Here is a 72,089-nt window from a genome sequence, read left to right on the forward strand (position 1 = left end):
ATTAATTTTGACCACCTGGGGATGTTTTACGTGCGCCAAAATCGCGAACACTAGCGTTTTTGCTTTTTGCCTCCATCAGAAAAGCGGCCGCCGCGGCCGGGAACTGAGCCCGCGTCCTTGGGCTCGGTAGCACAACGTCATAGCCACTGAACCACCGCGGCGGGCTCTTCGTGGGCATAGAGTTTTCGTAGGCAAAAATGCCAAGGCCTAAGATGCCGAGCACCCAAAATCGAAACCACATTACAGTTGAACCATGTTATAACGGACACTGATAAAGCAAATTGTCGGATATAGCGAACTAAATACAGACTTTTGATGAGGAGGCTGAGAAGCTAAATGGAAAACCCCCCGTAGTCCTAAACGGCAGAAGTATAAAGGCCCTTTTGTTCGTAGACGCGGGGGAAACTTCATCCTGCTCAGCGTTGTGAGTAGCCAGCAGGCAAAGATCACATCATCAAATAAATAAGGACGCAGTCCTGTTTCGTCAAGTAAACTTTGTTCTGTTGTAGTTTCACATAAAGCCACATAAAATGACTGTTCCCCCAACAATATGCTCTTTGCGGTCACCATAATAAAAAAAATTGGCACTTCGGCCACCTGCAAAGTGCCGGAAGGAGAGCTGGTCTTGTGATCTACAGGCAACGCAAGCCTAGTTAGCTACGCTCCCCAGTGGCGGACGGCGTCGGTGTTACATTCCACCGGAATGAGCCAGCCATTAGAAGGGGATGTTAGTTGCCGCACGATTTCACCCGTTGCCGGTTGTCCTCAGTGCCTTGGTGTACTCCCCCAATTGACAGGAACACGGCCCCTGCAGGAGAGGGAACTCCTGGTTGTGCCAGGTTCTGAGTCCACCAAACGGTGTGCCTAGTGGCTGCGCCTCCCCACAGCTCCTCCTGTTTGAACCAGCAGGGGTACCCGTTGGCACTAGCGGTTTGCCGTTGTGCCACTCAACCATCTGACCGGATGGCCTGGTGCGCAAACGCCCCTTAACTGATCTTAACAGAATGGACCTGTGGGGAGACACATCCCAGCCCGCCACAGTCAGGAGCTTCGATGTACAAGTTCCCCTGCCCTCTCTATTCTGAAGGAGCAACCGCTCTGCAGGAGCCGTATACCCCGCCAAAGGTAGCCCGTGGACACAAGGCCTAACCACGCACCGCGGCGCCATCGGCGAACTCAACCTTCTCGGATAGCTCATTTCCAGGGGACGGCGCCTGCAACACTTGCGGCGGCCCCGTCACTGGAGGATAGCTGCAAAGGCCCCGCTCTCCTGCACAAATCCGCAAGACCAGCTCTCCTTCCAGGAAGCACCGCATTAGGGGACTTTTGCCCGCGGGACCACTCAGAGGACTTGCCCAAGAGTGGCCAAGCGGGACTTTTGCCCGAAGTGCCACGTAGAGGACCTGCCCATATGCGGCACTGCGGGACTTCTGCCTGAGCTCCATCCAGAGGACTTGCCCAAGGATGGAGCAACAGGACTTTCGCCCAAGACACCACTCAGAGGGCTTGCCCAAGAGTGGCGTAATGGGACTTTTGCCCGAACGCCGGCCAGAGGACCTCCCCAAGGCCAGCGAAGCGGGACTTTTGCCCCTAATGCGGGCAGTTCAGAGGACTTGCCCAGGAACTGCTCTGTGCTTCCATAGTTGTACACGGTGTTAGGTACGTTATATATTTTTCGCGGACGTTGTGGCGGAGCATCTGACGGCTTAACACCCATTGCAAACTCGGCCTATTTCAGAAGTACACTCAGCCACACCAACCGACGAGTGGCGTTTGGCGGCAATTTAGGAAGACCAGTCACAGGATGCATGTTCGCATCAATGCAGAGAGAACTGACACAGGACGCAATGTCGTGCAGGCTTGAAGACGTGTATATCTCTTCACGCTCCTATAAAGCAGCCTAACCTTTCAAGAGGGGTTCAAAGGGAATGCATTGGCACTTCTTGCTGATGACGGGTGTTAACTCCTAGAAGTTTCTTTTCATTGGAGCTCAAATGCACGTCTCTTTGACAGCGACACGTATACGCATGGGGTCGCCTCGTTAACAATCACGTTTAGGGGGTCCGCTGTTACAGTGCTATTGGTAAAACTGTCCGTGAATTTTGTATAATACGTCAGTGTGGATCGTATTGGTCATCATTTTTAGTTATGAAACCTCGTGGTTATTAACACTTTATCTGTATGGCCATAATAGCCGTGCCATAATTCTCTCTGGGAGTTTTCCTTGGAGAGGCCGCACAAATTTTGCCTAAGAGCAGTACGTAGGGGTTCAGAAGTCTGCAATGGCTGGTGTTTGATCTCTGCTTAAGAAGCTGTTTTTCTCACGGAGGAGAAAAATGAACACTCGGAGGAATTCTGTAGCCCCAGTTTTCATGATTTTTTGTCACGGAATCTGTATGTGTAATTAAAGACAACCCAGATGCACTACAGCCCTGTTGGCGGCAGCCATCACCCTGGAAATGTATGCGCTCTTCCTCTGTGATCCTGCACCGAGAGCAACAAAACCAAAGCAACTACCAGAGATCCTATACGAACCACGGTGTTTTGCACACCGCTTCGGATAAACGACAACGCCATCCACTCCCAAACTTCTTTTTTCTGCGCCCCCTCCCCCCTTTCAAAAAACGCCGCTCATTACACTACGGCATCCAACTCAGTTCCTCTCGCTGCTAGGCACATCCGAAAAAAAAAACGCGTCAGCTTAATTAGCAGAATTATACAACCCAGTGAAATTGTCGTCTATGAAGATGCTACTCGCACGCCTACACACGTTGCCACTGCGTCGACCTCTCTGGACGATTGTTCGGAACTAGTCTCCCAACTTTTTCCCTACTGCACGCCTCGTCGCTGAAGCTGAACTCCTAGCCATCATTATGCGCTAGATTTTATTATGGAGGACATGTGGTGCCGCATCCCAGCCACGATACGTGATCTGACGCGGACTCCTTCTCGCTGGACTCGAAGCCAGGGCATGAGTCGTCCTCCCGAGGGAATCATGCATACCACATGGTTTTGTCAACCTCGGCTGCTTTACGATCGATGGCTCAATCCAACTTGGAGCCCTCCACTAAATACACTTTCAGAGACATCACTTGCCACAGCCATCCGCATTCAAGAATTCAAGGAGGGCAAGGTACTTTTATTTCAAGAACTAACGCTCACAGACCATATAAACCCATTGCACCGCTCAACCGATCCAGTGAAATTTTCGTGGACAAATTATTCACCGACGCCTTTTGCGCACACGAACGTTCCGCGAGTGGTAGAAGCCAACAATGACACCCGCATGTTCCTATTTCCAGCAATTCACCTAAATAGATCTCCAGCACGTCATCTGGCACTGTCCTAAATTAACGGAGTATAGAAACTTATGACCCCCAACCTCCGATCCCAATATCCCACCACTATCGACCCCGTACTCTCTACAACCACACTGTACACGCTGTAGGTGAATTCGTATGAACGAGTGGTCTCACACGGGCAGCGTAGCTCGCTAAAACCTACTGCTCACTTCCATCTGTACACTCCACCTACGGATCGCCGACGGCGTGGAATGAACCCTCCTCAAGGCCGATAATTCAGTCCCCAAAGATATGGACCTAACCTACCTCCGCACTGTTCCCGTCCTTCACTCATTACCTCTCTGTTTGCCAATAAATGTCTTACAACAAAACCATCCTCTAGTCGTCATCACGAAGGATTAAATATGGTCAATAAATACCGAGTTGAAATGAAAACGATAGCGGGCGTTGCCCGTGAGTGTGTGTTTTAACGAGAGATCATAAGTTTAACTGTGTCGTTTAAACATTCAGAGTTGACAGCACCCATAATTGCCGACTGCTTACAGAATTAAAAGCACTCAATCATCGCTCGAATTTACACGAAACACTTCTCAGGAATGTTCCCGTAAACAAATGTACTAATTCAGTTGATTTGACAATTGTGCAAACTTTGCGCTTGGGAGAATTGAACCATGGTCCTATTGACCATGGTCCTTCAGGACCGTACTATCGAATGATATTGTTACGGGGAAGAGACTATATTTGGGAATATTCGTACAGCGAGATACGCGCACCGGGCAGGACTAAGAAGGCTGAGTGCGCGAGAGAGAGCTGTGATGATAAAGACCGGGCGCAATGATGATGGTCACAGTGAGTCGCATAGATTGTCCACCTTATATCATGTATACTGTTCGTCACCAACATAGCCACGTTTAATAACATAATTCCCCGCTGGACAAGCGTCGTCCCGGATCTAAACTGCAGTCCACGAAGGCCACAGTGTGGCTTGAGGCGGCACAGATGCATAATGTTAACAGGCGCCGTTCTCAAGGAAGGTGAAAGGACGACGTGATTGATCTCATACCTAACGTCCGTAACAGGGGGAGAACACGGTAAGGACCGATATAGGGCGAAAGAAATTTTCGGAAAGACCCACGCGATGGGATGGTTTCCAGACAAGGATCAGGGATCCCGGAGGAAAGTGTATTGGCCTGTGGTGCTGGTCGTATCGATGCTTCCGAGAGGCTTGTGACGCGTGAAGATTGTCGCGGACAATCTGCCTTGCAAACGTAGCTCGGGTGATCGCATCATGAGCGTATTCGGTAAATAAGGGGCAGGAGGAGGGGCAGTAAGGTGTCCAGTGGCAAAGCAGGCTCACTGCCGTAAAGAAGGTAGAAAGGGGGAAATCCCATGGTGTCGTGACGGGAAGAACTGTAGGCGAATGGAATGAAGGGAAGGGCGATGTCCCATTCGCGATTATCCCATAACATTTAAGCAGACAGCATGTCTTTAAGGGTTCGGTTGAGTCGTTCGGTGAGTCCGTTTCTTGGCGGATGATATGCTGTCAAAAATTGGGGTTAGTAGAGCAGGATCGCAGAAGGTCACCATCAACTTTGGATAAGAGTATCGACACGATCGGTGAGCAATTTACGGGGGTTCCGTGGTGCAGAATGACGTTGGCTAGCAGAAAATCGGCAACATGGGCCGCTGACGGGTGATTGCAAAACGTGTTGCATAGTCTCTCGCGACGCCCTCCCACGTGTTTCCGGACTTGGACAGAGGAACAGGGCCCAGTAAGTCCAAACCTACACGGAAAAATTCCTCAATGGGAATTTCGATAGGTTGAAGCAGACCGGCGGGGAGCGTGGTCGGTGTTTTCCGCCGTTGGCAAAGGTCGCAGGTGGTCACGTATCGTCGCACGGATTTGTATAGGGCCGGACCAAAGACGTGACGCCGTGCACGGTCATATCTGTGGGTTTTTCTGAGATGGCAGCAGTTAGAACATCGGGAAGCTGGTGCAAGATATAACAAGGAATAATTCGGGATCATCGGCGTGGAAGCTGCGATGATAGAGGGTGCGATCACGAATTGCATGTGCACGGAGAGAAGGTCAGGTATTGCGCATTGGAGACCGTCGAAGAATACACGGCGCTGTTATTCAGCCATGTTCAGGAGATAGGAGATGTAAAAAGGCAGGTATCAGAACTTTCTCCACTCAGGTCTGGTTGGCTCGCAGGATTGCGTGACAGGCTGTCGGCGTCCTGGTGTAGGCGGCCAGATTTCTGAGTATCTGAGAATCAAACGGCTTACTCCCTCGCCTGTAACGGCGCGGTGTACCTTAGGACCTCCCAATGTCCGTTCGCATCCATCCGTGCGCACACCACCATCAAGCGAAAATCAAGCGAAATTCGATTTGAGCCGTGAGTTACAGTTTCATTTATGGGATAATCAAGGTGCAACTGACGGCTCAAATCGAATGACGGTCGAGGCGAAAATAGGATGTCACTCGGGGTGCCACTTGGATGTCATTTCGTGTCCCCCTACTCCGCATCCTTGCCATCATCCACGCAGTGGAGATGCTGCCGTTTTTTTTTAATTTCTCAATCAGGAACCAACTGGCCCAACAGTCCACCTTACAGAGCATATTAATATGTTAGTATAACTCCAGGTTATAAGGAAAAGCGATTATCATTGCCGCTTCAGAAACAGAGTGGCGCGGTTTTCATTCTACGCATATCTGATATAAAGGATACAATTTATTTCAGTATGTACTGCGACGGGGAAGCGCCGTGATCCTGGCGACGGGCACACGGCAACGGACGCACACCGGCGAAAAGTAGACGCGACAATAAACTATCGACAGCTGTTGCTGTTGGACAGTGCTCGAACGGTCGCCGCCAGACGTGTGCCGGCGGCCACCCTGCTTCTTTAACCTATTTTCGCAAATAAAAGATTTTCTCTCTCTTTTAAATGCAGAGCATTTCAGTAACTCACGATGTCACCCGCGTTGACGTCCGTAGTCCGCACCGTCGTTGTCCCTAATATATATAAAACAACCTTTCCGGCGCCCGGTTCCGATCCCTCGACCGTGCGGGCAGAACGCAATGTACATGGTGCTCTACCCACTGCGCCACAAAGCCGACACAGAATTGGACGTTACGAACGCGCCTTATATCGTTGACTCATTCAAATTACTGCTGACGAGCGCTCTCTCGTCAGCAGTTGCCACAAGTGCAACAACATTAACGTAACGCAAACTACTTAACGTCGTGCGCCCCCGGAAATGCTCTGCATTTGATCGTGCTTCTCGCGAGGGGGATGTTTCACTGCGTCTTCTCTCGGTCGCGGGACCCGTGGCGCCATCTGGCTGAGGCGCGGCACAACTCGTAGCACTTTGAAAAGATACGGCGCCAGCCAGCTGTGTGTGTGCGTGCCGCACTTGTACAAATGGCGAGTGCATTAGCTGTCCACAGAGCAAAGCATTCGTGCAAGTAAGCCGTTGCAGTCAGTCAGTCAGTCAGTCAGTCAGTAAGTCAGTCAGTCAGTCAGTCAGTCAGTCAGTCAGTCAGTCAGTCAGTCAGTCAGTCAGTTAGTTAGTTAGTTAGTTAGTTAGTTAGTTAACAACTCCGCAAGCATTTGCGTTTCTTGCTTTGTAAACAAAGCGAAACACGCAAGAATGACGAAATTTCCTTGACTCATTCAAACTACGTCAAGAAGCTGCTGATACAATTTGAGGCTGAATGCTGGTAAGTTCCGCTTGAACGCTCTAGGCACGGCGACGTTTCGTCCTTCGAGGTAGTCGATCATTGCGCGCAAGTCGGGGTCGGCACGCTGCTGGGCGGCAATGTCGCTCTCCGTAACAAGTCCGAAGAACGCGCTGTCTTCATCGGAGTCTTGGGGTGGTGGGTCGACAGGGGCGCGGGACAAGCAGTCGGCGTCGGAGTGTTTCCTGCCGGATTTGTAGACGATTGTAACGTCGAACTCTTGCAGGTGCAAACTCCACCGCCCAAGACGGCCAGAGGGGTCCTTCAAATTGGCGAGCCAACACAGCGCATGGTGGTCTGTCACAACCTTGAATGGTCTACCACACACGTATGGGCGAAATTTCTCTGTCTTTCTCTGGTCACACGAGAAGGCCCGCATTCTTTTGGGTTCTACCCACGGCACCCACAGCCTCCAGGACGCTCGCCCAGTGCCAGTATATCACCTAACAATACCACATCCTACGAGGATATGTCCTTTCCTATATGCTTTACTCACCCACGAGGCCGGTAGCCGCAGGTGGCACCTCGAACTATCCTTCACCGCATCAACCACATAGACCATACCTTCACCTCTCTGGCCTCAATTACTCGCATCAGACATTTGCTGTCACTCTCTCTCTGCGAGTGACAGACGGACAAACAAATATTTTATTGAGAATGGCTCGACGCTGCAGGGTTGAAGGAGTGGGTTAATAATGTCCGACCAATGTTGCCTCACGAACGATGTGCCAGAATTCGGCCAACGTATCTTGTTTCCGATCACGTGGCCTGATCCAGGCCTCATAGCAGAGGACCCAGGCGCGACGGTATTTCGCGCGAAACCTGTCTGGTGCACCACAGTACCAAACAAGTTCGCGGAATGTGTGGGGGTGACGTCTGTTTTTCTCTGTGCGAGTGTCTTCACAATCATTTTCTTCCCTTTCTCCTCCTCCTCCCACGGGGAGGAAGCACTGCAGAGCTGCAACATGCAGGGTCCAGTCAAGCACTTACCAGTCAGGCACTCAGGTCACGGAGACTATCGTATCCTCTGCCACCCCTCTCCCCTATACCCCAGTTTTAAATAAAGTTACCATGGTGCTCCTGAATGCAGAGCAATCACAGAATACTTACACTATGGGTTGTGGCCTTAGACGCACGAACATGTGTCACATACCTGTACTCCATAAATAAACAAGAATTTGAGCTTTGGAACAACACAAGTGCTTAGAAGGCACATAGCAAAGTGCATTCCCGCTAGTAGCATGCATCATCATCATCATCATCGGCGTGTCTACGCCCACTGCAGGGCAAAGGCCGCTCCCATAGATCTTTAATTACCCTGGTTGTGTGCTAACTGAGGCGAATGTATTCCCGCAAACTTCTTGATCTCATCTGCCCACCTAACTTTCTGCCAACACCTGTGTGACGACAGTGCATGTCGTTAACACGGGTTTAATGAACGATATAATACATGTCTGTCAAGATGGCGTCTTCGGACGTCGGGAACATCCGGGTAAAGCCTGAGGCGATTCATCTGACGATGCGGCTTTTGTCACATCCCCCCTTTTTTTCTTTTTATAAATCGAGTCGCACAACTGGCTTGACGACGCGGCCCGATCTTGTAGTTTGGGCTGTAGGTTGTGGTGCAGTGGTTTCTAGAACTTGTGTAGGGCTTGCTACACATGTCTGTGGTGGTTTCCACACTGCTTGTGTTGGACGAATGAAGGAGGTATTTCGTCGGTACTGTCCGCTTCCTGTTTGGACCCAGTATGATCTTGGCGTTTCTGCTTCTTTGATGACTCCTGGAGTCCAGTGGCGGTTGTCCTCCCACATGCGGACTTGCTTACCCGTTCTGATCTCAGGCGCCTTTCTCGTGCGTTGGTCCGCAGAGTGTTTCTGCTTTTGTCGTTGGGTTGTCATCTTCTTTTGAACGTTGTTCACTACTTGTGGGACAACCAGAGTTTCTTTAACTGGAATGGTGGTTCTTGTGCGTCGACTGTACAGACGCTGTGCTGGGGAACCCAGTTCTCCATCGCGAGGAACATTCCTTAGGTTTAGTAGGGCCAGCTGGATGTCACTTCCATCCGCTGTGCATCTCTTGTGTAGGTTCTTCACCACTTGCACTGCTCGTTCGGCTAGGCCGTTAGACCTGGGGTACAATGGGCTTGACGTTTGTAGCTGAAACTGCCACTCTTCCTTGAAAGTGCGAAATTCACGTGCTGTGAAGCAGGTCCCATTGTCAGATTCTACGACTCGTGGATTGCCGTGAGTCGCGAACCAGCCTTTCATTGCACGGATGACTTCTCCAGCTTTGCTGCTTCTGAGATCGGCGTAGTCTATGTACCCAGAGTAGCTATCCACAATCACGATGTGTGGTTTTCCTTTGAAGTCGAACAAGTCTACAGCCACTCGTTCCCAGGGCAAGTTGGGGACTTCCTTTGGGATCAATGGTTCCTTTTGCGGTCGCTTGTGTGAGGATTCACAAACGCTGCATGCCTGAACATAATTTCGGACATCGTTTGACATTCCTGGCCAGTAGACTGTTTCTCGTGCACGTTTGAGACTGCTGTTGGTGCCTAGGTGTCCGGAGTGTGCTGCCTTGAGAACTCTGTGTTTCCAGGTCTTTGGGATCACAACGCGGTCCCCACGAAACAGTAAGCCTTCGTAGACCGACAGTTCGTCACGTACTGGTGAGAACAGTTTCTGTGCTTCCGTCATATTCGTCACTCTAGGCCAACCATCTCTCGCTGCTCGCATTACACTTTGCAAGGCTTCGTCTTGTTCGAGCGTTGTGCGGAGTTCCGCAAACGTTTCATGTGACTTGGGCAATATGGCTAGCACTTCCATGTCTTCAATGCATGTGCTTGCACTCTCGTTTGTGTCGCAGTCACGACTAAGGAGGTCTGCGATGTGGAGATCTTTTCCTCGCTTGTACACAATCTTCGGTGCGTAGTGTTGTATGTCGAAGACGAGTCTCTGCAGTCGAGGTGGTGCTAGTCCCAGTGGTTTCTTGCTTATGCTCTCGAGAGAACGATGATCAGTTTCTATGGTGAGTGGTCGCCCGTAGATGTATGAGTGGAACTTCTTGCAGCCGTATCTGATCGCCAGAGCTTCCTTCTCTATCTGTGGATAGTTCATTTGTGCTGGAGTTAGTGTGGCTGATGCGTAGGCTAAGGGCTTTCCGTCCTGCATGAGCACCGCGCCTAGAGCTTTCGAGCTGGCGTCCACGGACAGGGTCAGTTCTCCATTGACATCGTAGTACTGTAGCGTTGCTGCTTCCTTGAGATCTATCTTGATGACTTGCAGTGCGGAGCTCTGCTCTTCTCTCCAAAGCCAGGCTATGTCTTGTTTCAGCAACTTTCTCAGTGGGACTGCTTTCTCTGCCAGATTGGGTATGAACTTCTGCAGGTATTGAAGCATGCCAAGGAGACGTTGCAGTTCGGCTTTGTTTTTTGGTTCCTTGATTCTGTCGATAGCTTCAACCTTCTCTTGGTATATTTCCAGACTCTTGTCTGTTAGGACGTGTCCCAGGAATTTGACTCTTGTCTGGTTGTAGACACACTTCTGTTGGTTGAGCTTGGCACCGGCTTGTCGGAGTCTTTCCAAGACTGCCTCGGTGTGTTCTTTGAGTTCCTTGGACGTCTCGGCGTAGATCAGTATGTCATCCATGGAGTTTGCGACATTGGGGAGACCCTTCAGGATTTCTGTGATGACTTGTTGAAACACCTCGGGGGCAGTTGCTATTCCGAAAGGGACGCGTAGAAAGGTGTACCTTCCCCATGGTGTGCTGAACGCAAGATAATTCTGCGTTTTCTCAGACACTGTTAGTTGCCAGAACCTCTTCTTTGGTCAAGCAAGGTGAATATTTTGGATCCACTGACCTGTGCTGCGATATCTTCCAGTGTCTTGAGTGGGAAGTGTCTTCGGAGCAGAATCTTGTTCACATCCGTCGGGTCCAGGCAGATCCTGAGCTTTCCCTTTTGCTTGACTATGACCATTTGGCTGCAGAATGGAGTTGGGTCATTGATTCTCTTGACGATTCCGCCTTTTTTCATGCTGTCAAGTTCTTTCTTCACATCATCCATGATGGCAAATGACACTTTTCTGGGTGGTCGGTTCTCTCCGCCAGCTGCGTTGTCCTTTAGGTCTGCGTCATAGACGAATCCTTTGATCCTTCCTAGACCTGTGTACAGGTTTGCGTCTTCTTGCTGTTCCAGCTGATGGACATGTTTCCCTAGTTGCAGTACTTCGCAAGCGTTTCTTCCTAGGATGGGTGCGACTTGTCCATCCACTACGATGAACTTTATCTTGACCGGCTTCTCTCGCACCTCACACGGAGCTATGCACTCGCCTTTGACATCAAGTTTGTGCTGTGTATAGGAGACGATGCGCTTCACTGACGACTGTCTTGTCTCCAAGTTGAGGCTGTTGGCGACACTGGATGGTAGTACGTTGCACTGTGTCCCTGTATCCAGCTTCATTTTCGCTGTTTTTCCACCAGCGAACGTGATGTCCTCGTGCCAATCTTCGTTGTAGCTGTTCATGTTCTTTACTTCTGAAACTAACATCTCTTCCTCGGTGTCACCATGTTCAACAGTGTGGACTTCCTTCTGTTTTCTTGATCTGCAGACTGCTGCAAAGTGTCCCATTTTGTTGCAGGTGATGCATTTCTTGCCGTAGGCTGGACACTCTTTCCTGCGATGAGTTCCTCCACAGTACTGGCACTGTCGCTGCTGTGGTTCTTCTGTCCGAGCTTTTCCTTTCGACAGCCACTTTTTCTTTGTCTTGATTGCTAGCGCATCGAGTAGCTTGGCCTCGGCGTCTTTCGCAGTGATCTCTTTAAGCTGTTGCGTCGCTTGTTCACTGGCTTTGCACATGTGGATAGTCTTCTCCAGGTCGATCGCTGGATCTGCGAGCAGTTTTTCTCGCACGTCGTCGTTCGTGGTACCCACAATGAGACGGTCTCGCAGGCAGTGGCGTAACTAGATAGGATGGCGCCCATGGCAAACATATTTTTTGCGCCCCTGATGATAATAATGATAGTGATTATTATTTTTGAATTATTAATATTATTATTGCTATTATTATTATCGTCGTCATCTATGTTGAAAAAGGCCATCTTGTGGTTTTGGGAACGCGAATGAGTGATTTTTTGAATGATTGTTGGCTACAGAGGACTATACGCCTCGAGATTCGCGATCGCTGCGCCGCCTGCCGCCGCTTCTCCGCGGCGTTAGCGGGATTAGCGCTGCGTGGCTGATAGGTGGTCATGCAGTGTTTTGGTTCTCTTTCGCTTCTCTTTGCCTTTCCGCGCACTAAACAACTTGTTATGGTGACCTCTGTAAGCTAACTGCATGTTTAGGGCACTTAAAAAAAACAGCTGCGTCTTGGTAGAGCGCTCTAGCGCCAACAAGAGCTACCCGGGGAGGCGGTTCTGCGCGCGTCTTGGCCGCTCTTGCGGGCGTCGGCGACGGCAGCAGCATATCACCGCTGTCACCTTCAAACACGTCAGCACAAGTGAATTCTACTTATTGTCGCCTCGTTTAGTCCTGATATTGGCACTGTAAGAGGTTGGTTCGTTTTGCAGCGCAGACAACAAATGCGGCTTTGCTTCGAATATGTACGTCGTAGAAAAATATGTTTCGGGGATGTGATAACCCAACAGCTGACAAAAACTTGTGCCTTTTATGGGAATATAAGCCACGCGAAAATGTTAAGTACACTCAAAGGCTGTGCATTGCCAGATATGTGCCCACTCATGCCTTATAGTAAGAACCAAGGTACGGTATATGTTAATGAAACCACGGGAAAATGAATGGTCGGCAAGTCAGGAATAAATATAATAGTCGTACGGGAATGAAAAAAAAAAAAAACCGAGTGCAGCTTCTGAAATGCTAAAGACGTTTGTTTGAGCAAGGTAGTGTTCACCAGACCAACTAGATGCGAAATGCACTGATATTTCGCTAGACATGGGGGGGGGGGGGGTGAGGAGGAGGACGCTCAACTATCCTTGTTTACAAATGCGGAGCGAAATCAACGACTGAACGTTTTAGTAATCACACACACAAGCTGCGTGTTCACTTTTCGTTTGTTTTTTGCCTTCAACGAACGGCTGATCACTCGGCGAACGCATTTTTTGAAGAATACAGGGTAGGCAGTTCACAAGCGATACGAGGTGTCATTGGAAGAGTTGATTGATTGATTGCAGGGTTTAACGCGCTGACGCAACGGAGGCGATGAAGCACGCCGTAGTGGAGGGCTCCGGATTAATTTTGACCACCTGGAGATCGTTAACGTGCGCCGAAATCTCGTACACACGGGCTCGTTGGAAGAGTGTCGTATCTGATAAGGGTCTCTGATTTCGGTTTATGCTAGATTCTGCAGTCTCCCTGTGTCATATGACGATGTTTCGAAGAAGAGTTTGGTCACGGACGCGGATTACTCTATAAGCCCATCTTCGCGCTTCTCATGGAGGATAAATGTAACAGATGAATCTTTGCGAGCGCTCACACCGGGCAAGACGACCCATCATTAAATTTGTCGTCGTGTGCTGACTCCGGGGTGTAATTTTGCATTATCCATCGTACTTCTTTGGTACAGTGTTTGTGAAATTTATGCCGCATTGGCTTGTTCATGGTACTGATCAATATCTGATATGTGATATTGGCAGGCGTAACTTACGTGCTGTCAGGTATGAGTGCTCCGCTGGATTTTGTAAGTGCACAAAGTTGATTTACATCATAGTGTGTATACGGCCGCATACGGAGACACTGCCACTAAATTTCAGGGCAGCGGAATGGCAATCAGCTGCATGCAAATGCTGGCTTCGGGACGCCGGCCTGTGGCACACGCCCGGCGCTCATATAGATCTCACTAAGATCGCGTCATAAACGTTTATACTCTCATGAACACACCACGCTTGCAAACAGAGTGCCTGCTCCACGTTATTCGGTATTTCGAACGCGGACAAACGGTAAATCGCTGTCTTGAACGAGCCAAAAAGCAACGGCGACAGGGCGGAACGGGCCAGGGACTCCCGCGCCTGCTTTCGAAACGGGCCGCTAGGGGGATTTCAGTGGCGCCCCTACAGGCCGCGCTCGAGGCGTATAGCCGTCTTAGAATATGTATGCATCGTTCCATAGGCCAGAAGTCCACAAGGTTCGAAAGAAAAGTTAAAGAAGAAATGGCCCTTGTCAGTCACCGGTTTCCAACTCTTTTGACACGAAATAGGAACATGCTCAAAATTATTTATTGCAAACTTCATATCTGCATACTATGCCAACATTTGTTATTAATGCTAATGATGCAATAAAAAACTCGTCTGGGCAATCCCTGTTGTCTCCTCGTCGCATATGACTGCCGCTTGTGACCGCAGTGCTGATGTTCATCGTCAGAAAGTTGCCAAGAAAAACTGGTTCTTTGTGTTTCAAATGCTTTATTTACATGACTTTGTTACTAATGACACAAATATAAAAATACTACACACAGAGCACTCTAAAATCTGTAGCAGCACGTTTGATGCTTTCAATGAAACAGAGTGTTCTATAATGTTATCAAAGTTCGTTTTTTAGTATTCTACTCTTTCCACGCTCGGCCTAGGGAGTTCAGAAATTCTGCCCAGGCCCATTGTGGCCAGCAAGTAGGTAAGTGTCAATTTCAGCTTGCTGAAGGACCTCTCGCAGCCAGTGAGGGAAAATGCGATGCTATATCTGAATGAAGACGCGACGGTTGGGAAATACGCTTCATACTGTACGATAAATTGCAGACGTACTTGAGGTCTTGGCACTCTCTGTGTCAACCCGCTGAAAAGCGGCAGTCGGTCATCTAAAATCTTTAGAGATCCTGAGCCTCAACGTCGGTACAGTAAATCTCGCCAAAAATGTAGCTACTTATTTTTAGTTCATTCTGTAAGGACAAGAACAAAATTCATTTACGAATTCTGATTGATTGATTGATTGATTGTGGGGTTTAACGCGCCGACGCAACGCAGGAAATGAGGCGCGCCGTAGTGGAGGGCTCCGGATTAATTTTGACCACCTGGGGGTGCGCCGAAATCTCGTACACACGGGCCTTTTTGCTTTTCGCCTCCATCAGAAAAGCGGCCGCCGCGGCCGGGAATCGAACCCGCGACCTCGTGCTCAGCAGCGCAACGCCTTAGCCACTGAGCCACCGCGGCGGGTATTACGAATTCTGTGGCTGGTATCTCCACCCTACCCCCCACCTTATAACGTATATAGAGAACGACTACAGTTCATCGGTACCCAAGTCTGGAACAGTTTGTCGCGGGGCATAAAATCGGCTGTTAAATTTCCTCTTAAAATAAGGCAACATTTCCCTGCCATCCTTAACGATTCTCTGTGGCTAGCCATGGCTCCCGAAATACTAACAAAATCGTTAAACTCTTCTATACCAATGCAACTACGTAAAGCGAAAGTTTACAGCCTAGTTATTATTTAGTGCCTTTCTTTTATCTGTGTATAAAAATTGTATATTCTGTTGTCCTACCCAAGTTTGAGTGTGTGAACGTATCTGTTTTGTACAATGCCCTAATTTCTCTAAATTTGTTTTTTGCTTATATTGAATAGAAAGCACCGCCTCCCAGGTATATATATATATATATATATATATATATATATATATATATATATATATATATATATATATATATATATATATATATATATATATATATATATATATATATATATATATATATATAGACAATGAAAAACGTACGTCACGGGGATGAGCGTTTGTTTAACAGACGTCTATTATTTAACTAGTGGGATAAAAAAACAGCTTTTCTAGTTTATGAACCCCCCCCCCCCCCCCCCCCCCAGAGCCATTGAGACACCCCCCCTTGATTCGATGCCTGGGGAAACCCTTGGCGAGAACTGCGTCACTGCACCATATTTGGCACTTTCAGCCAGAAAAATCTACTTATTGGTGAGAGAAGGGGTATTTCTTCACCATGAGTAATCTGTTACTGGTGTGCACTAGTGTCGGTAAAGAACATGTCCTGTAATGTGACGAGGTATTGTTTGTGCTTCAATGTAAATAGCGATAAGAGCGAGTGCAAAGATTGAGACTTTTCATTTTCACGGACTAGTGTGTTTTTTTTTTCGAATCATGTTTTCTGGTTCCCTTTTGCCATAAACCAAGTTGAAGTCTAGTGTGTTTCGGCTTTTCATTCTTCGTCCTTTGTTAAATTTCGCTAGAAGTATGAGTTCATTATTCAGTAACCAACTCGCCCGACTCTCCGCTTTATTTGCCCACTGTTCCTACTCCCCGATACTCAAGAAACTGCACCACCCTCGGACCACGAAGTCAACTAGCCTTCAGACCCAACAGAAAGTGTCAAAAGTGAACGAGCAAGACCGTCGGTCTAACCCAGCCTGGTCCAGCAGCCGACCAACCTTACGCATCAGAGCAGCGAGTGAATGGATGCTACTGTCCCAGAGTAAAAGACGAGGTACGGCCAAGTTGTTCGGCCACGTAAAAGACTCGGCTTCGACGACTGAAGTTTCAAGTGTTTTGTGTATTCCTTTTATTATTTGGATAATCGTGTTTCCAAGACAGGTGTGCCATAGTGGCGAGGTGTGGAGTCATCGATTGAGGTGTGAGCTGTTTCCCATTTTTGTGGGTGATGGTGTTTCCAAAACAGGGGAGATGTGACATCATCGTGATGTGTCGGGGCCTGGTGCGTGTTGCCGTTCCATTGGGCCAGGAAACTCACGTGACCGTTCGGGCTGTATATATTTTGGTGCGAACAATAAACGAGGCTTATTCTTCGTTGCCACACGGGACTTGTCTGACAGTTTATATGATGTTGTCACCTATTCATTTCTTTTTACCTCAGCGAATAGCTCGATGAATAAATGAAGATGCAGTTCCTAAGACAAGTAACCCGGTGCGCGATGAAAGAAAATGAGCCTTGTGGTGCAATTGGCTGACATGCACATTTTGCAACACGCAGGGGCACAACGGTTTTGGTCTCCTGCTGAGTCTTTGCTCCTTCTTCTTCTTCTTGCGGGCATGGTGAAGCCCTGTCTGTGTGTTGTGATCAGTGAAGTAGAAGTCGGCAATGCGCAAGCATCGCTGGATAGAGAAGAGCAATAGTCAGGACGCTTTCACATTAGTCCTGCAAAAGTGTTTATGTCCAGCGTTGCCTAAAGGTCACGCATGCTATATCAAAGCAAGGGGAAGACGCAAATCTTTTGCGGCAGCTGAGTGCGTACAGGTGAGCCACACGAGATGAACATCAACAACCGCCAGTCTTGCGTCACAAGAAAGGCAAAGAAGAAGAACTACAGCCATGGCGGACGACAGTGAACTTTCAGATGATACAGCATATTCTCCAGAAGTCGCTTTCCCAAAGGAGCAAAAAGATTCCGGTAGGAGCGATGAGGCGAAAAAGCCACCACCGGGCCAGCATGACACAAAGAAACGAGGTTCCTTGGCCCACGAGCAGAAGACCGCTGCAGCTAAGGAACAACCGAAGACGAGTGGACATGCCGACCAGGGACTAGTCAGCCCAGCCGGCTTGACAAAAACCGAACTACCGAATAACCTACCACCAAGCCACCGAAGCGAGGAACCAGCACGGCGACTTAGCATCAGTTCGAGGCACAAGGAATACCCCAATGTCCAGGACAAACAGCGACTGGTCACTGTACAGCCCCGAAATAGGCCTAGCTACGTGTCGCCGACCCAGCTCCTCTCTCCTCCTGATGACGTTCGCCGGCAGAAGGAGCCGCCTGCGCGTAATTGGCCACCCCGAGAGGGCATCGGGCTGCCGACAGTGGCCGCGCGAAGGGCGTCAATCGCAGACACCCCTTCGCCTAGACGACGAAGCAGCGTCACTGATCCGTCAACTCCGGCAGCGTTGAGCGCCCGACAGACGGAGAGTATACACGCCTCGGGTATGTCCCTGCTAAGACAGGCTAGACGTCCATCATTCGACCGTGCATCATTCGACGAAGGCGCGGCATTGCCAGATGCGGAAGGTCATTCTCGGCGGAAGCGCAGCAGCTTGGAGGCTCTCGTGGACACGCCTACTTCGCACAAGCGCCGTATCGTGCAAGCTGATCGCCGTCGTCGCAGCGTGGACCCTGGAATTGCGGATCTCCTCAAGCTAGCTCAGGGGGCAGCAACCAGGGCGCCACCCGCCGCGGCGGGGCAGCTCCAAGTACAGGCTAGCATACAGGCTAGCAGTCCTGCTCCGTTTTATTACCAGAACGCACTTCCAGCCGCGCCCGACAAACAGCACGCCATCCGTGACCATGGTCGGCGTCTTCGATCTTCGTTTCAGGGCAGTGGTGATCACGGGGCAAACGACGACGCACCGCTGTTACCGCGACGCTACTCGTATCAAGGGTCGGCCGTACCCGTTGACCCCATCATACTGGAGCGCTACATAGGCACGTCGCAGCAGCCGTCGGCGTATGCAGTGCGGTCTGAATGGGCTGGTTACATCATGGGGCTGCAGTACTTCTGTGTCGCATTCTGCGGAGTCGTTACGATCGCTCTAATCATCGCGGTCTTCCTCACCATCAACGAGCATTCGAAACCAATCACCAGACCGCCCGTCCAGACAGAGGAAGTACCTTCGACGTCTCCTTATTGGACGAACGAGAGTGACGCTTCACTTTTTTTGAGACCCATCCAACTGATGAATCCGTCAGGGAAGGAAAGCACAAACACAGAACAAAGAGAATCGTTGGTTGCGAAGCGTGACTGAAAAGAACCATCGCACGCACAGCAACCCTTCAGTGAGGAATGTTCTATGGATACGATTTGCAGGGCGCGAGGTTACCGCAGAAGTACGCTCCAAAGACGGCGGTATGGTATGGACGACGAAGTCTTCAGGCTGAAAAAATTCTACTTGAAAGCCGGTTTTCTGCGCCCGTGCCCTTCTAGAGTGAACTTCTGTCTATGTATCATATATAGCGCGAATATCTAGATAAATAGCATTCGCTTATCTTAGCAGTGACTCTCTCCGGTATTTGTTTCCATTTTCGTATTCAGTTTACCATAATACTAACTGCCCACCAATTACCTTCTGCGTAAAAAGACGAAAGTATTCGGAGATAGACATATGTCTAATAATTGGTCCCCGAGATATACCACGCTGTTTCCCATTACTTTTAGCAACTCCTTCTGACGCTTTTGATAGTTTTTCTGAAATATATAGCAATCATTATTGTTTAAATTCCGTACATGTGACCAGGAGTAAATATTTTGGGGCAGGCCCGTGCACAATACCCCCCTGTTCAGCGATCATAAAGAAATCTGGATGAGATCGCTATGTTTCACCTAAGTTTCGCGAAGGGACAGGTGGAAGTTTGGTTGCTGAGTTGCGTGTCCTACCCTAACCCAGCTTGAGGGGTTCTTTTCCAGCGCCCGTACTAGGACGAGAGTGGTAAGGAAGGATCAGACTGTTCGCTTGAAGTAGGCGAGTCCGTACAGAAGAGCAAATGTCGTCCGTCTCTTTTTGGCACAGTGATTATTCAGTGTCTTGTTTTCGTACATATACAGTTATAAAACCATGGGAATATTTGTGAACGTAACTGGTGGGAAAAACTGCCACAGGAGAATATCCTCTACAACATACATTTAGGGTTCCACGCTTATCAGTAAATTTTGATCGATAATTTGATGTCGACCAATTGGGTTTGTCGGTTAATTTGGAGTGACTTGAGGAAACCGTTAGCTCTACACGCAATCGTATGGAAAACATGCCGGGTAATTGGGAGTTGAAAATCTAAAATATAGGTGAATTGGAAGCTGCTTTTCAATCTAAGGGCCCGGCGAGATCGGAGAGTTTGATGAATTTGGCTATTTTTAAAGTGCGAAAGCAACCGTGTGTGCAGCACTAGTAGCACTAGTAGTGTCGCCGCAATTGCAGCGTAACACCGAATGAAGCGAGAAGATTAATAAGAAGTGACAACTGGGCTAGTTGATAATACATATGGGACATCTTGAAGCTAGCGCACTTAAACACGTACACTAGGGAAAGAATCAGCGCTGTGGTTTGTCAATTCTTTCCCTAGTGTCCGTGTTTAAGTGCGCTACATTCAAGATGTCCCATACGACAAGGTTAAGCTTTCAAACCCGGCGCTCCCGGCGAAAGCGGCACGTTAGCATTTTTGTGTCCGTATCTTTCCTGTATCAGTCTTTGTTCTGCAGTGAACATCGGAAAGGAAGCACCCAAGTACCTACAGTCTGCAGAATTTACTTTCCGGAGCAAGATTTTGCAAGTAAAAGCAAATAGCAATTACCGATTTTTTTTTCATAAATAGCAAGCTGTGAGACGATTAAAACATGTTCGTTATTGTTCTTTGTGGTCATTCGGATTAATTCAAAGTTTTTCGTGGCCCCCTCCAACTTCGTATTAACGTAGGAAGACTGTATTTCCTAAACTCCCAACTCTTAGTCTACACGATATCTGAATACGGACCCACGAAAACACAAGCAGCGCGTTTTGTTTTGTGGGAAAAGTTTCAATACACAAAAATAGACGCCCCGGAAAAAAATGATGGACCACAAAACACATACGCTTGTACGTACTACCACATTGGAACTAGTTAAGACAGACGCAAATATACTTAAGATATTTATGTTAGTGATGGAAGCACCTCTTTTTGGATTGATGACTTTTAGCATTGAAACTGCTCTTTCAGAGTATGCTCTGGAAACAGGCCGAGCAGTGCAAATGCTCAGTGCGTAGCGACAAAGCACTGTAATGGAGAGTGCGAAGTATCCATACTACAGACGTTGAACAACGTTGGCGATTTCACAGCTGTAGTATTTTCTAAAATGACTCATCTGCTTTGCTCATGTCAATTTGAAGGAACACGGTATAGTCGAAAAACCGGTGCATAGTTGCGGAACGCGGGGTGCAGCTGAAGCTTCACATTTGTACCCACAATGGTAGCACTGCAGTGGAACAGGTGAAATAAGATGACCGTCTTTGTATCAGGTGTTTTTAAAATGCAGCAAAGAAGCCCGTCCTGGGAAATGCTGGGCTGATGCACCTAACGCTCATATATGGTCGACATTCTAAAGATCGAACTTCGAACTGCATTTTAAATATCGGAGCTGCTGCAGGTCCACCCCTTTCGCGAGTAAGCTGCGGGCCTTGCGTCACGACGGGGTAGCAGCAGATTCCTAGACAAACCGGCAGCGAGACCACTGCGCTCTCTATCGGCAGGTCTGGGAACCGGTTTCTGCGAGGTCGCTGGGTAGCTTTACTACAGGGCGCCGTGCTCTCGCAGGTGCTTTTCCTTTTTTTTTGTTTTTTAAGCGGTTAGGGTAGAGATCCGTCACCCGCCCGCTGTAAATGGTTTAACTGCAAGAACATCATCATCATCATGCTAGGGTGCCTCGATTCACAGGCGTCACCTGGCATCGCGGCACCATAGCAGGGGCCGGTTCTTCTACCTCCCGCTAGGGGAGGAGAGAGAGGAGGAAGCCTTCTGCCGTTTATGTTGAGCTGCCGATTACTTGGCGTGAAACGTAGAATTTGCGCGACGGCGGTGCGGTCGTTCTTAGCCAAGCGCCCGTTGACGTTGGAGACGACACAGGAGAACCACAGCGCCGTTGCTTCAGCAGATTTCATACTGGGTAGAACCGTGTATGATTTGTTTGCCGTCGTGACCTATTGGAAGGAATTCTTGCCCGGCGCCACGCGCATGGCGTCAGGTGCATGGCGTGGGGTTCATTGTTCTCGATGACGTGCTTGTAAGTACGAGATCTTTGTGATGCCAAACTGACATTATTCCGTGTTGAGCGCTACACCGGCTTGTCTAATCCGCTCGAAAATACGACGAAGTCGCTTGTCGTGTTCCTGCTTGGTGGAACCCCTGATGAGGACGTCGTTCATGTTAAACGCAACCCCTTTGAGTCCTTGCAGAAGAATTTCACTCATGCGTTGTTGGAAGTGTTCTGGGGCAAAGCACATGCCGATTGCTCGACGGGTAAAGTATAAACGACCAAAAGGCATTGTAAATGTTCTGATTAATTGGCTTTTCTCAGTCAGCGGGATTTGCCAAAAAACCCAAAGTTGCGTCGATTTTCGAGAACAATGCGGCTGCTCCTCAAAGTAGGCTAAAGGTGTGCTCAACACACTGGATTGGATGCCACTCGCGTAGCACTGACTTATTTAGCTCTGCGTAGCCGACACAAATGCGGAGTGCCCCCATGGTTTGCGTACGATTACCACCTTAAGCGCCTCATGCTGTGGGTTGTGTTACAGGAGTAATTGCAATGACTCAATTTACAGGTAGGGCTGTGCGCACACCAAGCAGGATGTAGACGGTTTCCACGCTTTCTCGGCCGTTGAGCTTAAAACAGAGCCTGGCTAGTCCCGAGATGCGCAGAGCCTTTCTATCTGGACTCTGAAGTCTCCGGTCGGTGGGAGTTAGAACGACGTGGTTGAAGAGCTGTCGGGATAACAGTCTGGTCCACCTCCGGGTCAATTTTGAGACCAGGGTCTGTGACTCGACGAGAGGAGAGACTTCGCACCTTTGTGAAGCCGTCGTCGACGTGAGGCCCAGGGAACCAGGCTCCTGCTCGATGTTTCGGAGAGCATTTGCTGAGCGAAAAAAGGTTGAGAAGTGGCCTTTCCCCCCACACATCTGGAAAATGCAGTCTTTAGCAGGCAACCAGTGCTCCGCGTGACGTTCTTTGCCACACCAGCCACAACATGAGACATTTCCCTTAGAGCCTCTCGTGTGGTATGTGGTTACGGTTGGCGTTGCAACGAGGTCTTTAGCGGGTCTATTCCGCCGTGCTTTAAGAGTACGGGCCTGCCCGAAAGGAGTTCTGCGTGAGGCTGTTGGACTGCTTCATTCTGATCAGCGATGGTTAAAGCCTTCATGAGGTCTAAGGTTCGGTCAAGCTGCAGAATTCGTGACAGTGTGTGGTTCTTGAGCACACGACTAGTCTGTCACTAAATAACTCTTCGCGTGGCTCACCTCAGTTACAAGTCTGTGCCACTGAATGCAGGGCTGCAGCCAAACCTTCCACGGACTCACCATCCAGCTATACCTGGGTGCCGAATTTGGCCCGCTCGTAGATTATGCTTCGGCGAGGTATTTAGTTGTCCTTCCTCGAAGCCCTTAAACACTGAGTTGAAGTTCTTCTGCTCGTCAGTCGTCAGCTTGAAGGTATTGAAGATGTCTTGTTCCTGGGGCCCCATGAGGTAGACCAGTGCGGCCACCTGGCGTTCTTCGGATCGATCGCTTAGCCCTGAAGCAGCCCGGTAGCGGAGGAAGGGTCTCTTTCATTGGGGCCAGTCTGACAGTAAGAAGAAGGTGAACGGGTTGGTTGCCGTGATTTGGAACGAGACAGCGCTGCCGTTTTTGTTGGCCATCGAGTAGAGGGGCCCTGGAAGGTCGGAAACTGGTCTGTAGTCGAGGGATGGCTTGTAGACGAGGCAGAAGCGGCCGAACGAGCAGGTTAGCTGCGTGGTCAGGACAAGGGGTGGTTGGCTGTACTGACATGTCTTTCACGCGGAGCGCAGGGGTCAGCACATCCCACTTCTGAACCACGTTGGGAATAATTCCTGCCCGGCGCCACGCGCATGACGTCAGGTGCATGGCGTGAGGCGTATGGCAAGAGCGCTTTATTGTCTTCTCTGCCCATTACTCTACACGCCCGCGTTTTTAGCAGATTGTCCCGCATGACCCGAACTGTGCAGATTTGAAAGGCAATCTTTTTTGGATTTATATGCATGCACGGAACAGTACTTGTGTAAGTTACGTAGAGTGTAATTTAGAAATTAGTGTAATTTAGAAGTTAGAAATTTATTGCGCACGTCGTCTTGCCTTTTATAAGTGCAATGCCTGGGATTCGATTTCATGGCTGGACGTTGATAATCAGTTGCGCTTGGTGCAGTTATAATGAATCGGCCAAAAAGGCAGTAAAGCAAGTCGTGAGGGGTATATTTTAATTGTTTGAATGAGCGGAAACCAAAATTCTAGCCTCTCGGTCCTCTACAGATAAGGTGGCGCATGCAATTTCGGTTGGCGTGTGGTGTAATTTGCAGTTGAAACACCGCTATTGAGGAGTTTCTCTTTTGTCGACTCTGAGCAACGTCCATGTGACATAAGAAGTATTTTCATTACAATCTCTTACGTCTCGGGATTGGTAAGAACCTAAATGTCCCGTCCATGATCCCACCGCTTTGTGTTTGTGCTGAAGACGTGTCCGTCCCTCCAGCAGAAACTAGCTATACCTTTAACATTGCTATTAAGCAAACTAATCAGATCGCATAGCTTCGAGGAAAGTGGCATAACGACTTGCTGTGCGGTAGTAGTGGTGGCAGTATAAAATGTTTATTTGAGCCGCTTAAGTGGGAGTGCTTCCATTGTCCAGTAATCTATGAGATGAGAAGGGAACCTTCGTTCTGGAGGCCACAAGTTGCTGGTCGGTTCTGGTCAGAGAGGCGAAGGAAACTGCGAGATCACAGGAGGAGTCAGTCCCCGGGAAGTATGGAAGACAAAACGCGACGCCGTGTCTGGCGAATTTTTTTGCCGAAACTAGGTAGTATAACAGGTCGATTGTTGCGGCCTCTGATGCCGTCGCCACAGCGTCCGGAATGTGCCGATGAGCGGCCGAAAGAATGGCAGTTGCCGGCGTGGCCACAATTAAATGAAAGGAGGGTTATTGTTTGAGATTCAGGGTTGAGAAAGTGTCCTTTGTTTTCTGTTATTGTTGGTTCGTTTCAACTTCTTTTCGAGGAAACGTCGTTGAGTACACCCCGAGAATAGTGTTGTGTCATGTCACTTTGTGCGCACACCTATGATTGGTTGTGTATTGGTGGCGAATCTGCGGCCACATGCGGATTAGGACAGGCCCTTTACACACTCTGTGTTGATGCCCTCTTTGGGAGGCGTAGTTTTTAATATGACCGCGGTGTTCGGCATTATTTGAGAGATAGAGAGAGGCGGGGGGAGAGAGAGAGAGAGAGAATAAACATTTATTTAAATCAACAGGGGGAGATTGTATTGAAGCTTGAAGGAGGCGTCCTCAGTCCAGGATGCCATGAGCGCGGGCGGCATCGACAGCCCTTTGAGCCAGCCGAACCTGGTCGTCCAGGCCGGTGCTCGCCCAGGCGCTCTCCCAAAGCTTGGCAGTAGAAAGTTGCAGGTTGAGGGGAATCAGTGGAGATTGGTCACACCCTCCGACCATACGGCGTAGCGTTCCGGGTTCTCCGCAAAATCGGCAAAGCGGGGAGTTCTAGCGGTTAAAAAGGTGGAGCCGGATAGGATTGAAGAATGTGTTCGTCTGCAGATCCCGTAAATAACGTTCGTGCTCTCTGGGTAGAGATTTGGGGGGGGGGGGGGGGGGGGGAGCGAGTGCCTGACGCGACAGCCTGTAGTGCTGCGTGATCTCTGCATGAGAGGTCAAGGGCTGCATGCGCTCGGGTTCGGAAACGCTGGTCTCGGCGCCCGCTCGGTGGGTCAATTCTCGAGCGATGGTGTCCGCCGCCTCGTTTCCAGGGATACCGTGATGTGCCGGAGCTCATACAATCCTGATTAGCCTCTTCGGGGGCTGCTGCTGGATGATGCCTAGCGTGGTTGTGGGCAGGCGTCCCCAAGCGAAATTCCGACAAGCCTGCTGCGAGTCACTGACAATGACCGCTGCATTAGTTTGTACGACGGCGAGGGCGATGTCCACTTCCTCCGCTTGTGTAGTATTGTCGCCGGCAAGAGAGAGGCTGCAACGGTGCTTGTTTCCGACGACTACGGTAGATACCGTTGTGGGCCTAAACGGATAAGACGCTGCGTCCGTATACGTCGTTGTTGGATGATTGCCATAGACCTTGTATATGGCTTTAGCTCTGGCTTCCCTCCTGTCGACGTGGTGCACGGGGTGCATATTACGGGGCAGGGGTATACCGCGACGTTTTTACGCACTTCGTGCTGTAGGTTTACCGTGAGAGCAGGCGGGTGGTCGAGGGGAGCCGAGAGCCTCAGGCGCAAAAGGATCGCCCTCCTCGTTTCTGTTACCCCAGGCTCGCTCTTTGGTTGGTGAGATGAGCCTCAATTAGCTCTTCGGCAGTGTTATGAATGCAGAGCCGAAGACGTCGTTCAGTCGAGGTGGAGACCGGAAGTCCAAGTGCTTGTTTATATGCCTTGCTGATCATCGTGTGGACCATCTGTGCCTCGGTGATGCCGAGCAGAGCGTATGGCAACACGTATTTAATCCTCGACACGACAAAGGCCTGGACGAGCCGAAGCAGGTCCACCTCTTTTATGCCACGGGTTTTCGTGGCGGTCCGGCGTATCATGTGCGTCACGTGTTCGGTCATTGTCTTGAGTTTGGTAATGAGTAGTAAGTTGGTCTTGCTTGCTTGAAAGGTCATTCCGAGAATCTTTATATGCTGAGATGGAGTGATGGTGTGGCCATTCAACTTGAGGCAGATGGTGGGCGTGCCTGGGAAATGTTTCTCGCGTGGCGAAACGACTAGCAACTCTGATTTTTGCGGAGCGCAGTATAGGCCGCACGACTTCGCATACTCGCTTACCACAGCCGCTGCTTCTTGCAAGCGATCCTGCATTGCCCCAATTGACCCCGTGGACGTCCAGATGGTAATGTCATCCGCGTATAGGCCATGCCCGATCCCCGGGATGTTGTTGAGGAGAGGCGGAAGCCCAACGAAGGCAATGTTAAACAGCAAGGGAGAGAGCACTCCTCCCTGGGGCGTACCACGACCTCCCAGGAGGAATGGTTTTGTGGAGGTATCGCCAATTTTTATGATAGCTTGCCTGTCGGGAAGGAAGTGAAAACGTTTGATGGGGGCTCAGCCTAAACTCTGATGCTATGAATGCTCATCATATCTATCAGAATTATCAACAATATATTCGTTGCAGGAGTAGACGGTTGCACGTGAGGTGCCGTCGATCATCGATCGTCGATTGCAGATCCCCCTGTGTTTGTACTGTAACTAAGACAGTGGCGCATAGACGGATACCTCTATCTATGCGTGGCGTCTCGTCGGCAGGTACCATCAGACATATTTGTTGTATTTCAAGCCCACCGAGTCACCATAAGTGGCAGAGAGATGCACATGCCACCTCGTACACACGGAAAAGAGCCTTTATTGTTGTTACACAATATTTATAACCAGGCTGCGGCTACTGATGATGACAATGGAAATTGGCCACTGTGCACCACCTGGTGGCATGAACAGAACTACATTACACAATACAACATCCCCTCCTCCCAAAAAGGGGCAGAACACGGTCACACAACACAACATCCCCTCCTCCTAAAATGGGCAGCACGCCGTCACTGCAATGTCTCATAAGGCATATTGGGCAAGCCACGCAGGCTTGCGTTGGTCTCTGGTGGATCGCCGTGGAGCCTCACTTTCAGCACTTGCCTCAGTCCCACCCAACACGTTCCTTGGTACACTCATGTCCATGACATCAACACTCGGCACACCAGCACTTGCACTTGAAGTTGGAACTATCGTTCTGTCGGTGCTGGCCGGCGTAGTAAGTGGCTGGAACATCTGCGCACTCGGGGACTGTGCTGCTGTGGAGCCAGGAGTCCCAGGGGAAACGCAGGTTGCATCTGTCGCAAGATTCCAGGCTGAAGTGTATGGAATCAGCCGCTCACTATTCCAAACGCGACCGTCGCTCAGCTTGTATGTGTCCTCACATTGGCGCCGAATCACGGTGAAAGGAGGTAAATATGATGGGGAACCCTCTGGCACATGTCCCTGGAGCTTAATCTGAACTGCTTGTCCTGACTCAATGATGAATGTTTTTCTGCACGACGTCGATCTGTATAGTGCTTGCTTGCAAGCTGTTTCCGAGTTACGCTTTGCTTGATGGTTTGAAGCTCCACGCCTTCCACGTCGGGAATACTTCCAGTCGGTCCTGCAACAAGATCGAGCCTGGTCCTTGGGTGACGGCCGTGTAGGAGAACAGCAGGTTTCTCACCCCTTGTTGCATGCGAGGTGCAGCGGTAGATCCCAAGGCACTCTGTGACAGCCTTCTTTAGTGGGCGGTGTTCCTCCAGGCACACCTGAACGTAGTCGTTTAACACACGAATAAACCGTTCCACTTGTCGATTTGATTGCGGATGATAGACTGCAGAGAATATGTGGTGGATACCTCTATTGCGCAAGAATTCTTCAAACTCGACGTATGTTAATTGTGGCCCATGGTCACTCACTATCTCCCTCGGATAGCCTTCACGGCTAAATATACTACGCCAAAAGGACATGGTCGTCGCTGAAGTGACGTTGGAGGTGAACCCCACTTCTGGCCACTTGCTGAAGTAGTCTACTAAAGTAATGGCAAAACGACAGTCTTGAGGAGCCCTTGCGAAAGGACCAATGCTGTCGATGCCTATCTTCTCCTACGGTGCTGAAGGAAATGGTACCGGCTGCATTAGCGGCACAACTGGCTTTGCTGATTTGTCAACAGACTGACAAACGGCACAAGACTTGATCAGCTGTTCGACGTGCTTGCTCATGCCAGGTCACCAGTATTTTTCTCGGAGCCGTAGCTTTGTACGCGAGGTGCCTGGATGTGATTCATGGGCGATATCCAGAAGTCTGCTTACCAACGAAGAAGCTACCACGAACTGCTCCCCTCGGAGCAGCAGGTCATTCATCACTGACAGTTCGTCCCGAACCCTGTAGAAAGGAATCACTTCTGGAGGCAGCGACTTGGCTGATGGCCACCAGGACGTTGTCCACTGCATCACTTCGCAAAGTACAGAGTCCTGCGCAGTTGCGGTTACGAATTCCTCGTGAGTTAAACGTGAAGAAACAAAGCAAACAGCATCTTCCGGCTCTGGAAGGGCTCCATACTTGTTCTGCGGCAACCGCGAAAGGGCATCTGCGACAGTGTATTCAGTGCCCTGCTTGTATTCTATTGTGTAATTGTATGCCAGCAGTCTGGCATGCCATCTGGCAATACTGAAAGGCTGACGGCTTTCTCCATTTGCACCGAGCAGCGTCACCAGTGCCTGATGGTCTGTGCGTAACGTGAAGTGCCCGCCCCAAAGGTACATTTTTCAATGCTCACATGCCCACATGCAGGCTAGTGCTTCCAGTTCGCCTACCGAGTACTTGGCTTCAGCCGGTGTTAGGCGCCTTGATGCAACAGCAATGGTATGCAGGTCATCACCCTTCTGTTGCTGGAGTACAACTCCTATGACAATTGCAGAAGTATCTGTGGTAACCACTATTTTCAGAGCAGGGTCGAAAATTTGTAAGCACTTACTTGCCAAGGGGAGCTTCAGCTGGTCAAAGCAGGCTTTCCTTCTCGGCATCCAAGTGAAACCTACTCCCTTCCGTAAGAGCTGTCGTAGAGGCTCAACGAGTTCAGCATAGTGCGGTATGAATTTTGCATAATACCCAAACATGCCAAGGAAAGAGCTTAACGTTGCTACATTTGTGGGGGCTGGAACTGTCTGGATGGCCTCTACATTACTCACAAGTTGGCGAACCCCTTCTTCGGTCACTCTCTGACCCAGAATGTCAAGCTCCTTCACTACAAAAATGCACTTGTCATTCAGTTTTAGCTCAGCATGGACAATGCACTTCAAAACCTACCGAAGGCAGGAGTCATGCTCTTATTTTGTGCACCCAAACACAACAATGTCGTCAATGTAGCAGAGAGTATTTCTGCAGCCTTGCAAGGTTGTAGTCATCATTCTCTGGACAGCAGCTGGTGCCGAAGCGAGTTCAAAACAGACACGCTTTTACCTGTACAGCCCATGCTCCGTGATGAAAGCAGTAAGGTACCTGATGTCTGGGCTAAGAGTCATTTCATGATAGGCCGAGGCCAAATCCAGTCTTAAAAAGAACTTTGCGCCATGCAGCTTGTGTAGCAACTCTTCTGTGTGGGGCAGGGGAAATGAGTACACAATGGTTGCTTTGTTAGGGTCCCGCAGGTCTACAGATATCCTAATTTTCCCGTTCTTTTTCTTTGTTACAACTATTGGGGAGACCCAAGGAGAACTGTCAATTTTCTCAATCACATCTGCCTGTTCTAGACGATTCAGTTCAGCTTCCACAGATTCCTTCACCGCAAACGGGAAGCGTCGTAGCTTAGCGCTTACAGGAGCAGTATCCTTGCGTATCCTGACTTAATGCAAGATCTTGACTTTATGCGAGATCCTTTGCAAGACCCAAATTCCTGTTAAACAGGTGAGAGAACTGGGATAGCAGATCCGGAGAGAGCCCTTCCGGTTTACAAGAGGTGTGGAAGGAGCTCAGTGACGTACCATTTATCTGTAGTTGCAGTGTGTTGATGGCGTCGATGCCCAGGAGATTTGTGCCTTGTGGTAGCACGTAGAAAAAGAGTTGAGCATGACGGTTCCGATACTGAACTGGAGTGGCGAAGCATCTTTGAATGTTGATTTTTCTGCGTGAAAAATCGAGCAATGTTGCCGATGTTGGCTGGAGTGGTGGTGGAGGCCTCAGTTTGCTGTACGTGTTAGCAGCAAGAATTGAAACTATAGAACCCGTGTCCACGAGGAAATCGACGGGAGTTCCTTGAACCAGTACTTGTATGCACACTCCGGTGCTCTGTTTCCCATTTAGTTGCAGTACGCTGATAGCTGTAGGATTGCGGTGCTGGACGTCTTGAACATGCGAGGGACTTCTTATTAAGCGTCTCGCTACGACAGACTCTCTCGAAATGGCCTACCTTGCCACAATTGTTGCAGGTCTTGTTCCTTGCTTTGCAAATACTATAATTGGCTAAGTGTTTCGCCGAGCCGCAGCGAAAGCAAGTCCTACTGTTTTGTCTCGACGAGGCACGTTCGGCTGGCCCTGGCGCCAAACGTTTATCCACTTTTGGCACGTACCCTGCAGACATTGGGATTCGTGAAGCGTCATCTGCGTTGCGCGCCTCAACACGTAAAACTGCTCGCATACACATCCCTCATCAGGCCAAAACTGGAATACGCCTCAGCTATATGAAGTCCGCCTCAAAATTACCTAATCAATGACCTTGAATCAATTCAAAATCGCTCAGCCCGATTCATTGATTCGTTGTATTCTTATGACATCAGTGTTTCATCCTTAAAAGCCCGATCTGGATTACAGCCACTTTTTTTCCGACGCCGCATAGCTACTCTTTCGCTGTTTCACAAGCTGTTTCATTCGCCCCTCAACCATACTCCATACGTCATCCACCCGAGGTATATTTCGCACCGCACCAGCCAGCCCCTCCAAGTTTTCCGTTACCGCACTAGAACTGCTACCTTCTCCGCGTCCTTTCCCCGTGCTGTGAAGGACTGGAACGACCTCCCAAACCACGTCGTCAAAATCACCTGCCCATAAACTTTCATTAAAAACGTAACTAGTATCTCTGTCACTGAGACCTTATGGCAATGTAGCCATGTAGCCCCTAATGTAACCCCTATGTAGCCATGTTTTATACCTTGTATACGCCTCTTATGTAGCAAAAGTTTTTTGTGTTCTGTGGACGAACCCCTTATGTGGCAAATGTTTTGATACCCTGTATATCCACCCCTTATGTAATACTCCCTTGTGGGGTTTTAAGGAAATAAAATATGATGATGATGATGACGAGGCTTATTCACCTCCTTCCGTTCGGATCGTCGAACCACTGTGCCTGATGTCCGTCTTGGAAAGGTAGCCGTATATGACCGGTAAATGTTTCCTCAAACCATCATAGACTTGGCACGATGGTGCACACTATGGGAGGAAGTAGTCGCTGTGCTTGTTCACCTCCCCCGTACGGACGTCATCATAGCGGCATACTATGCGCGCCTCTACAGCAGCCGTACAGCCAAACTATATGCCTCGCGTGGCTTTCCCATCTGCCTCGACGGCATCCCACTGCCCAGTTTTGGTGGCGGAGGATTTTAACGCTCCCCACACTATATGGGGCTGTGTCACTTCTAGTGCGTGTGGTATCTGTGTGTACGACACGTTTATGGACGCTCACTTTGGTCTTCGAAAGCACGTTTTCTTGACTACACGCCGCCGTGAACATCCGCATGGTCCCTTAAGCTCGCCTAACTTATCTTGTTGGTTAGCAAGTTCTTCAGTGTCCTAGATGTGTGCGATAGACTGCTAGGGTAGTGGCCACAATGCAATTCATCTAGACGTTTCTCCAGGCCAGACGAATCGTCATCTAATAAAGTGTCAGGTGGTAGACTGGGACCTCTATCCATAGACATCACCTACGATCGTCTCCAGCGCCTTCCTGATCTGTGCCCAAGCTTTCGCCTTACTTTGGAAGCAGCGACTCGTACGACGTGTTTCGAGAAATCGCGGCTACCTCTCACCTGAAACTTTGTCGTCTGTGGGCCGCCCGTCCACAAGGTGTACTAATGCGAATGCGGAGTCCTGCATTAATCGACGCACGTCAGAACCTTCCCCGCCCCACAGCAGCAGCTCGCCGGCATGAACGAGGACTGTCACGAGGCCACTGGCCAGGCTGGTGCGCTTTGCTTGGCCCTTCGTTGTCGAATACCTCGGTTGGATGAACATTGCAAGCAATGGAACTTGATCAGCGCCCTCCAGCTCCAGGCGCTAGTGCGCTACTAGCATTTGGCAAGACACCATCCCATTGGCCTCTCTCGTTGCAAGTACCTTCTCTTTCGCGTTTGACTCTCCACAAGCTGTGTTTACGATTCCAAATTTTCTAACGGCATCCCCCGGTTCATTGCGGCATGCAAAGAGACTTCAAAGGAATTGAGGCTCCCTTTACAATGGCGGACGTTTTGGGAGCCAGCGACCATGCGAAGCCGCGCACTGAGCCAGGATTTGGTGGTATTATTTATGAGGTATTTACCAATATAGAAGCAGCCCACTGACGCCATATTTGAAGCCACAATTACAGCATTGGTTTCAGCTGCCATTCCTAACTCCTGGCGTCATGCGGATATTGTTGCTATCCCGAAGTCTGGCAAAATTCCAGACCGCATTTTTTACCTTCGGGTTAATAGCTCTTACATCAACGATTTGTAAGCTGATGGAGCCCATAGTAGCTACTCGTCGTACGTGGTGGCTTGAGCGGTACTCCTGGTATCATCCTGCACAAAGTGGATTCCTACCACAGCTGTCGTAGACAGATCGCAGCATTTTTATGATATGATTATGGTCGGAGGATGCTCTCACCGAATTTGAACTGTCCTTGATTGCATATTACGGAGGCCTACGACAATGTCAGCTGCGAAGACATTGCTCGAATCCTGGGATGAATTAAACTATCCAGCCACGTGTGTACATTTGTGAATGGCTTTCTTCGTGACCACACCTTCTCTCTTCGCTTGGCCGGCAAAGCTACAGGACACTTCACATCGCATCGCGGTGTTTCACAGGGCTTTGTGTTGCGCCGGTCTTGTTCAATGTCGCCTTGTTTCCCCTCGCTTGGCAGTTGGCAGAGATACGTAACGCGTATTACATCATGTATGCTGACGATATGACTGCGTGGTCCGTGCATTCTGCGAAGTCTATCCAAAAAGCGAGCTACAAAGGCGTTAAACATGACCGATTCCTGCTGCGCTCAAGTAGGGCTTGAACTACCTGAAGAAAAAAAATTGGCTCCGATCCAAGCTGTGAAGGAGGTTGGAAAGTAAATCTTGAAATGACACCCACAACAATTGCCCAAGAGACGTCACTTGAATTCACACACGGGGCCCTACAAAAAGTGAGACCTGAGATTCTGCCAGCTATTACTTGGAATTCGCGGGGGCGGCGTCCCGAACGCAGCAGCGTCGGGCACGGCCGGGCTAGAGCGGTGGACGCCGCAGCTGTAGCCCGGTCGTTCCTCGGTGGAAAGAGTACGAACAGAAGCGTCCTTCGAAGGGTGAGACAGCGGAACCTAGGCATCGTGATGTGCAAGCCTCGGGTCTATTCCACCGCGAGACACAAGCGCAGACACCGAAACAATTTGGCATGTGACCTCGGTGATTCTCATTTATACCGATTTAAACTAGTTATTTCAGTAAGTTTGAGAATTGCCAGAAAGCTTAGGCAACTTTTATAATCGCTGTTTATCAGATGCAGTTGCTCCTTTCGCATTTTGTAATACCTCTTAAAGCACAACCGAATTGATAGTCACCAATTGAAAAAGGGAGTCCTATTCGTGCCCAGCAGCGCGCAAGAGGTAGCGTTTCTCTAGAGACCAGTTGTCTGTAAAGGATTTGTACATTTTGTTTTCCCGCCTTTCAAACCAAGCCTTAACGCATCTTTGCCGTACACTCAGTTAATTCCTTCGGGTCCGGGTTGCCCAGCAGGTGCTGTCCAAAAGTTAATCAAGCAGTGTCAAGAAAGGGCGCAGTGGACGCGAAGAACCGCGAAAACAGGCCGTAACCAACTGTCGCTAAAGCGGACGGCAAAGCCGTCCTGCCGACGCACCCGCCGGTGCGAGCAGTGAGCTGCGTGCGGGGAACGCTGGGTAATAGCGCCCTATCGCCGCGCCATCTACACTGTGCTCCGTGAGTGACAAGTACTCTCCCCATCCCCAGCCGCGTTTTGGAGTTTCTTGTCCCCGCACGCCACGAAAGAACCATTGGCAGGTAGAGGTAGAATGATTTCTTTAAAAAGTCATACATGTCAGGGGCTAACAAGCATGAGCGACGCTGAATTGAGAATCGGCGTGTCCGGTTGTTTATTTATCAATAACCTCTACAGGAAGTCCGAACTATTCGTGTGCTGGGCCTTGATGGTGCCACTACTGGGTCCGCGTTCCCATGGGTGAAGTGTGCAAAGGATTGTCCCGGCCGGACAATAAATACACCTGGTACGTCGAATGGCGACGAAGGCTGGCGGGTCACGCACCATTGTTGCTCGACTCTTTGTGCGGTCTTTTTGCAACCCCTACTCGTATACTGGGCTCAATAACACCGGCGCCTGAGTAGACAGTGGGATTACCTCCAAGCCATCAATTGGGATGCTGTACCTGAAATTAGTGGACTACACCGAATGACCCCGACACCAAGTATGCAGTGTGAGGTCGAAGTCAACACGTTCGTTGAGCTGATACACCAACGCCGATCAGCCTGTGCCTGAGCAATATCGATGATCGGTGCAGCCGCTCCACTGGCCCGGTTCATGGCGTATGTTATAGCAAGTACCACTGTGAAGCGTTAAAATATTTCTTCGTGGCAGCAAGTACAGTTCACAGACAACAAACCAGTCGGTCACCTCACTCCCCAGTACCTCACCAGGCCACGGGCCAGGACTCCCGTTTACATAGCCCAGGCACGGAAACGGCAATGGCATATGTAGATGCCAGTGTCAACAACGGCATGGTGCACACTGCATTTATCGGCCCTATACTACCGGAGGTGGACCAAACTTACTCATATTGGGCTGATCCGTTGCCCCCAGCGTATCTTGCTGAACTAGCAGCAATACACGACCGGATGGTCAAAATACTGCCTATTGTCCAGGCAGAGCCATAGTTGCGGCTGATCTTGGGAATGGACTCTACGCAAGCCGTGCACGACATCCGCCGCGTGGCACAAGCCCCATCGTTCGCGGATGCCATTGACAATTTAGCACGAAGCACTCTACTGCAGATCCTCATAGAATGCGTACTCCGTTCAACTTTACGCGGCCAGGGAGACAGATCTAGCAAGTCGCCCGTACAGCTTGATGGGACTACTACGACGTTTCCCCGATCCTGGTGGACGGGGAATCGATGGAGCACTACGCAAGCCCTCTTACTCCTGTGTGGTTCAAACCTCCCTGGTTACGTAAATAACTCGCCGCGAAAAAGGTGAGTTGCGGAGACAACGCGTTAGCATGGCGCTTACACCCTCCGTGACTGCCTCCTGGCCATCGCAGTACCGCGGCCGATACGACTCCACCTGTGCATTCTGCGACTGCGGCGTAGAGAATGTGAATTTTCAGCATCTTCTGAGGACCTGCCCAGGGCTGCATCGGATTCAACTACGGCACCCTCGTGCAACCGGCCTTCACCCTGGCCACCCTCCAGGCGTGCAGGACTGGGTTCATGAACCATTTCATCGACAAATTGTAGACTTTATACAGGTAAACATGTTCGCGTACCTGTGAACTCGTGTCTCGTTATGCCATAGGACCAATTTTCGAATAAAAAAGTATACCTTGGCCGTACGCTTTACAGTATATGCTTCGTTAGATTTTTATCGCTCCTTACGCGAATAAGCTTGGCTGACTCCTCCGTTGCCTTTAGTTGTTAAATATTATACACGCTTTTTTGCCTTTAGCTGGCCTTATAGTTTCTGAAGGCGTACCATTCGCACATGCACATGCAGCCTACTGGTCCTGCGAGGCGAAACCAGCGAAGCGTCGTAATGCCAATAGAGGGATCTCATACGACCAAGTGGGGATATATATTGACTTCATGGACTTTAGTTAGCTTAAAGCGCTTTACTATTTAACAAAATAGAGACCCATTCTTGAGGGCGCCAATCTTTCCGCGGCTGAGTTTTAACTTCGGAATAAACTTGTGCTGACACGTAGGGGGTCTGGCGAACCACTCAGGCGACGAAGTCAGGAAACATCGTAGGAAATCGGCGAAGAGGAGGCTGACAAGGGAGAAGCAATTTCGATATTTTTTCCGCTAATTGACCTCACGTAAATGCACCCAGGGTGGTGCAGACATGGACTATGGCCTCCAGACTTTCATCTTCACTAGTAATCTAACGATGCTTCTAGATTATTTCGTGGAACCTCACATAAAGGAGAGCACCGGCAGCTCATCTATCATTGTTGCTTAGGTGGATTAGCACTCTTGCATGTCGTTTTCTTGATGTCATCAGTCCTGAGATTGCTGAAGAGGGGGGCAGATTAGATCAGTTGGAGCCATATTACAGTAATGTGCCACTTTCCGGCCGCGTATGCCAGAAGGGGTGGATAGGGGTCGGTAATTGGGACATTTGGTCAGGAGTGATTCTCGCTTTTCTGTGAAGTCTGCGGAGGGTGTCCCTTTTCTGTAGAACGAAGCCAGTTTACGCTATGAAAAAAATGCGTTTACGCGCTCGTTATGCCCGAGAAGTAGGAGGGAGCTCGAGATCACTGGAGTCAGTACCCGAAAAAGTATGCCAACAAAAGACGACGCAGTGTCTGGCGATTTTGTATTGTCGAAACTAGGTAGTAATATAGGGCGATGGTTGAGGCCCCTGAGGCCATCACCACGGCGTCTGGAATGTGCTGACGAGCGGGTGACAGAATGGAATAGGGGAACTATTGTTTGATGTTCAGAGCTGAGATCACACCCTTTTTTCCATTATGGTTGGTTTGCTTTAACTTGCGTTTTAGCAAGCGGCGTTGAGTACGAGTACATCCTGAGAATAGTGTTGCGTCAAGTGAATAGACACCGATGAATTGTGTATTTGTAGCGTATCTGTGGCCACATGTGGATTAAAAACAGGCCCATTTTCACACTCTATGTTGATACACCATTGAGAGGCGTAGTTATCTGATGAAACTGTGGTGTTCAGCATTATTTGAGGGATAGAGAGAGAGAAGAGGAGGAGAGAGAGAAAGAAAAAAACGCTTGATGGGGGCTCGGCCCAAGCTGTGATGCAATGTATGCTTTTCATTTCTATTACAATTGTAAACAATATATTCGTTGTTTGAGTAGACCGTTGTATATGAAGTGCCGTCGATCATCGATGATCGATCGACGATCCCCCTGTCTTCGTGTTGTATATAAGACAGTGCCGCATAGACGGATACGTATGCAGTCGCCCACCTTTTATTCGGACACCTTCAAGGCTCGCCCACTTGTCCCATTGAAGTACATGAATATCCACGACCGATACGTCGGATGCCACACAGCACGCGGTTCGATTTTTCCGGACTCCAGCTTGGATGCTCTTGAAAGTTTGACGCCGAATACAGCAGCAAGTTGCAGCCCATGGACCAAGGTGTGATCAAGAGCTTGACGCCGCGCTACCGATCGCACCTTATGAATTGTGTGCTGTTGTGTGTGGACAGTGACAAAACCTACATTGTGGATGTGTTGTCGTCTGTCAGCATCCTGTTGGATGCTTGGAGGGCAGTGACCGGTGACGCGACCCGCAGCTGCTTTCGGCATGCGGGAATTGTGGTTAGCACTGAGGACGAGGACAGTGACAAAGTCCAGAACTCCACTGCTGAGATTCCGCCTTCCGCAGCATCCGACATTTTCGATGAACCCCGTGCTAGCGGTGTCGATGTTGGAGCGGCTACGTTTCAAGATTTTACCGTCCTGCCGCGTACAGAGTGGGATGATGAGGAAATCGCATGCCAGGTCGACAAACCACCGCAGGTGGGCAGCGGCTGCTATGATGACGTGCCAGCGATTATATAAGCAATAAGTACTGATCTAGCGCGAGCCTGTACAGTGCTATTGTCTGCCTACAGTAACGGACAAACACTGGCGGAAGTACAGGCGGACTTAATCGCGCGCAGCGGTGCGTGTGTACAGGCCCGCTTCCGTACGTTTTTCCACCCGTTGGGCCAATGCATCTTGTTTTTCAGTGAGCACTTTTTTTCGCACTCCCGATTATTCGAACTTCCGCCAGTATGCCTGCGGTTCCAATCGGCGGTTCCTGTCGAGTCCAAAAAAACATTTGGTGACTGAATCCATTGGATATGTTTCGTCGGCAGGTACCCTCAGGCAGTTTAGTCTAGAATGTAGACGAAACAAGCCCCGTACCACCTCTTCCTCGCATCCAAAAACCTCAAGAGCTGTGCTAGACTGCTGTCCAGCCCCTGCCTCTCGGATCAGTTCTTGCTCACCACGAGAGAAACCGGTGCTAAGGCAGGTCATGGATGCTCGTGAAAAGGGAACCACTCCTGCAGCACCATAAGTGCTTTCGTAATAAACATTTCTTTTCTCTCTCTCTCTCTCTCTCTCGGCTTGCTTCAGTCTTGGAGGCACACGCGCACAATGCTAAACTCTACACCACGTTTTTTTCCCAAGTGGTCTTGTGTCCGCACACCTTCCTTCCTTTTTCGCCGCGACGGGCCGCAATTCTTACTAGCAAGGTCTGCCTTTTTAGGGTTTTTTCTTCCAGATTGTGTAATAATACTCCCTAATATATTTTTACTATTTAAAAGAAGGTCATGTAGCTTGTTATAAATTTCCAGCTTCTTTACCAATCCCCGCTCGGTATGTAATATTTCCTCACGTCAACAACGGTGACCGCCACTGATGGCCCTGGGGCATTCCGTTCGTCTGCAGGTACAAGCACTAACGCTTCCTCGGCAATTCCAGAGTGTTAATAATGTGTGTTAATAGGTACGTGGCAATGCAGAGGTAATATAGTAATAATTGTGAGGAAAAGTTCTCATTTTTTGCCTGGACGCGTGATCTTTGGTCAATTCGAGCCGTTGGCACTTAAGGTGCCATTTTTGTGCGTACTGGCATGCGCACTAGTCCACGCAACTATTTGGACATCCCCGCTGCCAATTTAATGCGGTAGCGCACAATGAATGCGACATAATGACGGAATAACGTCTTTTTAGAGGTATATACGGATGTCGGCAGCTGAAATTACAGAATACATTCATTGCAATAAAACTTGACAAGGAAGACCACCAGCAGGCATAGATAGACACCGGAACGCCTGTTGGTAGGGGGATGCGGAAAGGGGTTAGAGTGCAGAGAAAAGTGAGAGAGAGGCTATAAAAATTTACACCATCTTCCCACGTGGGAACCCTGAGGGGATGCAAAGCCGTGGAGTAGTAGCGTGTTAATTTGTTGTTTGAGTAAAGACACGTGTAGTAGCGTATTAAGTGTATTCTTTATTTATCGAGTAGAGGGGAACGTTTTGCGGCTTCTCGTACTTGAAGCGAAGAATCCGCTGTTCGACGCCGGCGTTTCGAAGCGTTGTCACGTTGCCGAACGCCGTCTGGATCAGCTACTCGCCGCTGGCGTTTCAAAGCGGCTTCTCGTTCTCGAAGCGAGGAATCCGCTGCTCGACGCTGCCGTTTACTTTCGGCGTCGCGAGCTCTCCTCTGTGCAGCCTTGTCTTAGGAGGTGCTCGCAGTTCTGACAGTATGCTGGCTGGCGCTAGTTGAAGGGGTGCCAGCCAGTTCGCTGACGGAATCGTTGGCGTCCATTTCCAATCATCAGACGGCGCAGTACCGAAGAAGCAACTGAGCGGAGCGCGGACGGGTTTATTGGCAGAGCAGAGGGAGTGGAGAGGAAGCGCAGCGCGCATGCGCGTCATTGGGCAGCTGGTGTGCAGAGGGGAGAGGAGGAGCAGCGCGCGTAGCGCACAGGTGGTGTGGAGAGGTGGAGGAGCGCGCGCTAGCGCACAGGTGGTGTGGAGAGGATGAGGGGAGAGAGAGCGGCGTTATCACAGTGTTGTGGGAGGGAGGAGAGGTGCGGACGCCGGAGGGTCGAATAAGAGATGCCTTGCATCTAAAAAAGAAAAAGAAATGATAGAGGGGAGAGAAAAATGACAGAGAGGATATAAAAAGAAAAGGAAAAGAAACACACAAACCCAAGAAGAGTTAAACAGCTTGCCAGCTTCATTGAATTAACGCTGCGAATGCTGTTAACGATGAAGCTACACTCGCGTTTCCTAATCGCGAGGCTAAGTTTCAAAAGACTTGTCAAAGAGAGAAGATCGATTCCCTGAGAGCGCAAAAATAATTTTCGCTGTGTTCCATTGATCGCGACATCTGCTGGATCTTTATGATACTTTTAAAGTTAACACTGCCACGAGCGGCACCGCAAGCGTTTTCATTTTTTTCACGGCGTATTTTTTTGATGTCCAAACTTGAGGGGATATGTGATTTTAATAAAAGAAGAATGTAAATATCCCTGGTGTTTTGATCTCTCGCCCCAAAATATGTTTAATACTATCGTTTTGCTCAGCAATATTCAGAATTTTTAACATGTCCACCATATTCAGTAGTTTAGAAAAGCTTCGCCTATATGAATGTCTTGTTCAAGAGTTTATTTCAATTGCTCTGTGTGTGCTTGGCGCTTGCTCCCCTTCTCCAGATTGATCTGACAGCGACACGACATGTATTCCTATGAAAGCTTCAGCCAAAAAATGATTCGCTTTAAAAATTTTCAGTTCTTCATTGCGTCAAAAGTTGCAGCTTTCTTGTCCCATATCTTCGGTTTTCTCAGGTGGTAAGGCCCCAATCGTAAAAACATTCTACCAGTTTCGGTCAGGGCAACACCGTAACTTTATAGCATTCAAACATTTCTTGTTTGTACAAAATTTATAGACGAGATGCAAAAATTCGTACCTCGCCTGATAGAAGTAAATGTTTCTATTCATCATCATAATCATCATCATCATCATATTCATCATAATCATCATCATAATCATCATCATCATAACCATCATCATCATAATCATAATCATCATCAGCCTATCTACGCCCACTGCAGGGCAAAGGCCTCTTCCATTATTCTCCAATTACCTCGGTCCTGCGCCAACTGTGACCAATTTATTCCCGCAAACTTCTTAATCTCATCTGCCCATGTAACTTTCTGCCGCCCCCTGCAGCGCTTGCCTTCTCTAGGGATCCACTCTGTTACCCTTAATGACCAACGGTTATCTTGCCTTCGCATTACATGCCCTGCCCACGTCCATTTCTTCTTCTTAATCTCTACTAATATGTCCTTAACACGTGTTTGTTCCCTGACCCACTCCGCTCTCTTCTTGTCCCTTAATGTTACACCTATCATTTTCCGCTCCATTGCCCGCTGAGTCGTACTCAATTTAAGTAGAACCCTCTTAGTGAGCCTCCAAGTTTCTGCCCCGTAGGTGAGTACCGGTAAGATACAGCTGTCATACACTTTCTTCTTCAGCGACAATGGTAGGCTGCTATTCATTATCTGAGAATGCCTGCCATATGCACCCCACCCCATTGTGCTCCTTATAATTATCTCTGCCTTTGTTTCTATTCATTTGGGGTTATATACCATGAATACACCAGTAACCATCACTCTTACATGTTTTGCATGGATGCCACTGAAGATTCCTTTCAGTCAAGGAACCTATATTACGAATAGTTCGCCCCCAGTGAAGTAATAGAAAATGTTGGGTTCCCCTGCGCTGAAAACTCGCATACATGACGTTTCGGAGTGTTAGAGCATGTGACCTTCCAGGGACTGTAAGCGCTTTGTAATAAATGTCCCTCAGAACAAATGTCTCGAAGTTCTACCGATACGGCTATCTATAACGATGTTTCACTTCGTCTCATTCATAGCAATACAGCAATTCCTATCGCATTTTATAAACGTAGCACATGACCGCTGTGTTAATAAGATCAATAGCTGCTAAGGAAATGCGCATTTTTCAATGCGTTAGCTTTGTGTGTCCAAAAAAGATGGCAACCCCAATGCCCTCTCTGCCACGCCAGAAGTTTCATCAGCGCCCCAGCCGCTACGAACAGGAAGCACGATGTCTCCTGGCCAGTAGCATCGAACATGCACCGCGCTAACCGCAAGATGCAAGATGTGGGTACGGCTAGTACTGGCAAGCGGTTGTGCTTGGGCAGTGGAGCGTAGCTATTTGTGCACGTTTATAGGAGATATGAATATGCGGTTACAGTAACGTAGTGTATACAATCACAGTTCCTCAAAGGTTAACGCATTTTTATTATTCGCTCGACGATGGAAGGCCTGTAAAAAAGTCACGTGGTAGCGCTTCTTGGGAACTAGACCACTTCCTTTGAACTTAACTGCATTCGTAAAACAAGTTTTATTGACTTATTCGCAGGTTGCCGGGGTTCGTTAAGATGATGTGGCGGGAATTGCTCCGTAATAGTTTATGTCTGCGTGTAGCATGTTGTGAGAGTTAAAATAATTTTCTGAGGGGTAGACCCACTAAAAGGCAGCTTACCGTTGGCAAATTCGAATTTTGTGGATGTTAACATTGCTACATAACCCCGACTGACACATTGAAAGGAAAGAAGAAGAACCACCGCCTTGGCGGGGCAAAGTTTTTTCGCTGCAGGCTCATTGTCTCGGGAAATCGGCCCTGAAATTAACTCAAGAACTCCAGGTGAGAGGAGCCAAGTTGGTCCAGAAGGCAGGCCGCCCTCACACGAACAAAAGACCAAGGATATACCGGGCTATGAATTGAAGTCCGTCCCGATGCAAGGACAAGTGACTGCTCGAGGCCTCTCCGACCAGGGACAGCTGAGCCCACCCGGCCGGCTTCAGAACAACCTGCCGACTACGACGAAGCTCGAAATCAAAGAAACAACAGTGCGTCCCAACAGTCATCCGAAAAAGAAAGACGAGATTGGGTCCCCGCCCCAGCGGCGACGAACTCTGCACAAGAGCGCACAAGACCATGTGTTACCACCCCTCAACCTGTCCCCAACGGAGCAGATCGTCCGACAGAAGATGCTGCCACAGCTAGTACTAAAGGAGAAAGAACGAAAGGTCATGGCACCTTCAAGTCGGCCAGGACAAAAAGTTATAAAGGTCGGGTGTGTTGTGCCTGGACGACAAAACAGCGCGGCGGACTCGGCAGCTGAAGCTAAGAACGATCGAGAAGGCGACAAGCCAATTTTGACGATGACACAGCGGGAACAACCCAGACGCCAATCTCTCGACGGCGACATCTAGGGGAAATGCCTTGAAGATCACGAAGATCTTTGTGAAGTGCGAGATATACAGCTCAGCTTTGTGAGCACTGAGCCTTTGATCGGGTCTCCTACTTCCCACACGAAGATTGCCGCACCCTTGAAGTCAGGACGGAGAACTACGCCCGGGGAAGCAAGCGAATTCTCACATTTACAATTTCATTTGCGGCAAAACTTTTAGGCCGCGGTGGAGGATTTCATCCGTATCTTCCTGCCGCTGGTTTATTGGCAACCCGTCGGGATGAACAGTGTAATCTTTTTGACGAGGGTGGGCATCTCGCGTGTTCTTTTCTAGTCCCTGGGGCACGCGCGGAGGCCGGTGATTCAGAGCTGTTCGCGTAAAGCTCCTCTTCACATCAAGAGTCGTCGCCCCCACCTCCCATCCTACTCGAGCGCTACCGGGTTTGTCCGAGCAGCGCAGTTCATCAAAAGAGTTGCAGCCTCGGTGGGCGAACACCATCAGGCAGCGCAGTACGTCTGCCTCGCTCTTTACGTTCTAGCCATTGCTGCGCTAAGCGCCTCAGTCCTCTACACCTTCAACACGTACGCTGCTCCAAAGACCGACCCGTCTTATGAAAACGACGAAGTCCTGCCAACTGTTACGCCGAAGGATGAGAATACCCAAACCTCTGTCACTATAAACGTGATAAAACTGACGAAGGGGGAAAGTGCAGAAGCAGTGCACATTTTTGAAATTTATAATGATCCTCGAGAGGCTGTACTGCCACGTCAATTTACATCGAAAACCTCGGCAGGTGTTACCTTGTTACAGGCTGAGAGAAATAATGTGGCCGCTGAGTGGGGCACGTCTTCCACCTCGTCACCACCAGAGAAGAAGACGGAAGAGTAAGACAATTTGTCTGCGCAAGAAAACATGGGCTTGAGGCGATAAACCTTTCACACAAGAAAATGCCTCCTGACTGTTAATGTCCGATTGTCGTCTGTACAACTAGATTTTCTATTCTTAAACCTCTGAATAAAGCTCGAACTTAAAGCTGGCATTTTTGTATTTTTTGTTTCGGGAAATGTTCCCATAAGTTCTCTTTCAAGCGACGTTTGGTAATGTGGAACCGAACGAATGAGACAGACCCTGAAGCCCCTTGAGAGAGAGAGAGATAAAAAAATTTATTATTTGCAGTAGGTTTAAGGATTCGGGGTGGCCACAGGCTCTCCGACTACTCCCCGACAGGCTCCCCGACTGTCCCCGACGATAGGCTCCCCGACAGACTAGCGTAGCCCTGTCCACGAGGGAGAGTTGTGCTCTAGGTCAGAGCTACCCAGCGCCCCCTCCCACTGCCCTCACACTCTCCCTTGCCGAGCGGTGCTTCACCAAAATCCCCCCTCCGTTTGCCCCTCCCCCAACTGGCCTTCCTGTGGCACACGCTCCAGTGTACCCCAATCCATGTGGGGCTGCCCTAAAGACCCTTTCCCTCTAATTTCCTCCGAAGGTCCTTGAGACGCGTGTATTCCAAGTGCCAGATTCGTTCAGAAGTATTGCTGGGCAGTATTTTTGTTGTTACTTCTTTCCCGGTAGCACATCTTGTCACGTCACATAGTCCGGTCAAGATGGAAGGGGGGTTTAATGAAAGAAGTGCAGGGATCAGAACAGCTAGCAGCCGAAGCCGGGAGAGAAGAAGAAGAACACACAGCAACTAGGCCGAGCCTTCCGCTCATCAAGCCGAACAGCCGCTTGGCGGCGGAAGCAGTTTGCTAAAAGTGTGAGCCCCCCAATGTCATGTCATCGTGGTAATACCCCCGTTCTTTTTCAAAGCATCGTCTCGATGCTTAACAGAAGTAATTCGGAATCAAGAATTAAAAGACTTGACCTGGATGTACAGGGAATGCAAAAGAACACAAAGCAAAACAGCCCAATGCAACACACAAAAAATTTCTGGGGCCACTGTCAGCGCGAGTGATGAACCAGTGATCAACATAATCCAGTTCAGGAGGTGTCTTACTACGCGTTGACCACAGTGTTTCCTCGGGAAGAACTTGATAGTTCACTTTGCTTCCTTGGGGTATCACCCAAAGTACCTACGTAAAAGTATTTCCGAACGTCCTCGGAGTCGTACAGGGCTCTGTACACAGATTTGGTCACCGGGTTGGAAAGACACCTGCTCATGCCGTAAGTTGTAGCGGCGAGCATCACTCGTTTGTTGGCGACGAATGCGTTGTTGCGCAAGTTGTCGGGCCGCTTCGGCGCGGCTAGCGTGTTCCGTGGCGTCTGGAGTAAACTCGTGGGTTTCATCCGGAAGCAGCATCGCATCCAACATAGTCGTCACTTCGCGGCCGTGGACGAACCGGAAAGGAGTGAAGTTCGTCGTTTCTTGAACTGCCACATTGTATGTGAAGGTCGCGTACGGCAGTATGTCATCCCAGTTCTTCTGGTCAACATCAATGTACATCTAAATCATGTCTGCGATTGTCTTGTTCAGCTTTTCGGTGAGCCCGTTGTCTGGGGGTGATATGCAGTGGTTTAGGAATGGTCGGTATGACACAGTTCCATTACTGCTTCAGTAAGTGCTGCGGCGAAGGCAGTGACTCTATCGGTTATTACGACTGATGGGGCGCCGTGACGCAGCACAATGTTATGGAAAAAATATCTGGCAATTTCAGCCGACGTTCCTTTGGACAATGCTTCGGTTTCGCAATAGCAAGTAAGATAGTCAGTAACGGCTACAATCCACCGATTCCCAGCCGATGACGTAGGGAATGCTTCTAGCAAGTCTATGTCGACCTGCTTAAATGGCCTGCTCGATGGATCAACAGGCTAAACAAAACCAGCTGTTGTAGTGGGCGGTGTCTTTCGCTGCTGTCAGTCATGGAATGTCTTGACGTAGAGCTTGACTGTCGCAGTTAGCTTTCGCCAGTAGTACTCCTGACAAAGTCTTGCGAGTGCGCGGGTGAAACCCAGATGTCCCGACGATGGGTCGTCGTGGTAGCCGTGTAAGATGGCATCACGTAACGGTGTTGGCAGAAGGTGGGGGGCTCCAGTAGGGTCAAATTCTTTTAAATGCAGAGCATTTCTCTAACTCACGATGTCACCCGTTCTAGTTGTCCATCGTAGTCCGCACCCCTCCCCCTACACTATATAAAAAAATAATACTTACCGGCGCCTGGTTTCGATCCCACGACCCTGCGGGCGGAACGCAAGGTACATGGTGCTCTACCCACTGCGCCACAAAGCCGACACAGAATGGAGGGCTACGAACGCGCCTTATATCCTTGACTCATTCAAACTACGTCAAGAAGCTGCTGATACAACGCATTCACTACCTGTGGGCGGAACGCGAGGTACATGGTTCTCTATGGTGCTCTTCCCACTGCGCCACAATAATCATACCCACCTGCTAATAAATGATGTCATACCCACCTGGTAATAAGTGATGTCACGTGACCACGTAATTACGTCTCCTGATTTAATTACAATACAACAACCAACAGCAACAAGTGCAACAACATTAACGCAACGCAAACTACTTAACGTCCTGCGCCCCCGGAAATGCTCTGCATTTGATCGTGCCCCTCGCGAGGGGGATGTTTAGTTTCCTGTCGCAGCAAGAACCAGGCGGCTTCCTGCGCAGTTTGTGGCGCATACCCACTTGGGGGATTGGCCAGGATTTTTTTGTAAAGGACTCTGTTGTGCAGCAAAAATAACTACAATGAGCGCTGGAAGAGCCTTGGAGGACGCGAGCTGTGACCTTCGAGGTACTCAATGAGGGGCAGAAGTTCTGGATCCTTCTTCAGTTCTTCGCGAAGACTGATGGTTCCAACCCTCCGAGCAAGGTTGTATCGTGTACCTGGTCAACAGTAATTCCTTTCTAGGGGGGCTCGTGATAGGCATTCAGCGTAGGTGTGCTGTCTTTCGGACTTGCATACGACCGTCACGTCAAACTCTTGGAGCCACAGGCTCCACCGCGCGAGAAATCTTGGCGGATCTTTTAGGCTGGCAAGCCAACACAGACAGTGGTGGTCACTGGCCACTCGAAACGCCCTGCCGTATAACTATAAATGGAATTTCGTAACTGCCCATATCACAGACAAGCACTCCTTTTCAGCCGTGGAATAGTTTGCCTCAGCGCGCAATAACGCGCGACTTGCGTAAGGAATGACGCGTTCAGCACCATCCTGCTACTGTACTAGGACTGCACCGAGGCCAACGGTACTTTCACCCGTGTGTAGTTCGGTGTGAGCGTCTTCGTCAAAGTGTCCTTATATAGGGGTGCTTTGCAGACGCGCCTTCATCTCATCGAAAGCTTTGGTCTGCTGAAGGCCCCAAGCAAATGGCAAATCGTCCTTTGTTAGACCAGTGAGGGGCTCGGATATCTTGGAGATTAGCCACGAAGCGCCGGTAGTAAGCACAGATGCCCAAAAATCGGCGCACGGCGCGCTTGTCAGTGGGGGTCGGAAACGCGCTCACCGTGACTATCTTGTCAGGGTCGGGGCTGACACTCTAAGGACTAACCACGTGACCGAGGAACTTGAGCTGTTGAAACGCGAAGTGACATTTTTTTTTGGTTTGATCTACGATCCCGCTGAACGAATCGCAATCAACACGGCATGCAGGCGATCGAGATGTTTTCGAACGTCCGGGAGAAAGTGACGACGTCATCCAGGTACACTAGGCAAGATTGCCATTTCAGGTCCTAGAGTACATTGCCCATCATTCTTTGGAAGGTCGCAGGGGCAGTGCAGAGACCGAATCAGAGCACCTTGAACCGGCATAACCCATCTGGGGTGACAAAGGCGGTCTTTTCGCGGTCCCGCTCATCCACTTCGATCTGCCAATACCCGCTGCGTAAGTCGATGGAGGTGAAGTACCTGGCATGGCGTAGTCGGGCTACGGTGTCGTCAGTCCGAGGCATTGGGTAAACATTTTTCTTCGTAATTTTGTTCAGCCTCCTATAGTTGACACAGAATCAAAGAGGGCCTTCTTTTTTGCCTCCAGAAAAACGGGTGACGCCATGAACTCGTAGATGGTTGTATAACGTCGTCCTGCAACATTTCTTAGACCTGGCCACGTATTGCATCTCGCTCTTTTGGTGAGACCCTGTACGAAAGCTTCGTTGGCGGGGCTTGCAGACTTGTCTCGCTCGCTGTTGAAACCATCACGACCCCGGTTGTCGCAGCCCTGGTAGGCGTTCCAAGGCGGCCGAACTCAGGCTGAAGGCCGCGCAGCCGCCGGATGGTTTTGTGGACGGGTACTGTGTTGACCGAGGCGGAACCAGCAGCGAAGATATCGTCCGGATCAAAGTTCATGGACAGCTACGCAGCACCCTCCACTAAAATGCCACGTCACAAAGTCAGGTCGAAATGGAAGGGGGCTTTAATGAATGAATGGCGGCGATCGGAACAGCTAGCAACCGAAGCCAGGAGAGAAGAAGAAATAAAACACACAGCAACCAGGCCGAGCCTCTCACTCATCAAGCCGAACAGCCGCTTGGCGGCGGCAGGAGCTTGCTAAAAGTGTGAACCCCCAATGCCATTGCATCGTGGCAATATCAACTTGAGTGATTGGATAAGAAACGTAGTAGCCTTTAAGGGATAAAACGCATACCTCATAGCACTTCTAAATCAGTTTGCGGAATCGAAGCAGGAAAACGTCCGCAGAAATAAATAATAGAATTGAAGAAGAATTACAGGTGGGTGGCATTGTGAGGAGAACAGGAGAAAGACCCATTTTGAACGAATTAACGTACGTAAGAAAGCAAGGATAGGATCCTGAGGTTATTAACCTATTGTGAAAAGTGCGGGGGAAGTCACATGGTTATGTCATGCTCATTGGAAGCCACTGGCCACCACACGATAGTGATGGCGCCGAAGGCCGGCGCACCGAGGCCCCACGTGACTGCGCGTCCCATCCATTAGCCAATGGTCGGCTGGCGGAAACGAAGCAGATAACAGTGAGGAGAGCACGAGCAGGGTAGGTGACGCGTGCGGGCAAAATACAAGCAAAAAATGGGCGACCTCCAACAATGGCGGAGTGCTTTCAGCGTGCGCTTTCCCGAAACGCGATATAGGGGCTTCTGCAAAGGTTACGTTTTCTCTATGAGGTTAACTAGACCACAATGTAACATCTCAAATGTAGGCATGAATGGCATCAGCCGCACCATTGTAGAACCACACCGATGTATTTGGCCCCGACCGAAAGGAGAACTGGCATTGACAGAGAAAGGCCAAGTCGTTGAATTGGTGCGGCTAGGTAACATTTTCTAATGAAGAAAACGACAGCATCATCACACGAAGAAATGGTAAATTCTTTCACATTGTCACGACGCCAAAGACGACGCAGTTGTCTCGAAGCAAAACACGTTTATTGGAGCGAACGTTTGCTCCCCTAACAACTCAAGGAATACACAGGCGGCGAAGCAGCAGTGAACGAAGAGACGTGGGCAGGCAAGCGTCGGCGAGTGGAATGCCGCGGCGGCGGCTCTGGGGGACTTCATCTTTTTGACGCGAGTGTTTCTCGAACCTTCGATTTCATCCACAACACTAGATCAAACAAGATTTTCCTAGGCGGTTTACCTTAGTTCAAAGCGATCTCTCTAGAAAAACAGATAACAAAAGCGGTATAAAAATAAAGAATGGAACAAGGGCTTCACTTGGCACACGGATAACACAGATAACAGCCCCGCACAGCATGTCGGGAAAAACAAAACATAAACAAACCCAATGGATGTTTCGAGGCATTACCCCCGCTTTAAAAGTGTATCGGCCCGATGCTAAAATAAAAGACTGACCGAACAAACAACAAAAAAATTGGCCGCGTATCTGCTCCTTTCGTTGCAAATATCGTCAAAAGACGATAGTCTTTGTAGACATTTGCCAAGGAAAAGCCCCCCTTTGCTTTTCCGCTGACCTCTCATGCGGTTCCTGTACCGTCGCGCTCATTTCAAGGTAAACAAACTCAAGATTTACGCAACGCGATTTGAATTTACCGCGTTCCACTGCTACAGGCCTGGTTCCTGGATGCCAGCGCTGCAGTACGGCGGAGACGCCCGTGAATGGAGGCGGCCGACTACAAGGTTTATAGAACCGCGTGGTCGTGCTCCACGTGCGTTCCAAGCAGAACGGGGAACCTAGCTATTGGAACCTTTCGTTGCTGTTGCCGCGTGATTTTTCATATGCCGCCAGGAGGCGGCGTTTTCGGCAGTAGATGTAGATTATCATTTGCTATCGAAAAACCAAGCATCCATGCATTTTTTAATAAAGGAACACTGTAAATATCCCTTGTGTACTAATTTCCTGTCTTATATTTGCGTAATGTCTTGTTCTTGTTTAACAAAGTTGACAAGTATGAACATATAAACCGGGCTGAGACGTTTACATTTGGCTGTGAGTATATAAGACTATTACGCAATATCAATTTTACTTTGGCCGGGTGGCTGGATAGAGTGACAGACGGACAGAGGGACACAGACCAAAATTTCAGGGTTTAAGTAGCCCAAGACTTTAAAAGGCTGTCATCTTGTGTACTAAGGTTTCAGGCGAATTACGTTGATGACTTGGGGCCCCGTGCGTCGTCTTACCCCGTAGGTAAATTGGCCAACACGCCATAGAATGTGGTAGGGTGCGAAATAGCGTCGCAGAAGCCTCCCACTGAGTCCATGTCGTGGGACGGGAGTCCAAAGCCACACAAGAACTCCTGGGTGGTACTCGGCGTCTCGGCGTCGGAGGTTGTAGCGCCCGGCTTCCACCAGATGCTGGTAAGTTGTAAGAACTAGAGCGAGCCGCCGGGCCTCCTCCGCGCGCTGAAGGTATCCTTGGACGTCGGCGTTGAGGTCGGCGTCTTCTACACGCGGAAGCATGGCGTCAAACATCGTAGTCGGACGTCTTCCGTAGACAAGCTCGAACGGCGTCATCTGCGTAGTTTCCTGGATAGCCGTGTTGTACGCAAGCATGACATACCGGAGCACTTCGTCCCAAGCCTTATGTTCAACGTCGACGTACATTGACAGCATATCCGCGATTGTGTTGTTCAGATGTTCCGTTAGTCCATTGGTTTGGGGGTGGTACGCCGTCGTTCATCGGTGATCCGTGTTGCTGTAGCGTAATATTCCTTGCATCAGCTCCCCGTAAAGGCTGTTCCACGGTCCTCGATTACGACTTCAGGGGCTCCATGTCGCAGCACAACTAGGTTTATGAAGAGCTTCGCAAAATCTTGTGGAATCCCCCTCGGAAGAGCGGCGGTCCCTGTGTAGCGCGTCATGTAGTCTGTCGCTACGACAATCCACTTGTTCTCGCATCGTGACGTAGAAAACAGTCCTAAAAGATCCATTCCAATATGTTGGAAGGGCCTCGATGGGACAGCGATCAGATGCAGAAGTCCGGCGGTTCTTGTCGGCGGCGTTTTTCGTCGCTGGCAGCAATGGCAGCTCTGTATGTAGTGGGACACATCGGTTGTAAGGGTGGGGCAGTGGTACTTCGCCTTTATTTTTCCAATAGTGCGTGCTGTGCCAAGATTTTCGGATGACGGGTCGTCGGGGCACGCTTCCAAAATCTCGTCGCAAAGGTCTGCAGGGATTACAAGAAGATAATTTGTTCTCGTTCCGGGGTTGAAATTTTTCTTCACAAGGACGGAGTCTTTGAGGCTGAATGCTGGTAAGTGGCGTTTGAAGGACCTCGGCATGGCGACACTATGTCCTTCGAGGTAGTCGATCATGTCGTGTAACTCGGGGTTAGCACGCTGCTGGGCGGCTGGGTCGCATTCCGGCACGACTCCGAAGAACGCCCTGTCTGCATCGGAGTCTTGAGGTGGTGGGTCGCTGTGGCTGTCGTCTCTTCGCCGACTACTACTCCTCTGACGTCTCTCACTATTCCCACCACAACTCCACATGTTGCGGAAGAGGTGGCCATAGCCCTGGCTCTCGCACACCGGCCTCTCCCTGGTCTAATATTATCTGATTGAAAAACGGCCATCAAAAATTTTGCTAGCGGTTGTATCTACACGCTAGCCGGCAAAATTCTGCTCCAAAATTCAGCCCCCCAGCATCCTACGGAGCTCCTCTGGTTACCGGCACACACGGGACTAGACTGCGCGGAGTGGGCTCATAAGGCGGCACGAGCACTCGTCACCCGTGCGCCTGACGAGACCACTTCCCGTCAAGGAGTTTACTCCGCCAGGGACTTCCTCACCACTTACAGGGAGGTTACAGATTACTACCGCCTCTCCCGCAACACGCTGCCCCCGGCTCACCCATCCCTAATCCCCTCGGATGAACGGCTTTGGCGCCTCCTCCAAACGGAATCACTCCCCAACCGAGCCCTCCTTCATCATATTTACCCATCCGCCTACCCCCCTCCGCTCTGCCCGAATTGTGGCGCTACCACAGTGCAACACCACATGTGGGCCTGCCCCTCTGACCCCCACCCCACCATAACTTCCCCTGACCACTGGACGGAGACCCTGGGCCGCTCGGAATATGACTCCCAGCGCCCACTGGTCACCCGAGCACAAGCCGTGGTGGCGGCCCTTCGGGCAGCCATGGCCGCCCCTTAGGCCAGTGTCGTCAATAAAAGTTTTTATCTCTCTCTCTCGACAGGGGCGCGGGACAGACAGTCGGCGTCGGAGTGTTTCCTGCCGGATTTATGGAGGATTGTAATGTCGAATTTTTGTAGGCGCAAGCTCCACCGCCCAAGACGGCCAGAGGGGTCCTTCAAATTGGCGAGCGAACACAGTGCATGGTGGTCTGTCACAACTTTGAACGGTCTACCATACACGTATGGACAAAATTTCGAAATGGCTCATATGATAGTCAGGAACTCTTTCTCGGAAGCAGAGTAGTTTTTCTTCTCCTTGGACAGACCACGGCTGGCATAGGCGATTACGTTTTCTCAATCGCTTTGCTTTTGGATGGGGACGGCACCCAAGCCTATATCACTGGCGTCCGTGTGCATTTCCGTTACGGCGTTTTCGTCAAAATGAGCGAACAAGGGCGGGCTTTGCAGTCGTTGTTGCAGCTCGCAGAATGCTTCCACTTTGGCACTTTCCCAGCTGAAAGGGGGGCTATCTTTCGTTAAGAGTGTGCCTGGCCACCGTGCTAGGGCCATCCTGCTGCTAGGGGCATCCTGCCGCAATCATCATCAGCGGTGCCAGGCCACCGCTAATGATGATTGCGGTAGGATGCCCCTAGGGATTGGCCAACCAAATATTCCGTCACGAGAGAGCTTCGCGTTCCACCACCATCGTCATCTTCCCGTACGGGGAACCTGCTCCCGCAACGCCACGATGAGTTCCACGGGCAACGCCGCCGGTAGCACCACCTGGACGCCACACAACGGCGCCCACACAACGGCGGAGGGAACGGGCGCCACCATAAGCAGTTTCGCATCTAAAAATGGTTCTTTCCCCTATTCTCTAACAATGGCACCCATCTATATATTTTTTACAATTCTAATATTTGTTTCCGTGACCTTTTGTCTACTTCAATTCCTCAGACTGATTTTGTAGTGCTTATGAGGTATGCATTTAAGACCTCAAAGGCTAAGCCGTTTCTTGGCCGATCCCTTACGTTGATATGTGCTATCAATGAAGGGGTATCAATAACAATATTGACCAGCACGTCTTCTGAACGAATCTTGCACTCGGAATAAACGAGTCTCGAAGAGCTTCGAAGTCTGCCTATTTGGGTTGGTTGTACGCTACCGAACGTGGCTTTGAAGAGAACCTATTGGAACATTTTACCAAACAAGACCTACAAAAATTCCAGCTTCAATTTCGCGCTATATTCGAAAGTTTAAAAATAGAAACACTAGTTCTAAAGACGACAATCGGACATTAGTCTGGAGGCCTTTTTGCTGTGCGAAGGTTCATTGCCAATAGCTCTTTTTGTTCCGCGCAGAGAACTGTCTTACGCTTCAGTGTCTTGTCTGGTGGTGACGTGGTGGAAGACGGCCCCCACTTAGCGGCCATGTCATGTCTCTCCGCCTTTAACAAGGTAACACCTGCCGGGGTTTTCAAGGTATATTGACGTGGCAGTACGACCTCTCAAGGGTCATTATCAATTTCAATAATGTGCACTGCTTCTGCACTTTCTGCCTTCGTCAATTTTATCACCTATCTAGCGGCAGAGGTTTGGGAACACTTATCATTCGGCGAAACAGTCGGCAGTACTTCATCGTCACTTTCATAGGGCGGGTCGGTGTTTGAAGCAGCGTACGTGTTGGCGGTGTATCGGACTGCTGCGCTTAGCGCAGCCGTGGCGAGAACGGCAAGCGCGAGGCAGACGCACTGCGCCCGCCTGAGGCAGGTCGCCCATCGGGGCTGCACCTCCTTTGATAAAAGGCGCAGCATGGTGAAACCCAGGTAGCGCTTGAGTAAGATGGGAGGTGTGGGTGGAGGCTCTTGCTGTGAAGGGGAGCTTTACGCGAACAGGTGTGAATCCTCGGACTCCCCGCGTGCCCAAGGGACTAGAAAAGAACACGCAAGATGCCCACCCTCGTCGTGAAGACTCCAGTGTTCACCCAGACCGGTGGCCAATAAATCATCCGCAGGATAATGCGGATGAAAACCTCGTTGCGGCCCCGAACGTTTGCCGCCAATAAAGCTGCTAAATGTGAGAAACGCGCCGACCAAGTGCGGATGCACCCAGCGAGGAAAGGGACGCACGTGCTTTCTTGACAACTACACCGAAGTGCTGAAGCAAGAGGCAGCGCACACCACGCTGATTGTCGAAGAAGCGGCACGGGATGCTTCCACAGGAGACGACTACTTTCCGTTGGTAGTGACTAGCGCGGCCCGGAAGGCGCTGCATCGATGAAGCCACTTTGCAGAACTTAGAAGTCAGGACGAACAGCATGTATATGGGCAGTTGGTTTGGTCATCATGGCTGAGGTTGCTTAATAAGAGGGGCCCGGATTAGAGCCGGGGGAGCGATGTTACACTAAAGTGCCTCTTTTCATTCTAATATGCCGGAGGGGACAGGCAGGGGTTGGTCCTGGTGATATTTGTTCTGGAGTGATTCTCGCTTTTGGCAGACTTCGCCACCTGTTTATTCTGAGAAGTCTGCACGGTGCGTGCCTTTATGTAGAACGCTGGTAGTTATCGCTATGAAAACACGCGAAGCGCGCTCGCTCTGTTCGATGAGGAGAAGGGAGCTGCGAGATCACAATAGGAGTTAGTCTACGAGAAAGTATGAAAGAGAAAACGCGACGCCGTGTCTGGCGAGTTTTTCTTGCCCAAACTAAGTAGTATAATTGGTCGATTGTTCAGGCCTCTCGGGCCGTCGCCTCGACGTTGGAAATGTGCTGACGAGCGGGCAACAGAATGGTAGGGAGCATTATTGTTTGGTGTTCACGGCTGAGATCATGTCCTTTGTTTTCTGCTATTGTTGGTTCGTCTTTACTTGCGTTGGAGGATACGTCGATGAGTGCCCTTGAGAATAGTGTCGCGTCAGATGACTATTTGTGGACACACCTGTGATTGGTTTTGTATTTGTGGCGAATCTGTGGCTACATGTGGATTAAAAGAAAGCCCATTTTCATACTCTATGCTGATACCCCCCTCGGCAGGTGTAGCGTTTCAATAAAACGGTAGTATTCGGCCTTATTTGAGAGAAAGATAGAGACGGGGATAGGGACAGAGAGAGAAACGCTTTATGAGGGCTCGGCCCAAACTCTGATGCTATGCATGCTTTTTTATTTTTATTAATATTGTAAACGCTATTCGTTGTTGGAGTAGGCCGTTGCACTTGCGGCGTTTTTCATCATCGATGATCGATTGACGATCCCCGTGTAATTGTACGGTCACAAAGACAGTGGTGCATAGAGGGATAGAGTGGTGCATTGAGGGATCTATGTGGGATGTCTCGTCAGCAGGTACCCTGAGACACAATATAATACAATGTAAAAGGAACAAGCAAGGCGGTGCCACTTCTTCCCCCCATCCCAAACCCTCAAGCGCAGTGGGAGACACGTCTGTCCAGCCCTGGCCCATCGGACCTGCTTCTGCTCACCGAGAGAGAAGGCGGTGATAAGGCAGGTCATGGTTTCTCGTGAAGAGGGGACTACTCCTGCGCCACAAAACACGCTCACGCAAACATTGGCCGTGTATCTGCTCTTTTCGTTCCCGCTCACCACTCATGCTGTTCCTCTCCTGTCTCGTTTCTTCGAAAATAACACGCTAGAGATTTGCGCAGTTTATTGAAATTTACTGCGTTCTATTGCTCCCAGTCGGGTGCCTCGATACCAGTGCTGCCGTAAGGCGGAGACGCTTGTGAATCGATGCACCCGACTACAGCGCTCATAGAACCACGGTGCCCCACTCCACGAGCGTTCCACGCGGATTGCCGAATCTATCTAGTGGAGACTTTCGTCGCTGTTGTCGTTTGAAGTTTAGGATTCCGCCAGGTAGCGCGGGCAACAGCAGGAGATCGTTTTCTGCAGATGATGTACTATTTTAGTTCTTATCGCAAAAAGGAAGCATCCGTAAAATTTTAATAAAGGAACTCTGCTAATATTACTCATGTATTGATTTTCGGCCGTATATTTGCGTAATGCCTTGTTCATGCTCAACAATGCTGGCAAGTATGAACTCTGACACCGGACGTCGACGTTTACGTTTGGCTGTGAGTATAAAAGACTATTGCGCAGCCCCTGTTTCAGTTTTGGCGACTGGCTGAATCAAGTCACAGACAAACAAACAGAAGCAAGATGTCTCCTTGCCAGCAGCATCAGATGTGCCCCGCACTAACCGGAGGATACAAGTTGTGGGTACAGCTAGTACTGACACGCGGGTTTCTGCTGCATACGGGTTGAGGGTAATGGAGCGTAGCATTTGTGCCCATTTATAGGCGATATCAAAGGCGGGCACCATATGGCAGTGAATACAATCGCGTTTCCAGAAAGCTACATTCATTTGTAGTCATAACCTGAGGAGGGAAGGCCTGTAAAAATATGACCCTTTAGCCGCTTCTCGGGAACTAGACCATTTCCTTTGAACTTACTTGCGTCCGCAAAAAAAAAATGTTATCAGTTATTCAGAGGTTGGAGGGGCCGGATTGGATGGCGTGGCAGAAAATTGCGCCGTAATTATGTCTGCCTGTAGTCGGAATGGCCAAAGCATAGGTTTGGGCAATCCAATTTTTGTTGTGGGTATCATTGCTACATATACATGATTGACAATGTGACAGGAAAGAAGAAGAACCACTGCCATGCCGGAGAAAAGTGAATTCGTGGCAGGCTCATTGTCTCCGGAAGTGGGCTCTGAAATCCAATAGAGAGCTCCCGGTGCGAAGAGCCCACGTGATCCAGAAAGGCCCGCCCCACATGGACATCAGACAAAAGATAAGCTGGGCTACGAACTGAAGCCCATTTCGATGCGAGAGAGTGTGACTACTCGAGACCACCTCGGCCAGGGACAACTGAGTCCACCCGGCCGGCTGCAGAACGACCAGGCGACTACCACGAAGCACCCAGTCAAGGGACCAACGGTGCGTCCCATCAGTCATCCGGAGAAGAAAGAACGGATTGAGTCCCCACACAAGCGGCGACCATCTCGGCACAAGGCCGCACCAGACCTTGTGATTCCATCCATGAACTTGTCCCCACCGGAACAGATATTCTGATGGAAGATATTGCCTGGGCTAATGCAAAGTAAGAGGCAACTAAAAATCAGCGCACGTCCAGGTCGCCCCGGACGAACTGCGACGAAGGGCGGGTTTGTCGTGCCTGGACGACAAAGCAGTGCGGCGGACCCGGCAGCTGAAGCGGCTGACAATGAACGAGAAGGCGACAAGCCAACCTTGACGCTGACACAACGGAACCCAGACGTCTATCTATCGACGGCGACATTCCTTGGAAACGCCTCGAAGATCACCAAGATCTGTGTGAAGTGCGAGACATACCCCCAGCTTGGGGAGCGTAGAGCCTTTGATCGGGTCGCCTACTTCCCGCACGCAGCTTTCGGCATCCTTGAAGTCAGGACGGAGAACTACTCCCAGGGAAGCAAGCGAGTTCTCAACTTTACCAACTTTTTTTGCGGTAAAACGTCGGGGCCGCAGCGGAGGTTTTCAGCCGTATCATCCAGGCGATGATTTATTGGAAACCCGGCCGGATGAACACCGGAATCTTTGTGACGAGCGTGGGTATCTTGCGTGTTTTTTTTTCTTGTCCCTAGGGCACGTGCCAAGGCCGGCAACTCAGAGCTCTTCGCGCAAAGCTCCTATTCACATCAACAGTCGCCTCCCACACGTCCCATCTTAATAGAGCGCTACCTGGGTTTGTGCGAGCAGCGTCGCTCATCGAAAGGAGTGCAGCCTCGGTGGGCGAATAGCATCAGGCGGGCGCAGTACGTCTGCCTCGCGCTTGCCGTTCTCACCACGGCTGCGCTAGGCACCTCAGTCCTCCACACCGTCAACACGTACGCTGCTCCAAAGACCGACCCACCCTATGAAAGTGACGATGAAGTCCTGCGGGCTGTTACGCCGAAGGATGAGAGTTCTCAATCCTCTGTCAATAAGACGTGATATAGTAGACGAAGAGAGAAAGTGCAGAAGCAGTGAACGGTATTGAAATTTATAATAATCCTCGAAAGGCCGTACTGCAGCGTCACCCTGCCACGAAACCCCGGCAGATGTTACGTTGTTTATGGCTGAGAGAAATAACGGGGTCGCTGAGTGGGGGCCGTCTTCCACCTCGTCACCAGCAGACAAGAAGTCTGAAGCGTAAGACTGTTGTCTGCGTAAGAAAAAGCGGGCTATTGGTGTTAAACCTTCGCACAGGAAAAAAAGCCTCCTGACTAATGTCCGATTGTCGTCTGTAGAACTAGTGTTTTTATTATTAAACTTTCGAATAAAGCGCGAAATTGAAGCTGGAAGTTTTGTTTGTCTTGTTTGGAACAATGTTCCAATAAATAGGGTACAACCGAAAGAAATAGGCAGAGGTCGAAGCTTCTTGAGACTCGTTTATTCCGAGTTTCAGATTCGTTCAGAAGAAGAAGAACAAGAAGACGAAGAAGAAGAAGAAGAATGACATTTATTTAGGAAGAGGCCTGAGACCCTGGTGGGGGTTAGGGGGAAAAGAAAAAAGGAAGACCCGTATTACTATAATGTTCACATGACGTTGTAATTGTTTAGATTTTCTGCTCCGGTTAGCTGCAGTCATGATTTCAGTTTTCACATAGGCACAGGTCGTTGGTCTGTGGAGCACTGTCAGGAAAGTTCACACGAGTACAGTCGCGTGCACGAACACTTGAAAAAAAGGGTGGGAGTCGGTCAGCCACTATACAACTCTGTACAGACCACTTTGTACAGAAAAGTTTGCTACCCTTTCAATCGTGCGTGGATCGCTTCTAATATGCTGCAAGTGCGCTATTAGTGTATGCGGGGCTGCCTGAGATTCTAGTAGTTGCTCTCTGCCCCTTGAAAATGCTGAACAAGACCAAATTAGGTGAAAGAGATGGGGGATAGTATGAGCCGGACAGAAGGTACACTTAGATTCCGAAGCCTGATTTCTTGTCCATTTAGAAATGATGTCTGGTGTGTAAGCCGCATCCGCATACACCTTGTTGGCGAATACTTTTTCCGGTCTTGATAGCGTCTTTAAAGGTGTCAACAAACCAGGTGGGGAAGCTTCAGCCAATCGTTGGCTGCTGAGCCGTTTGAATCGTCGGTACGCCTGTTGCCAGTTGGAGTGGGTACGTCTGTCTGGGTGGAGGCAGCGCACTCAGTGACGACGGGGGGCACCAAGGGAGGATTTTGTACACACCCCCGGGCAGCATTATGTGCCAGTTGATGGCCCTGTGCTCTTGGTGTGTGTGCTGGTGTTCAAGCCACGCGGTCTTCGATGCCTTCAAAACTGAGATATTGTACCGTTTTTAGTATGTAATTGGCGGTAAAGTTTTGCGTGAAGGCTTTGTTAAGCTCCCGCAGTAACACGTAAGAGTCCGCTACGACTCTGAATTTCCTTGTTTGTAATTGTTCTGAGTAATTCTGAATGCTTTGTAGAGCGCCTAATATTCCAAATAGTTCCGCTTCGTCGGTAAGTCCACAGGTGTTAGTAATAGTGCGAGACCCATCCAGCTGAGGAAGTTCTGTACATTTCCATGCGATGGGTGCAGCAGTGTCAGTAACGGCAGCATCGACAAAAAGATCAACTTCACCTTCTTCCTTATCGTTTGTCAGCTTTTGTACATATCTTTCCCTGGCCTGGGGGTGTCGCCGAGAAATGGGGCACCGACGAATTATGCAAAGGAAGGGTCTCTCCCATGGTGCAAGCGTTTTCTCGAAAGTCCTGGGGTCAAATTCACTTTTTAGAAAATCCCACCTTTGTATGGCACGTACCTGAGGAGTATGCTCGAGATGGTTTAGAAATCGGGAGTGTGTTTCTTCGACGAAGTTAATAACAGGTGGTAGAGAAACAGCTTGCTCAATGATGCCCGTTATTGTATGCCTTGGACGTCCAGTAACCACCCTGATTAGTGTCTGGTTTACAATGCTGAGTTCGTGGATTTGTCTTGACTTGAACTCATAGACGGGAAAACCATATGTCATCCGGCCGTGGGCTACAGCACGGGCTAACATAAGGCAAGAGTTTTGCTGAACACCGCCATACATGTTAGAGATTCTTGGTATTAGATGCATGGTCGATCTCCATGAGGTACGTAGATGTCGTACCCACGCATTAGGGCTATTGCAACTGCTCACTTGTAGGCCCAGCAGTCTAATGGTACCATTCTTGGAGTCGATACTCGTGTGGCCAATTTGGAGTCGGATCACTTGCGTTGGATTTGTTGAGTGTGTGCCATCAATGCTGAGAAACGCAGTCTTGTTTGGGGAAAGATTCAAGTTGAAGTTCAAAAGGGACGTTTCAAGGTTAAAGACTGCAGCTTGCAGTTTGGTTTGCATAAGGTGTTTGCTGTCATAATCCGCTGGTTCAGTCCATACGACGATATCGTCGGCATAGAATGCGAAGTGAGCGGCTGAGTCCTCGTCCAGTTTGCCGGCGACTCTATTCATAGATAATTTGAAGAGGAGTGGACCAATTATAGATCCCTGCGGAACTCCAGTCCTCTGTCAAGATAGTAAATAGTGGGTGTTTCGTCCTGAGGATTTAATCCGATTGGCTTATGCTCAAGAAAAGTGGGGATCCATACTTGAGCTTTCTTACTTGGGAAAGCCATGGCGAATTCGTGTAGGATACCCTCTTGGCTAACTTTATCCAATGCTTTCTGCGTATCAAGCGCCAGAATGTAATCTGAGAGTTGTTTTCGAGATGTCCGATTTGCGACTCTTCGGAGCAGCCAAAGGTAGTGGTGTGCACTAAGATTAGGTCTGAAGCCGGCTAGCGATGGATGAAACCAACTTTTGCACTCGAGATGGAACTGAAGTCGGTTGTTAATTAATCGCTCGATGACCTTGCACATGATCAAAGTGAGTGCAATAGGTCGCCGATATTCAGGTCTTCGGGCGTCTTTACCAGGCTTCGGGATGGCATGAATGATGGTCGTCTCCAAGTGCTCGTGGACTTGTCCCGTTTCCCATGATTCGTTGACAATACTCAGAAGGGCTTCATGGCTGTGCGTTGGCAGATTGCGGAGATCTTGTCAAATGATTTTATCATGGCCCGTAGCAGATCAACATTTGCCTTGACCGAGCGCAACGTGAAGTTCTCCCAGGGTATAATCAGTGTCGGGTTCACCTAGAGGGCGCGGTATGTCGATGTCGGGAAGGGATTTTAGAGCCATTTTATCCTTTGTAGCACGGAAAGAGGCTCTTGATAATAGTTTTCTCTACGTCGTAATAGTCAGACTCCAGCCTCATTTCGTCAATGATAGGAAGCTTTGTCTTTGCTTTACCACAAAGGCTACGAAATATTCCCCATAAGTGAGAATGGCCTCCCTCTTGCCCGAGCCGATGTCAAAAATTTTGCCAGTTTTCACTTTGTAATGTGTTTTGGTAATCGTTGATTTTCTTTTATTGTCGTTTCAGTTTCATGAGGTTAGGGTGACGTTTGCCACGTTCTGGATACTTCCTGGTGAGTAGTTGAGCCGCTTGGAGCAACTTTTGCATATGGATGTCTGGGTTGTCAACCTCAACAGACCCGATGACTGATTCGGCAGCTGACGTACGAGCATCGGAGACGGCATGTATGAACTTAGGGAGGTCCGGTCGGGCATTTGTTTGAAAGCAAGATCGAAATAGATTACAGTTTGTTACGGTATACGTATGTTTCGAGCGAAGCTTTTTACTGTTGAGATGAAGGAAGATGGGAAAATGGTTGCTACCCCAAGTGGAGTCTTGAGTGTGACAGTTCTTGAATACACCAGGTGTGGTTATCGCGAGGTCCGGTGTGGTGTCCCGCTGAGAAGTGTGAAGCCCAATTCTGGTCGGTACAAATGGTTCATTTCTTAGCTGCAGGGAGCTGAGTTCGAGGGCTTGTTCTAAGAGTTTTCCTCGTGGGTCGGAGTGAGAGTATCCCCATAGGCTACTTTTTGGATTAAAGGCTCCTCCAATAATTATTGGACCAGAAAATTCAGCGAAAAGAGGTGAGTTATCCAGTCGTAGGTGTCTGTAGTTTTAGAATTGCATTGTCGCCTGTAGCAAACGAAGACGACAAGCATTGGTTTGCGTCCCGGAGGTTGGATTCGAACGGCGATAACCTCCATATTATAGTTGCTAGCGGCATCCTACATATGTTGAACGGCCTGGCAAGACTTATGAACCAGTACCGCAACTTGTCCAAAGGCGGTTTTTCGATTTGCGGGATCTTTAGAAGCATGAGTAATTTTCGGGTCCATAAAGGTAGTGTGTTCAGAAATTTTATAAGGTCCCCTACTTTCTTGTAAAAGTAAAGAAGAGGCCGAGTCGTAGATATCTGATACTTAAGTAGAGGTCCACTTTGGGTGATGCTGCGGCAATTCCATTGTATGACCACCCGATTGGCAACAGAAAGCGATGAAAGCGTCATTTAGCGGGTCTGCTTCATCTTTCGTTAACAACCTCCGGGCCGAACATCTGGCGCAATTGGCGCAATTGTTCGGCTACCTGCTGCAAGTCATTTCTCAGGCAGTTAAACGGTCCTTGTAATTGGCTGATGCTATTAGAGGCTTTCTGCCATTTTTTTGAATTGTCGAATTTGCTTTTGACGTCACTTTGAATGAGCATCTGTTCCATTATTGGTTGTGAGCAGGCCCTTAAGACTGCGGTTGAGAAGCCTTGTCCTTTTTTGTACGTGACCTGCTCCCTCTATGAGACTCCTGTTGAGAGGCTGGAGAGACTGACCGTTTCGGATCGTTGGGTTTGCGTATGAAGCTCAGTTCTCTACGCAGTAGATGAAACTCTGTTCGAAGTTAATGCAGCTCCTTTTAAGCTGGGCGTTTTCAAGCATAATAAGGTGGTTTTCCGAAATAGACTAAGTGGAGGCCACATTCTTATTTCAAAAGCATCCTTTTCATGCCTTCCAACAGCAGTGTCCCATGAGACACCACTTGTGACTTGGCGGCTCACAGGCCTACTTCCATTGGATTTGGTACCCTCCTTCTGAGAATCCTTTTCATCCTTTTTCGGCAGCCTGCTAGGACAAACTTTGCTGACAGCAAGGTGTCCTGTTTTTTGGCAGGCGACGCAAACGATCGTTGAGTCACATTCACCACCCTCAGCGTGCGCCCTACCACAGTCTGTGCAAACACTGGGCGAAGGACAAAATTTGGCCATGTGTCCCAGGTTATGACAGTTGAAGCACACGATTCTCTTTGGCCTGTATTCCGTCACTCGTACCAGCTCCATGTAATATTCGACAACTTTCGGAAGTGTAGTTGAGTGGAATGTAAGGAGTGCCCGGTCGGGTTTACCGCTTTTCTGTACTGAAAGTACGTCTGCCTATTCGCATCTGATCCAGCTTAGGATTGTCTCGTTGCTTTCGTTTGGGTCAACCTGGATAACACCTCTAATCGTGGTTTTGTTCGAGCGCTTGTGTTCAACAACTTCAAAGGTTTCAAGCTTGCCATTTTGTCAGAAACTGAGGTGGTCAATTTCAGTTAACTTGGCGGCGTGATTTTTATCATACAGTATTATATTTGCACTGCTCTAAGCATAATCAGAAGTTACGGCGGCCATTTCAGTCATTTTGGCGCTAGGGGCTGTGAGGCCAATAGCACTGGCGATCGCATGTCTGGGTATCTTTCGGATTTGAATCTTTGCTAATGGTCTGAGTTGTAGCAAATGACGTGACCGGCTCGTGGGCCGGTTCTCGTGGGCCGCCTCTTTCTTGAAAGAGGGACACGTTGCCGGTGACTTCGTCGTTGGGGTCGTCCACTTCATCGGTGTCCGTTCGTTGGTGTTCTCGATGGCGGAATCACTTCGCCATTCGGTGAGCCTTGTTGTAGCGTCGACATATTCATGCTATCGTGCCGTCCTTCTTCAAAGAGCGTACGCAATGGCGCCGATGTAGCGCATTCCGTCGCACTCGCAGCTGTGGCAGCAGCCGAAGCACCGGCAGCTGCGTTTGAAGTAGGACGTGTCTTGAATGCCTTTTGGCGGGTTCGGCCTAACCGTCAATCTGGAGGTTATAAGGTCGGATTTTGGTTCTGCGATGTCCCAAGGGGCCTACTTTTCGCTTCCAGAGGTCCATCACATACTCAAGAAGATGATGGAGCACTTTTACATGGACACCCGTCGCGCAATTGAGCAATAACTACCAAAATTCTACAGCGCATGCGAAACCAGTCTTCACCGTGCTGGCTAGTATTGTTCTTGTTACCTCTTCATTGATAGCACATATCAACATTAGGGATTGGCCTAGAAACCGGGTATCCTTTTAGGCCTTAAACGCGTTCTTCATCAGCACTACAAAATCAGTCTGAGGAATTGAAGTAGAAAAAACAGCAACCGAATCAAGTATTAGAATTGGAGAAGAAATATATATGGGTACCATTGTTAGGAGAATAGGATAAAGACCCATTCTTGAACGAGTTAACACACGTTAGAAAGAAATGCAAGGAGAGGGGCTGGTGGTCAATAACGAATTCTGAAAAGTGTAGAGAAGACGGGGACTTTGGTTAAAAGACCTTTTTATCTTTAGTCCGCATCAAGCCCATTAGCAGGCTGTTTACCCATGATCGTCGGTGTACCCTCCGATCACGGGTACACCACCTCTTGGAAAGATGTAGCACACATAGGACGACGAATGAACGAGAAATGGAAGTTACTGGAAAGAACATCTCTGCACTTTTAAGTACTCTAGTCGTGACAGCCGTCATTCGCTGTGCCCGGTAACCCTCAATAGCATTTGGAAACCTAACAATAAAGGCAGCAGTTGCAAAGATTTTTGCGTGCTGTTTATTATTTATAATTGGTATATAATTGGTATTGGTGTTACTAAATGGTGTTATTCCCGCAGCTTCGCTGGTCATCTTTTTCTGTTGAACAAAATACCTCAGTAATTTTGGCGCAATTATTTTTGCATTTCCCTGGACTATCATGCAGTTCATCGGTGTTGCGAAGAGCGGAAGAGGTCGTTCTGCTTTTTGAATGAATAAATACCTTCAGCTGACATCTTTTTTTGAGCTGGAGTTGTGTTTTCAAGCAGCAGTTACTGATTGTGCCTCTTCCACCAGAGCCCGTTGATTCCCCGTAAAAGCTCGGCTAGGAGCGAAAAATGACTGAGAAAAGGCTCGCTGGGGGCAATAACAACTTTGCAGTCGGCAAAACGCCGCCACCCGAATTGTTTACAGCAGGCTGCACTTGAACGTGACTTAGCACATCCGTGTGCTTATTTCACTATTAACATAAAGCACTTCCGCAGCTGAGAGCTTAAGCGGCACAATGAGTGAGCATGATGAGCTCATTCTGGAAGTTCACAAAAGATCCACCGCCATCCTCGAAGGACCCGATGCTAATAGATCCATTCCTCTCTGACATTATACATTCTGTCTGGATCCTCTGCTACGTGGAGGAGGGAAGCAGAGGGTGAAGCGGAAAGGCGGAGAGATCAAAGTTTGGCGCTACCATAGTTATTTTATGAGCCTTACGTGCAGGAAGGCTGTCGCCCCGTTTGTGGGTGTTTTGCAAACAGCGTGGCTGACAACGGTGGTATTGTTGCGCTTTGGCGTCGCTTTTGCGGTGTGCGCAAGCAGGAGGTTAGCTGCAATTACAGGACGAGGGGTTGTTGGGTCTGCTGACGTGCCTTTCAAGCGGAGAGCAGCGGTCAACACATCCGACTTCTGACACGACGATGGGAATAATTCTTGCACAGCACCATGCGCTTGACATCAGGTGCATCGTATGAGGCGTATAACAAGAGAGCTTGCTTTATTGTCTTTTCTACCTAGTATTCCACACGTTCGGGTTTTCAGCCGATTGTCCCTCAAAATCCGAACTGTGCGATATTTGAACGGCAGTCTTTTCGGATTTAAATGCATGCACTGATCACTACTTATAAAAGGTACGTGGAGAGTAATTTTATTACGTTTCAGTAGTATTTAGGCCTAGAAATAATTAAAAAAACGCAAATTTGTTGAGCACGTTGTCTTGTCTTTTATAAGTCCAATGCCTGGGCCGTTGAATTTTATAGGTGGACGTTCATAATCAGATGCACTTGGTTTCAGTTTTAATGAAGCCTCAAAAAAGGCAGAAAGGCAAGTCGCGACGGTGATCATTTTAATTGTCTGAATGAGTGCAAACCTAAATTGTTGGCTCTCGCTTCTGCACTGATAAGAGGGCGCATGCCCGTTAGGTGGGCATGTGTTGTAATTTACAGCTGAAAGATTGCTATAAAGAAGTTAACCATGTGTTAACTCTCGGCAATGACCATGTTGCCGAAGTATTTTCATTACAATCTCTCACGTCTCGGGATTCGCTAAGAAGCTAAATGCTCCCTCCGCTATCCTATAGCTTCGCGATCGTGCTGAAGACATGTCCGTCCCTCCAGCATAAACTAGCTATGTAATTAATCTTGCTGTTAACCAAAATATACTGATGGCGCATAGTTTCAAAGAAAGTGGCACAACTACTTGCTGTGTGGAAGTAGCAGTAGTTGAACATGTTTAGTTGATCCGCTAAAGTGGGTGTGCTGCCCAAGCCCAGGAAACCATGAGATGATCAGGCAAGCTTCGCTCAGGAGTCGAGGAGTTCCTTGTCGGTTAGGTGCTGGTGACCAAGTTCCCAGACAGCTCAGTGCCCGAAGACGGGATCGGAGAGGGGAAAGGTTGGAACGCGGCTAGTGCTGCATTTATGATACTACGTAGACTACCAGATTGTGAACAAAGCTGCATTCGGAAAAGTGTTCCGTAGTAAAAGTAAAATGATGGTGGACTGGGTGAGGAAACGCGTTTGTATTCTGCAGGGTAGCAATTCTTTGTTAGGGAGAATATGCTGCGGGTGAAGTGGTGTTTATCTGTCGGTCCCGTAATATTGTGTAATGCCCTAAAACTCGACGAGAGAGCAGAACTATGTGGTCTCCTCAGACGCTCGGCGGGGAAAATGCGGAGGCTTCGTACAAGCAAAGTTGTTTCCCTTCAGTTAGGAATATCCTGGAGCCAGGATGAGGTATACTACCCGGCCAAGGGCTGATTTAGCAAGAGTAATTTTAAAATAGAGGGATCCACCCTCCCTCTTAAGAACTGTCTGGAGAACACTTGAGAGTCTCTGATAATAACTGACTGCTTCGCTTGAATGTAGACCACGACGATAGCAAACTTTTCAATAACTTCCGTTGGCGAGGTCTTGACTGATGCATAGTAACGAGGGTGGCCTTTAAAGCGAACCTTTATATAACTCACGGACTCACTCACAGCAAACGAACTGCATAAAAGCCACGTTTGCACAATGGGTTTCCCAAAACAGTGATGATTATCAGCAAAGGCAAATCAAGAGCCCCAATAAGAAAAATCAGTGTAAGCTTGCACTGACCCGCAAGATTTGAATGGTGAGCGTGTAGGTGAGCGTTGGCGAATGCATAGTTAGTTCAGTAACAATGTTTATTTTCATAGTTCCGGAGCCAGTAGTCGTCATCATCGTCATCGAAGAAGTCGTCTTCGTGAACGGTGAGTGCAAAGATATCCTGAGCATTGTACACTTCCGCCGTCTCCCCGCAGCATTGCGGCCACCAGCACTGACCACTCTCTACTTAACACGACACAGCTTCCTTTCTCGCATGACGATGGTTGTGCACTTATCTTTCGAACTGGATGGAGTGAGCAAATTTTGAAGTGGCAGGACCCTCGAAGCGGATAGCCACCTCTGCATGGCATTGACCCTCTCTAGAAATTCCGTGTTCCACCCGACCTAACCAAAGCCTCTGAAGGTGTACTGCATCGTTTGCGTCTCAACGTGGCTTACAACCGAAGCTTTATGTTTAAAATAGGCCGATAGGATTCACCATTGTGCCCCACGTGTACTGTGCGCGAGACTACCGAGCACTTGCTGTGTATCTGCCCGCGATTTGCCACTGCGTGAGCAACAGCGGCTAGCTGCTTGTCTCGTGTACGACGGGGAGCAAGGGTTGAGTTGTGTCTCTTTCTTGGACCCTGGGCCAACAACAATGACTCATCTTCAGGGAAAAATATTCTGCTGCGTTTTCTGCGCGATTCTGGACTAGACGAAACTTTGTAATTCTGCCATTGTGCGCATGCCTACATCTCTACGCGTTTGCGTCGTCATGTACGCTTTGACTCCTTTTTCTTGTTAGGCACTCTGCACTTCCTGGGCACCAATCGCTCTGCTTTTTTACTTAAGTTTACTTAATGTTTTTTTTCTTCCATTTCATTGCGTGTCATTTTTTATTAAACTTCTGTTTTCTCTTTAATTGTTGCCTTCGAAATCTCTCACATTCCCTTCACTGCATTGTAATCACCCTCATTTGGCGTAGCAAGCACTGCCGCTAGCAGAGCTGGCCTCTCTAGCTCTCCCTCTCTCTCCCTTCTACCCTTATCACCTAAGGGAGCCCCTATGGAAGTCACGGTGCCGCAGACGTTCGATGCGGCCTTTGCAAGTGACGTGACAATGGGATTTCTTCCCGGAAGGGCCTTCCGAAGATGGCGGCACACAATAAAGTTCGCGAGTGGTTTTGAAGCGAAGCGAAATTAACCGTGAATCTCTACACTCTGATCATGTGCCAACCTTTATTCCATAGGCTATTTGGCGCCCTTAGAAGAAGACGTGTCCGCTGCGGAATCTCCAACATCACAGACGATGACGCATAGTGCTGCGCTTAAAACGCACTTTGCTTGCTATCAACGTTCATCACGCGTATAATCACCTGCTTACAATATGTAGGAAGAAAGTGCAATTCAGAACACACTGGCTACGTTGCAAAAGGAAACTCAGCGTCTTAAGCGACGCCAAGAAATCTTTCAGCGCCAGCGTCTGTTCAGCGCCAGCGTGTGTTGCACTGACACCCAATCCGCGACCCTGCCAGTGCCTCCAGTTATCCAGAGTTCCACATTGACAACCATGTCCCCACACGACCTCTTGCGTTTGGTCGTGAAACAACTGCAGACTCCCACCTCGGTAATGTTGGCTAACCTCTGCCTGTCATGGTACCTGTGTGTGTTGGCTCTTCGCAAGGCGTTCTACAATTGAGCTGCAGGGGTATACGTGGCAAGGTGTGGCAACTTCCACAATGCATTCTGTGTGCGAAGCTACATGCTTGGGCATTACTACTCCAGGAAAAAAGGCCTCCCTTCCCTTCCTGTATTTGGGGCTTATTCATCTCCGTTCAATCGGGATCGTCGAAGCACTATGCCTGATGTCCCTCTATGAAAGGTAGCCGTATACGCCAGGACAATTTTTCGTCAAACCATCATACACTTGGCGCGATGGTGCACACTATGGCCGGAAGTCGCCGCTGTGCTCGTTCACCTCCCTCGTATGGACGTCACCATGGTGTCATACAATGGCCGCCCCTACAGCAACCATACAGCCAAACTATGCTTCACTTGGCTTGCTCATTTACGTCGACGGCATCCCGGCTGTCCGATTTCGGTGGCGGGGAGACTCGACATGTTTGACGGAATTGCGACCCCGACATGCTACTCGGCGGGGGAAGAGAAGGGGGAGAGAAAAGGCCCCATAGCTTACAGGGCAGACGAAAGAAGAAGAAAAAAAAATGATAGAAGACAAAAAATAAAAAAATGACGTTCAGTTTTGTGAGTAGCGGGATTAAAAAGTCTGTCTTCTAAACTCTAAATTATTGTAATACACCAATCTCGTCCTGATAGTCGAACAACGCCTCTAGTGCTTTGCGTTGAGCTGGTGGAGATGGTCATAGACCAAGAAGTACTCTCAAGGTCATTGGTCCTGGGCTGAGGTCTCCAGTTTCTCCACAAGACTGCACCTTGCGTGTATGTGAGCGGATCATTCCAGCAGCAAATGCTTCACGGTTTCCAGCAACCCGCAGTTGTCGCAGTAAGGGTTTGTGGTGACACCAAGTCGAAAAGGTATGACTTCGTAAGCGCTGCGTTCAGACGAATTCGGTAGTATAACGTCTCTAATCAGCGCGGAAGTACCTCTGGCAGCCTCATCCTGAGCTGAGGGTGTATGTAGTGTAGGAAGGCATGATGGTGATCTGGAATGGACCAGAGATGGTTGCGTTCCATTAAAACAAGTGTCTTCGCAATAGTTGTGGCATAACGCTTAGTGAAAAACACCTTCCTCACATTCCGCATTACCAGGCCCTTGCGAGCAGCTTCATTCGCCTTCTCATTTCCTACAACACAACAGTGATCGGGAATCCACTGAAAAATTATACGGTCTCCAACATCGTTGGCAAGGTAGTGCAGGTATGTGACGTCACGAAAGGTATGTTTATGAACTGTGAAGCAGTCGCTGCGTTGCAGACTTTGGATGGCCGCCTTCGAGTCGGTAAAAACAGTCCATTGCTTTGGCTGCTGACGTGAAATATAGCCTATAGCTTCCTTGATGGCGTGAAGCTGGGCGGTCATGGATGATGCCGCACGCTCGAGGCGATAGGAAAACGTCTTCTAGTAAAGGGACTAAATTTGTGGAGGAACTGCGCTCAGGTGTACAGGAGCCATGCGTGAAGATGTGGTTTGCTTCAGAGTAGAGCCGGCTGATAGGGTGAAGTCGTAATTGTAGGAGTCCACTTTGAGGCATGCTCTTTTTGGAGTCAATTCCTAGGATCCTGCATCCGATATGTAAGGGCGAAAGTGCCCAGGGTGAAAAATTAGATAGTATCTTTTGATGTTTGGGAGGGAACAAAAATATTAGTGTACGGAGTGTTCGCCCGAAACTCGAATTTTCATTTTCAAACATGCGTGTTAGTATATGGCTTTTGGCGTGCAGCCGATGACGCAGATGCATTCGCACAGTCTCCTGGAGTCGAATCACGTTCAGAGACAGACAGCAAGCTTGAGCGATCGTACCTAAGCACGACGACCCTTTGGGGAGGCCGAGGCAGATGCGGAGGCATTTGTTTCTGGCCGCATCTAGCTGCTTTGTGCTTGTTGCGGGGCGTTTGGAGGATTGGGAGGCTGTAACGCAGTAGACCGTTGACATAGGCTTTGCGGAGCAGTACCATAGAGCGACAGTCACTTCCCCAGCGACTGCCGGCGAG

The sequence above is a fragment of the Haemaphysalis longicornis genome, unplaced genomic scaffold (assembly GCF_048455015.1).
Source record: "Haemaphysalis longicornis isolate Haplotype H1 unplaced genomic scaffold, Haemaphysalis longicornis Haplotype H1 scaffold_118, whole genome shotgun sequence".
NCBI classification, from domain to species: Eukaryota; Metazoa; Arthropoda; class Arachnida; order Ixodida; family Ixodidae; genus Haemaphysalis; species Haemaphysalis longicornis.